The following is a 72089-nucleotide window of genomic DNA, read 5'->3' on the forward strand; positions in this document are numbered from 1 at the left end:
TTGACCGTCACGTGGCGTCACCACTGGATGTCAACCTTTTTTTGGAATAACCTTCAATGGCTACTTTACGAGTATAACTGAAATTAGGGTAGGAAGTGGGCACAATTGGGGTTTTTACCTCTTTTTCTTTTTCTTTCTTTTTTTCCTTTTTTTTTGAAAATGACAATTTATTAAATGTGTTGGTGTTTAGAAAATAAGAAAAATTGGAAAGTTGGGTATTAGAAATTAAAAAGGATTAGAAACATACATTTGCCACCAATCAGATCAAACTCTCCAGATTTAAATACTGACCCTTTTGTAAACCAAAATCGGGAATCCATAAAAAGGGCAATGGCCATTGCAACCACATCTTTGGCCTGCAACAATCGGGAATTCAAGAATGTGGTAGAGGCAACTAATCTGTTTTGAGTCATGGGCAACCCTATTCACCGAAACCACGAACTACTCCAAACCAAATATTGTTTAGTCTCACTACCTCTTTTTTGAACCTACTTAAGAAACTCCAATTTAGATCAGAAGTTACATATTTCTCTCTATACCTAGAATTTGATATCCCGGCAGCGTGACCAAATCCGTCTCCACATGCAACTTAGTCATGGATTTTCTTTGAGCCAAATAAGTGGTCTAAAGCCTTAATGACTCTCTCTCTCTCTAATTGAGTGTTACAAGGGAATAGACTGCTTCTTCCTTGCTATAAAGGCTATGGCAGCCATCTCCTTTGGATGAGATTTTATCACTACATCACAAGCCACTATAACACTCTTATCTACTAAGGGAATCCATAACCTTGGATGAAACTTGCATCTCCTTAACAATGTAAATAAACCTAAAATTAGAAAATAACAAAAATTGGAAACTAGGGTATTAGAAAATAAAAAAGATTAGACACATACCTCTACTGCCACTAATCACATCAAACTCTCTAGATTTAAATATTGACCTTTTTGTAAACCAAAATCGAGAATACATGAAAAAGGCAATGGCCATTGCAAAAAAAAAAAAAAAAAAAAAAAAAAAACCCAATACAGAGCAAATCCCTAAATCAAAAATCACTTCTAAATCGGAAATCACTAAAGGCCCTAATATAGAGCAACTCAGCAAACCTAAAGGCCTAAAGCAAACCTAAAGACAGAGCAACTCAGTAACACGCCAATGCCTCAAAGGAGTTAGAGCAACGCCTCACGTTGGAGATCGGTCACGCTGTCACGTCGCTCACAACTCGCACGTTGTCGAAGATCACCCCTTGTTGTCGTCGCTCATCGCTCGCCCCTCATCGGAGATCGCGCGACTTCAGGCCTCCCTACTCGGCTGCTCCTGCTCCAGTGCTCCCTCCCTCAAGGTATTTCTCTCTCTTTCTCTTTGACTCTCTCTCAGTCTCTCTCTCTCACACACACACACACACTCTCTCTCTCTCTCTCTCTCTTTCTGAATCCACAAATGAAATGAAAGTAATGAATGAGTGATGAGTTTGGATTTTTTTTTTTTTTGGTATTTGCCTTTTTTTTTTTGGTCTTTTTTTTGCCTTTTTTTTTTGGTCTTTTTGAATTTGGCTTTTATCTTATCCGTTGTTGTTGGTGTTGGTATTGGCGTTGTGTTGGTGAGATATTAATTATCTTTTAGTAGAATGTGTATTGTGATTTGTGACTGTAAAATTTTCTGATTGGTAGCTGGCTCTTGTGATTGGGGCATCACTACATCAGGCATGAGGCATTGAGGCTTGTGCTTGTCTATGACTCTGTTGAGTGGGGTGGGGGTAGATGGGCACATGGGCCGGGCAACACAATATAATTAATGACAAACAAATTAAAGTAATATAGTTTATTGATAGGCTAAACAATAATAATTAAAGTAGTATAATTAACTAAGACATTATAAAAGACAAATAAATAGGCTAAACAATAATTAATAATTTTATAATTAATGAAACAACAATATAACAAATTATAATTTATAAAAGACAAAAAAATTAATGAAACAACTAAATAACAATAATTAATAATTTTATTAATATTTCAAATGAACTTATAGTTTATTGTACATATATCTTTGTTCATTTCATTTCTTTTCATTTTTTTTCCTTTTGAGGTTTTTCGATGTACAGAATGCAAATTTGTTTCGGTTTTAAGAACTTTTTTGTTTTTTTTCCAAATCTTGAATTTCGATCGGTATTTACCAAAATGTCCCGAAACACCCGAAATAGACCGAAATGACCTAAAATTTTTTCAAAGTGGAATAGGAACACCTAGGACAAAATTCATAGAGTCGCCACTATTGACATCCAAGGTCTTTCCTAAAAAGCAAATACAGTGAAGTTTCTTTGGTGATCTAAATATGGAGAAAAAAGAGGTATAGTATAGTATAGTAAGTATAGTAAAGTACAGTATAGTAAACTTTGTCGCAATAACTTATACCGTATCTTATTGCAACAAAATGTTTTGTTGTAATAACTATAGCAAAGAAATATTTTGTTGTGATAACTTATTGCAAAAATTTTTTGTTGCAATTACTTATTGTAATGAAAATTTCATTGCAATAGAGCTTGCTTGATGAATTGAGTGATCTGATCCCAAAAGCCCTCCATGGCCTACCTGGTTGTTGCAATAAAATTTATTTTACAATAATATATATTTTTTATTTTCTAATTTTAGGTTGCAATGAACATTGCCCTTTTCGTGGATTCCTGATTTCGGTTTAAAAAAGGGGTTAGTATTCAAATTTAGAGAGTTTGATGTGATAAGTCATAGTAGAGGTATGTTTCTAATCTTTTTTTTATTTTCTAATACCCTAGTTTCATCCAAGGATATGGATTCCCTTAGTAGATAAAAGTATTACAGTGTCTTGTGATGCAGCGATAAAATCTCATTCAAAGGAAATGGCTGCCATGACCTTTATAGCGAGGAACAAGTGGTTTATTCCCTTGTTTGCTGGAGTGTGCTGGGGATACAAATTCAAGAAAAACACTCAATTAGAGGGAGAGCCATTAAGACTTTGGACCACTTATTTGGCTCATAGAAAATCCATGACTGAGTTGCATGTGGAGACAGATTTGGTCACGTTGCTAGGGATATTAAATTCTGGGTATAGAGAAAAATATGTATCTTATGATCTAAATTGGAGTTTCTTAAGTAGGTTCAAAGAAGAGATAGTGAGACCAAACAATATTTGGTTTGGAGTAGTTCGTGGTTCGGTGAATAGGGTTGCCCACGACTCGAAATAGATTGGTTGCCTCTGCCAAAATTTTGAATTCTTGATTGTTGCAGGCCAAAGATGTAGTTGCAATGGCCATTGCCCTTTTCATGGATTCCTGATTTCTGTTTACAAAAGTAGGGGTGTGCAAAAAACCGAGGAACCGAAAAAACCGCTTCAAACCAACCAAACCAATGCAAAAATTTCGGTTCGGTTCAATTTCAATTTTTTATATAATAAAATTGAAAATTTTGGTTCGATTTTCGGTGGAAAATTTTAATGCACCAAACTGACCGAACCGAACCGATATATATATATATATTTATGTAACCTTAAGTCACATGGGAGTTTGTAGCTTAGTGGTATGATGTGGCTTTAACGACTAAATGTTCTCTTGTTTGAGCCTCTGCCTATACGTTTTTGAGTTTTTTAATTTTTTAAAACCATTAAAAGTCAAAACCCTAGCATCATATATTTATAAGTTCTGAACCTTCTACCTTTTCTTTCCAGCCGCCCCTCCACCATTTATTTTCTCTCTCACCATTTTTTCTCATTTTAAACATTGTTATTTAAAACCCATGTTTTTTCCAGTTGTCAATCTCGCCTTCGACTACTCCCCCACTGATCGCCCCAACCCCTCCAATGCGCCAATCGGTACTCCCTCTCACAAACAGTTACGGCAGCACACTCCACTCTCCAGTCCTTCTCTCTCACGGTTTCTACTTCTGCCACCGCCGCCCTACGACGGCCTCCCCACAGCCCTTCTTGTTTGGATGGTTAGAAAATTTATCCAAAAAAACATATAGACTATCATGCTGCTTCAGTACTTCTTTGTCGTTTTTTTTTTTTTCTTCTTTTTTTTCTTTTTTTGTGTTTGCTACTTGCTTGGTGCTTGGCATTTGGATGGTGAGAAAACGTGGGAAAGCAAAGGAAATATATATATATATATATATAGATATATATATATTCTTATTTTGGTATGTTTTCTGATTATATACATGATTTTGTTTTTTTTTTTTTTTGTTTGCTTGGTGTTTGGGTGCTGAGAAAATATGGGAAAGTAAAGAGAAATAGGCTTTCTTTTTCTTTGGTCTCTGATCTATTTGGTTCTAAGAAATTGGAAGCAACTGAAAACCGACTGAACTGAACCGATTGAAATCCAGTCAATTCGGTGTCGATGTTCCTCCCTTTCGGTTCGGTGTCAGTGCCAAATTTGGTAAAACTGAAATTTCGGTTCGGTGGAAAAATCACACTTCAAACCGACCGAACTGAACTGATTACACCCCTATACAAAAGGGTCAGTATTAAATCTGGAGAATTTGATCTGATTAGTGATAGATGTATGTTTCTAATCCTTTTTATTTTCTAATACCCTACTTTCCAATTTTTCATATTTTCTAAACGTCAACCCATTTAATAAATAGCCTTTTTTTAAAAAAAAAAAAAAAAGAAAAAAAAAAAAGAAAGAAAGAAAAAGAAAAAGAGGTAAAGGCCTCAATTGTGCCCACTTCCAACCGTAATTTTAGCTATACTCGTAAAGTAGCCATTGAAGGTTATTTCAAAAAATGGTTGACATCGAAGGTCTTTTCGAAAAAAACAAATACAGTAAAGTTTCTTTGGTGATCTAAATATGGGGAAGAAAGGGGTATAGTATAGTAAACTACTTTGTTGCAATAACTTATACCGCATCTTATTGCAACAAAATGTTTTGTTGTAATAAATATAGCAAAGAAATATTTTGTTGTGATAACTTATTGCAAAATTTTTTTGTTGCAATTACTTATTGGAATGAAAAATTTCATTGCAATAGAGCTTGCTTGATGAATTGAGTGATCCGGTCCTAAAAGCCCTCCATGGCCTACGTGGTTGTTGCAATAAAATTTATTTTGCAATAATATATATATTTTTTACTTTCTAATTTTAGGTTGCAATGAACATTGCCCTTTTCGTGGATTCCTGATTTCGGTTTAAAAAGGGGTTAGTATTCAAATTTTGAGTGTTTGATGTGATAAGTCATAGTAGAGGTATGTTTCTAATCTTTTTTATTTTCTAATACCCTAGTTTCATCCAAGGTTATGGATTCCCTCAGCATATAAAAGTGTTACAGTGTGTTGTGATGCAGCGATAAAAACTCATCCAAAGAAGATGGCTGCCATGGCCTTTATAGCGAGGAACAAGCGGTTTATTCCCTTGTTTGCTGGAGTGTGCTGGGGATACAAATTCAAGAAAAACACTCAATTAGAGGGAGAGCCATTAAGGCTTTGGACCACTTATTTGGCTCATAGAAAATCCATGACTGAGCTGCATGTGGTGACAAATTTGGTCACGTTGCTGGGGATATTAAATTCTGGGTATAGAGAGAAATATGTATCTTATAATCTAAATTGGAGTTTCTTAAGTAGGTTCAAAGAAGAGATAGTGAAACCAAACGATATTTGGTTTGGAGTAGTTTGTGTTTCGGTGAATAGGGTTGCCCACGACTCGAAATAGATTAGTTGCCTTTACCACATTCTTGAATTCTTGATTGTTGCAGGCCAAAGATGTAGTTGCAATGGCCATTGCCCTTTTCATGGATTCCTGATTTCAGTTTACAAAAGTAAGGGTGTGCAAAAAACTGAGGAACTGAAAAAATTGCTTCAAACCAACCAAATCGATGCAAAAATTTCGATTCGATTTCGGATCAGTTTGGTTTTAGTTTTTTATATAATAAAACTGAAAACTTTGGTTCGGTTTTCGGTAGAAAATTTTAATGCACCGAACCGACCGAACTGAACCGATATATATATATATATATATTTATTTATTTATTTATTTATGTAACCTTTGGTCACATTGGAGTTTGTAGCTTAGTGGTATGATGTGGCTTTAATGACTAAGTGTTCTCTTGTTTAAGCCTTCGCCTACACGTTTTTGAGTTTTTTAATTTTTTTAAAACCATTAAAAGTCAAAACTCTAGCATCATATATTTATAAGTTCTGAACCTTCTTCCTTTTCTTTCCAGCCGCCCCTCCTCCATTTATTTTCTCTCTCACCATTTTTTTCTCATTTTAAACATTTTTATTTAAAACCCATGTCTTTTCCAGCCGTCAACCACACCTCCGACTACTCCCCCACCGATCGCCCCAACGCCTTCCAATGCGTCAACGGGTACTCCCTCTCACAAACGGTTACAGCAGCACACTCCACTCTTCTGTCCCTCTCTCTCACGGTTTCTACCTCTGCCGCCGTCTCCCTACGCCGACCTCCCCATAGCCTCTCTTGTTTGGATGGTTAGAGAATTTATCCAAAAAAACACATAGACTATCACGCCGCTTCAGTGCTTCTTCTTTGTTCTCTTCTTCTTTTTTTTTTTTCTTTTTTTTTTTTTTTTGTGTTTGCTACTTGCTTGGTGCTTGGTGTTTGGATAGTTAGAAAACGTGGGAAAGCAAAGGAAATATATATATATATATATTCTTATTTTGGTATGTTTTCTGATTATATATATGATTTTGATTTTTTTTTTTTTTTTTATTTTTTTTGTCTCTGATTTGTTTGGTTCTAAGAAAGTGGAAGCAACCGAAAATCGATTGAACCGAACTGATTGAAATCCAGTCAGTTTGGTGTTGATGTTCCTCCCTTTTGGTTTGGTGTCGGTGCCAAATTTTGTAAAACTGAAATTTCGGTTTGATGGAAAAATCACACTTCAAACCGACCGAATCGAACTAATTACACCCCTATACAAAAGGGTTAGTATTAAATCTGGAGAGTTTGATCTGCTTAGTGGTAGATGTATGTTTCTAATCCTTTTTATTTTCTAATACCCTACTTTCCAATTTTTCATATTTTCTAAACTTCAACCCATTGAATAAATAGTATTTTTTTTTTAAAGAAAAAAAAAGTAAGAAAGAAAAAAAAGAGAGGTAAAGGCCTCAATTGTGCCCACTTCCAACCCTAATTTTAGCTATACTCGTAAAGTAGCCATTGAGGGTTATTGCAAAAAAAGATTGACATCGAAGGTCTTTCTTAAAAAAAACAAATACAGTAAAGTTGCTTTGGTGATCTAAATATGGGGAAGAAAGAGATAGTAATTATAGTATAGTATAGTATAGTAAACTACTTTGTTGCAATAACTTTTACCGCATCTTATTGCAACAAAATGTTTTGTTGTAATAACTATAGCAAAGAAATATTTTGTTGTAATAACTTATTGCAAAAAAGTTTTGTTGCAATTACTTATTGCAATGAAAAATTTCATTGCAATAGAGCTTGCTTAATGAATTGGGTGATCCGGTCCCAAAAGCCCACCATGGCCTACCTAGTTGTTGTAATAAAATTTATTTTGCAATAATATATTTTTCTTATAGTGTCTTGTGATGCAGCGATAAAATCTCATCCAAAGAAGATGGCTGCCGTGGCCTTTATAGCGAGGAACAAGCGGTTTATTCCCTTGTTTGCTGGAGTGTGCTGGGGATACAAATTCAAGAAAAACACTCAATTAGAGGGAGAGTCATTGAGGCTTTGGACCCCTTATTTGGCTCATAGAAAATCCATGATTGAGTTGCATATGGAGACAAATTTGGTCACATTGCCGGGGATATTAAATTCTGGGTAAAGAGGGAAATATGCATCTTATGATCTAAATTGGAGTTTCTAAAGTAGGTTCAAAGAAGTGATAGTGAGACCAAACAATATTTGCTTTGGAGTAGTTCATGGTTTGGTGAATAGGGTTGCCCACGACTCGAAATAGATTGGTTTCCTCTACCACATTCTTGAATTCTTGATTGTTGCAAGCCAAAGATTTAGTTGCAATGGCCATTGCCCTTTTCATGGATTCCCGATTTCGGTTTACAAAAGGGTCAGTATTAAATCTGGAGAGTTTGATCTAATTAGTTATAGATGTATGTTTCTAATCCTTTTTATTTTCTAATGCCCTACTTTCCAATTTTTCATATTTTCTAAACACCAACCCATTTAATATATAGTCTTTTTTTTTAAAGGAAAAAGAAAAAGAAAAAGAAAAAGAAAGAAAGAAAAAGAAAAAGGGGTAAAGGCCTTAATTGTGCCCACTTCCAACCCTAATTTCAGCTATATTCGTAAAGCAGTCATTGAAGGTTATTCCAAAAAAAGGTTGACATTGAAGGTCTTTCCGAAAAAAATAAATATAGTAAAGTTTCTTTGGTGATCTAAATATGGAGAAAAAAGAAGTATAGTATAGTAAACTACTTAGTTGCAATAGCTTATACCGTATCTTATTGCATCAAAATGTTTTGTTGCAATAGCTGCAGCAAAGAAATATTTTGTTGCGATAACTTATTGCAATAATTTTTTGTTGTGATAACTTATTGCAAATATTTTTTGTTGCGATTACTTATTGCAATGAAAAATTTCTTTGTAATGGAGCTTGATGAATTGAGTGATTCGGTCTCAAAAGCCGTCCGTGGCCTACCTATTGCAATAAAATTTATTTTGCAATAATGTATTTTCCTATTTTTAGGTTTATTTTCTAATTTTAGGTTGCAATGAACATTGCCCTTTTCATGGATTCCCGATTTCAGTTTACAAAATGGTTAGTATTCAAATTTAGAGAGTTTGATGTGATTAGTGATAGTAGAGGTATGTTTCTAATCTTTTTTATTTTCTAATACCCTAGTTTCCAATTTTTGTTATTTTCTAATTTTAGGTTTATTTACATTATTAGGGAGATGCAAGTTTCATCGAAGGTTATGGATTCCCATAGCAGATAAAAGTGTTACAGTGTCTTGTGATGCAACAGTAAAATCTCATCCAAAGAAGATGGCTGCCAAGGCCTTTATAGCGAGGAACAAGCGGTTTATTCCCTTGTTTGCTAGAGTGTGCTGGGGGTACAAATTCAAGAAAAACACTCATTTAGAGGGAGAGTCATTGAAGCTTTGGACCACTTATTTGGCTCATAGAAAATCAGTGACTGAGTTGCATGTGGAGACGAATTTGGTCGCGTTGTCGTGGTTATTAAATTCTGGGTAAAGAGGGAAATATGCATCTTATGATCTAAATTGGAGTTTCTTAAGTAGGTTCAAAAAAGAGGTAGTGAGATCAAACGATATTTGGTTTGGAGTAGTTTGTGGTTCGATGAATAGGGTTGCCCACAACTCGAAACAGATTTGTTGCCGCTACCACATTCTTGAATTCCTGATTGTTGTAGGCCATAGATGTGGTTGCAATGGCCATTGCCCTTTTCGTGGATTCCCGATTTTGGTTTACGGTCAGTATTTAAATCCTGAGAGTTTGATTTGATTAATGGCAAATGTATGTTTCTAATCCTAATACCAACCCATTTAATAAATAGTCATTTTTAAAAAAAGAAAAAAAAAAAAGAAAGAAAAAGAAAAAGAAGTAAAGGCCCCAATTATGCCTACTTCCAACCCTACTTTCAGCTATACTCATAAGGTAGCCATTGAAGGTTATTTCGAAAAAAGGTTGACTTTGAAAGTCTTTTTGAAAAAATTAAATACAATAAAGTTTCTTTGGTGATCTAAATATAGGAAAGAAAGAGGTATGGTATAGTATGTACGGTATAATATAGTATAGTAAATTATTTGTTGCAATAACTTATACCGTATCTTATTGCAACAAAATGTTTCGTTGCAATAACTATTGTAAAGAAATATTTTGTTGCGATAACTTTTGCAAATTTTTTTTGTTGCAATTATTTATTGCAATGAAAAATTTCGTTGCAATAGAGATTGATGAATTGAGTGATCCGGTCCCAAAAGCCCTCCATGGCCTATTTGTTGCAATAAAATTTATTTTGCAATAATATAGGAGTATTTAGTTTATTTTTTATATTATAATTTTTTATTTCAAATCTATTATTAATTCTTACTAATTGATAAAACTAATTCACCCCAAGTAGGCTAGTGATACTTATTATGTAGGTTTTATAAACTGATGTGTCACCAATAAAAAAGTGTTATTCAAAACATTCTTTTATTATATTGTTTGAGTAGCACCAATTATATTCCTGCAACATCAATTTGTAAGTTTTTTGTCATAAGATTTGTATTAGTTTTAGCATTTTTCATTCACTTAATGGTGAAATGGTGATTGTGTTGTATTTCTATCTATTCGTAATTTTTTTTTTGTGTGTGGAAAATATGCTAAAGTTATTACAAATTTTACTATAAAAAAACTTATAAACTGATGTGATTTTTCAATAAAAAAAAGTATTGAATTACTTATTATGGTCGGTCACATATTAATTTTAATAGCTATGAGATAAAAAATAAATAAAAAAAAGTGCAACTAACTCACTTTTTTTTAATTAAAAAAAAAAAAATTATTGCCCCCATATTAATTTGGGGGCCTTTCAATGTTAGGGGGCCTTAGGCCATGACCTAAATGGCTTAGGTGGAGAGCCGGCTTTGCCCCTTGACTCTTAAAAAATGCCTATAGTTAGTATTATCACCCATGCTTAAGAAGTACGACCCATTTGATATAGAAAAAACCCAAAAGAAGCACTCACACTCCTATGCTAAAGAAACAAACACCGAAAATAACGAAAATGAGCTTCCCTAACCAACCAAACAACCATATTATTTTTCCTTAGTTTTTACCTTGTCCCACATTTTTTACCCATTTCACTATTCATAACTTTTTTTTTTTTTTTTAAATTTTAATTTTGCTTATCCCATATATCTTTACTGAGTAATGTTATGTGCCTAGACTGTTGATTACCCAAATGGGATTATGGATCTTTCCGAGACCGGCATTCTATTTGTGAGCTAGATGGTAGTTTGGCTATTTAGTTTCAGCGCCACTATTCTCCTTGGTCTATGCATGATTACTGTTTGATGACAATCAACCAATAGTGTCAGAAGCATGATTTCTCTTGAAAGTTGATCAACAATAATGGACTGGTGTACCTTAGAAAGCATTCCGAGTTGCATAATGTGATATCAACTTGACTAGTTTTAGCATTGATTTGAATGGGCAGCCCTAGAATCAGTTTGAGAATTTTTGAAGTTTAGGAAGAGAACAATAAATTTTGGGGGAAATGGTGGTTTCATTTAGCTCGACTAGTCAAGTTTATTGATGTCAAATAAGAGATCTATGATTTGATTTCTATCTACACAAAAAACCAGTTGCTGTCTTAGTACTTTGATAAAGAAAAATCATCATAAAGCAAACACTATAGGTTAAATTTTATCGCATCTATAATAAAAAAAAATTATGGAAAAATCAGTAGGAGATTATCTGATAGAATCAGCTTAAGAAATGGTGGTTGTATTCAAGGGTTCTTCGAGAGAACCAACCTCCAAGGGAAGAAACTAGAGAATAGAAAGATTAGAGAGGGATTTAGAGATTAGGAAGGAAGGAAACAAAAGTAAATTTGTATCATTTCAGCTTAAACTCCCATTCTCACAGCTCTACCTTATATACAGTTGAGTACAAGTTGGTAGTTACAACAGTTAGAATCATTAGTCAATCCTTAGCTGGCACTCTAACCAACTTCCTATAACTAACTTTCCAATTAATATGCTCAGCACTAACATACTCACACACTCACACCAAACACTCACTTTTAGTATACCAAATCAATTAACTACTCCTATCATTAACCTGCTCAGGTCAGGTGTGAAAAGCACGATGTTTCATACTTCTATTGACACATCAACCTTTTCAAATTGGATACTTGTAGTTGCACCTGGTGCAAAGCTTTTGCCATGCATTGACCTTGATAAGAAATAAGCTAGACATATAAAATAAATGGAATCTAGATTTTGCTGATTTTGGAATAGTTTTTTACATAAATTTTTTATTCAACTAAAAATAAACTTAAATTTTAGACACTTAATTTGATTCCTTCAAATATATTAAGAAAATATGTACATCTAAAAATATTAAGAGTATAGCAAATACTTGTAAAGTTGTACATATGTCTCACTCCCTTCATTGTCTCTAAAAATATATAGAATTCAACATTTGTTTTTCTGTTCTTCTAAGTATTTAAAATTTTGGTTTATAGTAAAATTTCCAAGTCTGAAACTATGAAAAAGTCTAGAAATAGAGTAGAAGAAAAAATAATGGAGGCTTGGTTTTGGTACCATGTAAGGAGATTAAGTAGGATTATATATATATATATATGGGACCCACTAATTGAATTGCATTATAAAAGAAAGATTAATAGTAAATTTTGAATTGTTTGTGGCAATTTCACTATTAGCTTTATCCTATCTAAAACAATTCAAATGTATGCAAGAAACCAAATCGGGTCGGGACAGGACGAAAAAATGAGAAAAAGAAACACTCTTTTCGAACTGTTTCTACCCAACCTAAAGTAGAGAATTCTGAAAAAATTAGCAAAAAAAATTCAAAAAATTTAAGAACATCATTCTGGCATTACTTCAAGCCAAAACAGGTCGGGACAGGCCGAAAAGATGAGATAAAGAAATACTCGTTTCGGACCATTTCCACCGACCCAAACTAGAGAATTCTGAAAATAATAACAAAAAAATTCAAAAAAATTTAAAACATCATTCTGACATTATTTAAAACTAAAACGGGTTAGGACAGGCCGATAAAATGAAAAAAGAAGTTCTCGTTCCAGACGTTTCAAACCGACCCAAACTAAAGAATTTCGAAAAAAAAAAAAAAAAAAAAGGGCAAAAAAATTCTAAAAAATTTAAAAACATCATTCTGGTATTACTTCAAGCCAAAACGGGTTGGGACTGGCTGAAAAAATGAGAAAAAGAAATTTTCATTCAGACCGTTTCTACTCGACCCAAACTAAAAGAATTCTAAAAAAAATAGCAAAAAAAAACATTATTCTGGCATTCTTTAAAGCCAAAACAGCTCGGGACAGAAAGACAAAATGAGAAAAAGAAATACCAGTTATGGACCGTTTCTACACCGACCCAAAATAAAGAATACCGAAAAAAAAAAAATACGAATAATAAAACGGAAAAAACGGTTGGGCAGCCAAATGAAAAATCTCTTGACCTTCTCACCACAGAGAATTCTGGAATAAAATGCAAATCAAAAAAAAATATTCTGGCATTATTTCATGCCAATACGGGCTGGGATAGGCTGAAAAAATAGAAAAATAAATTCTCATTCTAGACCGTTTCTACTCGACCCAAACTAGAGAATTCTGGAAAAAAAAAATAGCAAAAAAATTCAAAATTTTAAAAACTTCATTCAGGCATTACTTCAAGCCAATACTGGTAGGGATAGGGCCAAAATGAGAAAAGAAATTCTCGTTCTGAACCGTTTCTACCTAACCAAACTAGAGAATTTCGGAAAAAAAAAAAAAAAAAAAAGCAAAGAAATTCCAAAAATTAAAAACACATTCTGGCATAATTTTAAGCCAAAACAGGTTGGGACAGACGAGAAAGAGAGAAAAAGAAATTATAGATCTGGACCGTTTCTACTCGCCCAACTAGAAAATTTCAAAAAATATAGCTAAAAAATTCAAAAATTAAAAAAAAAATTTATTTTGACATTCATTCAAGCCAAACACAGGTTGGGACAAGCTGAAAAAATGACAAAAAGAAATACTCGTTCTGGACCGTTTCAATCCGACCCAAATTAGAGAATTCCGAAAAAAAAAAATACCAAAAAAATTTACAAACATCATTCAGGCATTCTTTCAAACCAAAACGGATTGGGACAGGTTGAAAAAATGGGGAAAACAAATAATAGTACAGGACCGTTTCTACCTCCAACCCACTAGAGAATTTCGAAAAAAATAGCACAAAAATTCAAAAAATTAAAAACATCATTTTGGGCAATATTTCAAGCCAAAACAGGTCAGGACAAGCTAAAAAAATGAGAAAACAAATATTCGTTCCGAACCGTTTCTACCCGACCCAAATTAGAGAATTCTGAAAAAAAAATACAAAAAATTCAAAAATTTAAAAACATCATTCAGGCATTCTTTCAAGCCAAAACAGATTGGGAACAGGCTGAAAAAATGAGAAAAAGAAATAATAGTACAGGACATTTCTACCCAACCACCAACTAGAGAATTTTGAAAAAAAAAAAATATCAAAAAATTAAAAATTAAAAAACCATCATTCTGGCAATATTTCAAGCCAAAACTGGTCAGGACAAGCTAAAAAAATGAGAATAAGAAATACTCATTCCGACCGTTTCTACCCGACCCAAATTAGAAATTCTGAAAAAATACCAAAAAAATTCAAAAAATTTAAAAACACTATTTAGGCATTCTTTCAAGCAAAATGGATTGGGACAGGCCAAAAAAATGAGAAAAATAAAATTCTCGTTCAGGATCGTTTCTACCTGACACAAACTAGAGAATTCAAAAAAAAAATAGAAAACAAATTTAGAAAATTTTAAAAAAAAAAAAATTATTCAGCCATTCTTTCAAGCAAAAATGGGTTAGGACAGGCAAAAAATGAGAGAAAAGAAATAATCGTTCTGGACCGTTTCTACTTCGACCCAAACTAGAGAATTCCAAAAAAATAGCAAAAAATTAGAAAAACCTAAAAAATATTCTGGCATTATCTCAAGCAAAACGGTTGGGACAGGCCGAAAAATGAGAAACAGAAATTCTCGTTTTGGACTGTTTCAACTGGACACAAACTAGAGAATTCTGAAAAATATAGCAAAAAAATTCAAAAAAGTAAAAAACACATTCTAGCATTCTTTCAAGCCATACGGGTCGGACAGGCCGAAAAAGAGAAAAAGAAATTCTCATACCGAACCGTTTCTAACTGACCAACCTAGAGAGATTACGAAAAACGCACCAAAAAAATTCAAAAAATTTTATAAACATATTTAGGCATTATTTCAAGGCAAAACAGATTGGTATAGGCCGAAAAAATGAAAAAATAAATTTCATTCAAGGTCGTTTCTACTCGAAAAACTAGGGAATCTCTAAAAAATTAGGGAAAAATTCAAAAAATTTATAAACATCATTCTGGCATTCTTTCTAGCCAAATGCGTAGGGACGAAAGAAAAAAAGGAGAAAAAGAAATACCAATCTAGACCGTTCTACTAGACCAAAAATAGAGAATTCCAAAAAAAGGAGTAAAAAAATTTAAAAAAAAAAAAAAAACCTCATTCTGGCATTATTTCAAAAACGGTTGGGAAAAATCGAAAAATGAGAAAAAGAAAGTCTCTTTCCAGAGCCGTTTCTACCCGACCCAAACTAAAGAATTCCGAAAAAAATTCAAAAACATCATACTTGCATTATTTCAAGCCAATAACGCGGTAGTGCCGAAAAAATGGAAAAGAAATACTCGTTCAGGACTATTTCTACTCGACACACACTAGAGAATTACGAAAAAAAAACATGCAAACAAATTCAAAAAAACTAAAAGAAGGTCATTCATTCTAGCATATTTCAAGCCAAACTAGAAGGACAGAGCTGAAAAAATGAGAAAAAGAGATACTCGTTTCGGACCGTTTCTACCTCACCCAAAATTAAAGAATTCTGAAAAAAAAAATAGCAAAAAAAATTCAAAAAAAATTAAAACATCATTCAGGAGTTATTTCAAGCCAATGGGTTGGGGCAAGATAGAAAAATGAGAAAAGAAATTCTCGTTCAGGACCGTTTCTACTCGACCAAACTAGAGAATCCTAAAAAAATAGCCAAAAAATTTCAAAAACATTATTCTGGCATTCTTTAAAGGCAAAACGAGTCGGGGACAGAAAGAAAAAAATGAGACAAAGAAATACAAATTCTCGTTTAGGACCGTTTCTACTCAAACCCAACTAGGGAATTCTGAAAATTAGGAAAAAGTTCAAAAAATTTATAAACATCATTCTGCATTCTTTCTAGCCAAAGTGGTAGGGAGGAAAAGAAAAAATGAGAAAAAGAAACACTAGTGCGGACCGTTTCTACCCGACCAAAATAGAGAATTCTGAAAAAAAAAAAAAAAAAAATAGCAAAAAAATTCAAAAACATTATTCTGGCATTATTTCAAGCCAAAACGGAATGGGACAGGCCGAAAAAATGAGAAAAAAAAATTCTCGTTCTTGACAGTTTCTACTCAAACCAACTAGGAATTAAATATTGCTAGAATGATGTTTTTTAAATTTTTATTTTTTATTTTTTTGCTATTTAATTTTTTGGAATTCTCTAGTTTAGGTCGGGTAGAAATGGTCCTGAACGAGTATTTCTTTTTCCCATCTTTTCGGCCTGTCCTGACCTGTATTGGCTTGAAAGAATGCTAGAATGATGTTTTTTAATTTTTTGAATTTTCTTGCTATTTTTTTTCATAATTCTTTATTTTGGGTCGGGTAGAAACGGTACAGAACAAGTATTTCTTTTTTTCATTTTTTTTTGGCTTGTCCCAACCTGTTTGGCTTGAAATAATGCCAGAATGATTTTTTTTTAATTTTTTGAATTTTTTTGCTATTTATTTTCAGAATTCTCTGGTTTTGGTCAGGTAGAAACGGTCCGAAACGAGTATTTCTTTTTCTCATTTTTTCTTCCTGTCCCGAACCTTTTTGGCTTGAAAGAATGCCAGAATGATGTTTTTTAATTTTTTGAATTTTTTTGCTACTTTTTTGGGAATTCTCTTATTTGGGTCGGGTAGAAACAATCCGGAACGAGTATTTCTTTATCTCATTCTTTCGGCCTGTCCCGATCCGTTTTGGCTTGAAATAATGTCCAAATGATGTTGTTCTTAAATTTTTTGGACGAATGTGCCCAGACTTTCCACAAAAATGGCAAACTCTTACAGGTCTATCATGCAACTTGTACTTAGGAGGGTTAGGAGTCTTAGGTTTAGACTCTTGAAGATCAATCCTAACCTTCCTAGAAGGAGTAACTTTTGCTGGTTTGACAATCTCGCTCACGAGAGGCTCAGAAGAAGAAACAAAGTTTATGGAATGATTCTTAGTCATAGAGATGCTATCTTCAAAACCTAGACCAGTTTTGTCTAAGGGAGACTTCTGAATACTCAACATGTGTTCAAGTTTGAAACTAGCGGACCTATTTGTTTGTCCTCTAAAAACAGATAATTCAAGTTTCAAATTTTTAACTTTATCAAGCAATAACATGTTCTCAGTCTTCACCTTATCAAGTAATTCATTAGTATCAAACAATTTCAAGAGCAAATTATTCTTATCAAGTTCAAGAGAAGCAATTTCTGTAAGCCTAAATCAACATTCATAGTATCCTTTGCGCAGCAACCTTGGAAAGCTTATTATAGGCTTCTTGCAAATCAGCATTCTTAGAAGTTCCCCATCAAAAGGGTTCTCATCAACAACAACACTTTCATCAACTACAGCAGTAGCTGTGAAAGTAATGAAGTTTCCATCTCATTATCAGAAACTTTATCATCACTAAGAGTTATAGCCATAGCCTTACCCTTTGATCTCAAGAATGTAGGACATTCTAATTTCACATGATCATACTTTTGACAACCAAAACATTGTTGACCCATAGAATTATTAGAGGTTTGACCTACTTTCTCTTTAGATTTTTCATTATTGTTCACCTTAGTGGGTTTATTCCTCCTAAAATTTCTAGGTTCAACATTGTTTTTACCTCTTACCCTTCTATTTTTGTTCTTAAGAAAGTTTCTAAACCACTATTATAACAAAAATACCCATGAAATCACTAGAATGACCAAAATTACCCCCCACTCCCCTAGAAAGAGTATGTGTATATTGCTGCATGTGTGGGGTGCTGATGATGAGTGCCTGTGGGCCTGATGAGCTATGCATGTGGTGCTACATATGTGTTGTGTTGAGGGGTGTGTGTGAGTTGTTGATGAGGGGTGCGTGTGTTGCTGATGGAGCATGCGTGCGTAGCTTATGAGTTGTGCATGTGTTAGTGTTGCCAGAGTGTACAATGAGATTGTGCTATAGATGATGTTGTAATTGCCTAGCTGGCATTGTATATTTGTATTTTAGTATAGCTACACTTGTATTGGTGATGTATCTACATCAGACTTATATTGCATTAGAGTTAGTTAATATAGTTAGTTCATTAGGATATGTTGGAGGGCTTAGCTGGCAAGGCGGTTACACAGCTAGCTTTGGACGATTAGGAAGTTGGTTATTGAGGGTATTAGACTAGGGAGATGAGGGTAGAAGGGTATGTACTGGATTGATGTCTTAATCACAATTTTCCTCTCAATTCTCTCTATATTCTTTCTATCTCTCTCTTCTTATCCTTCCTCTATTCTTGGAGGCCTAGTTGTCCTTAAATTCAACTACCAAACACCCAAATTCTTAGCATTTGGTATTAGAGCAAGGCTTTCCACGGCCATGGCTGAGACACATTCTACCACTGCTGTAACTTAGGAAACTTTTGCTTCACTTAGAATTGCGTCTGGTTATTATGCTAAAGAAATTTAAGAGATGCAAACCATCCAAGAAGTGTATACACGTACTTTGAATGAGATGAATCAGCAATTGACTATTCTTGTACACATGTGTGGTGGTTCTAATCAAGGAGGTTTGCCCCAATCTCCAACAAATGGGGAATCCAGATATGCTAATTCTTCAACATTGACTTTGTCTCGTCCTGTGAGGTTGGAATTCTCAAGGTTTTCTGGTGAAGATCTTGTAAGTTGGGTTTACAAAGCCAACCAATACTTCAAGTATTACATTACACCAGTTATGGAGAAGTATCAGCTAGCCTCGTTTCACATGGAAGGAGAGGCTGTGATATGGTTCTAGGATAGTGAAGAAGCAAGGATTTTTGTTGATTGGGAGTCATTGGTGCCACTGCCTATGATGACCCTATGGAAACTCTCACTAGGCTGAATCAAACTACTTCAGTTTCTTTATTTAAAGCTCAATTTGAGATTCTGTCTAATAGAATCAAAGGGTTGTTTGCTGCTCACAAGCTAAGTTGCTTCCTTAGTGGATTGAGGGAGGAGATAAGGCTGCCAATGAGGATGCTCAATCCCAAGTCCTTGAATGAGGCTTTTAGTTTGACAAAGATCCAAAAAGAATATAATTGGAGTTGTAAAAAGAATTCTAAGGTCCAAATGGATCAAGGGAAGCCTTCCATTTTGGGTGCTCCTCCTAAAACTCCTTCTCTGTTGGAATCTAAAGCTAGGCTACCCAATAAGAGAATTTCCCCTGCCCAAATGGAAGACAGGAAGAAGAAAGGATTATGCTATAATTGTGATGAGAAGTGGGGTCTTAGCCACAAGTGCAAGAATGCCATGCTCTTCCTTCTTGACTATGTGGAGTTCGCTCAAGAAAACAATTCTGGAGTGCATATTACAAAATTGATGGAAAGTGGAAGTTCAAACTAGGGGCATGCCCGTGTACACGCTATGTCACATCGTCTCGCATCGTCCCGCACTCCAGCAAAATTGGCTCGTGCCTTTTTCCATTTTTGTGTCCCTTAATTCATTCCATTATTTTAGAGGAGGATTCCAACAAGTGGTTCGGTGTTCCGAGCGTTTTTTATTTTTTTTTATATTTTTTTTATGATTTTTCATATTTTCTAGCTTTTGAAAATCATAAAAAATAAAATATGTTGAATCTGGCCTCCAAATTTTGACAGGTTAAAGGTTAGATTTTTCTTAGCATATGCACAAAAATTCAAGGCAAGACTCCAAGAATTACTCCAAAAAGTACGAATTATTCATTCTTAACAAATCAATGTTTCCTGGTGCCAGAGCAGATTTTTTTCCTAAGCGTTCTTTAGGGGGGAAGAGTAGGAGGTGTTTGAAGAAGCTATTTGGGCTTGGTAGCAACACCCCCCCCCTCCCCCCCCTCGTGCATTCTAGGGCCTTACCTGCATGCCCCCAGGGGCCTTGCTGCCTGCCCCTAGGGACATGCCAGCGTGCCCACACCAGCATGCCATAGCCTTGGCTACGTGCCTTGGCCTTGGCTACTACATGCCCTGGCCTTGGCTTTTGCATGCCTTGGGCTTGGTAGCATGCTTATGGGGGGCTGCATGCGGCAGGCAGTGGGCATCCCGGGGCATCCCAAGGGCATGCCTGCGTGCACACTGCGCCGCATCGTCCCGCACTCTAGTAAAATTGGCTTATTCTTTTTTTCCATTTTTCTATCCCTAAATTCATTCCATGATTTTAGAGGAGGACTCCAGCAAGCGGTTTGGTGTTTTGAGTGTTTTTGAATTTTTTATGATTTTCCATATTTTCCGGCTTTCGAAAATTATAAAAAATAAAATATGTTGAATTTGACATCCAAATTTTGACAGGGTGAGGTGGGATTTTTCTTAGCATATATGAAAAAGATTAGGTCAAGACTCCAAGAATTTCTCCAAAAACTACCCATTACTCCTCTTCAACAAATCAATGTTATGTTGTGTCAAAGCTGATTTCTTCCTAAGCGCTCTTTAGGGGGGATGAGGTATTCGGCGATGCATAGGGGCAACCCCTCTTGAGCTTGGTCACAGGTAGGCATGCTTATGATGAGCCTTAAGGAACCTAACCCCATGTGCTCCATGGTGTGAGGTAGGCCCTAAATGCATCTCTACGGTGGACCCAGGTTGGCATTTCACGTGTATGTGGTATAGCTGCGGCATGCTCTAGCAAGGCAGACGATGTTAGTTTCACCCATTGCCGTGCAGAGCAAGCCTAAGGTGATGATCAAACGCATTGTGAAAGCTCTCTTTGGTGTCACTTTTCCTCGAGGCCACACCCACACATGCCTAGTGGCGGGGGGTCGATGGTCTCAATAGCCGTGAGGTGGAGGGATGCATGCATTCTTGGTTTAGCTTAGGCACTCTATCGCAACGCGGATGGTTTTAGTTTCACCCATTGTTGCGTGAAGCAAGTTCCATGCAACTATTAGGCTTGTGTATGTCTTTCTTACTATGCGATTGAGTGGTAGCAGTGGTGGCAGTGATAATGGCAACGATGACAACGATGGTAGTAGTGTCCCTTGATGTCCCTTGTTGTTCTTGTGTGTGGTTGGTAAGCCATGCAAGCATGGTATAGCTTGGGAACGCTCTTACAAAGCGGACAGTGTTCGTTTCACCGATTTCTACGAGAAGCAAGTCCCATGGCGACCATCAAGCCTCTGCGTGGTTTAGTAGTGTTGTCCTTCACGCCCAACGATGTGGACTTGGCACAATTCGATGCTTCCTCATGCACGGCAGGCCTTGTGGCATGTTGTTGTGGGGGTGCGTTTGGTGGTGTTGTAGTCTAGGGTACGTGATAGCATGTGAGTGGTGGCAGGATTGCATGGCTTGGCGGGCTCCATACTCATGCATTGAACTATCCAGCGTGCTACCAATTAGCATTGTTTTGAGCATTGCTCGGACGTAATTCGGGTCCCTGTACTGCATACATGCCTCGAAGGTACTCGTCCATCTAGTTATTTGTTCCTAGTCGATGCTCTTTACGGGGTGTTGACAGGACCTCGAAGTCGTCCTTCTGTAGCACGCATGCCTCGTGGCCTCCGTAGGTGTGCTCGTGGCCTTTGATGCAGAACATCATGTGGGTTTGGGACCTCTAGCCCCCTTTGCCAATGTACCAAGCGAGCATCATTGCTCTGCCCTGCATGATCGTCGTGCTTGTCCGCACCCTTCCTTGCCTTTTGGTGAGCTAGGGCCTGGACGAGGAATGCTACCTAGTTGATCCTACCAGTAGTCATATGCTTGTCTCAAAGATTAAGCCATGCATGTGTTAGTATGAACTAATTCACACTATGAAACTGCAAATGGCTTATTAAATTAGTTATAGTTTGTTTGATGGTGCCTGCTACTCGGATAACCATAGTAATTTTAGAGCTAATGCATGCAACAAACCCCAACTTCTAGAAGGGATGCATTTATTAGATAAAAGTCTTACGTGGGCTCTGCTTGTTACTCTACTGATTCATGATAACTCAACGGATCAGACGACCATCGTGCTGGTGACGCATCATTCAAATTTCTGCCTTATCAACTTTCGATTGTAGGATAGTGGCCTACCATAGTGATGGCGGGTGACGGAGAATTAGGGTTTGATTCCAGAGAGGGAGCCTGAGAAACGGCTACCACATCCAAGGAAACTAACAGGCGTGCAAATTACCCATTCCTAACATGGGGAGGTAATGACAATAAATAACAATACCAGGCTCTCACAAGTTTGGTAATTGGAATGAGTACAATCTAAATCCCTTAACAAGGATCCATTGATGGGCAAGTTTGATGCTAGTAGTTGCGGTAATTCCAGTGTATATTTAAGTTGTTGTAGTTAAAAAGCTCATAGTTGAACCTTGGGTTGGGCAGAGTGGTCTGCCGCTAGTATGCACTGGTCTGCTCGTCCTTTCTACCGGTGATGCGCTCTTGGCTTTAACTAGCTCGGTCGTGCCTTCGGTGTTATTACTTTGAAGAATTTAGAGTGCTCAAAGCAAGCCTACGCTCTGGATTCATTAGCATAGGATAACATCATAGGATTTCGGTCCTATTCTATTGGCCTTCGGGATCAGAGTAATGATTAACAGGGACAGTCGGGCGCATTTGTATGTCATAGTCAGAGGCGAAATTCTTGGATTTATGAAAAACGAACAACTGCGAAAGCATTTGCCAATGATGTTTTCATTAATAAAGAATGAAAGTTGGGGGCTCGAAGATGATCAGATACCGTTCTAGTTTGAACCATAAACGATGCTGACCAGGGATCGGCGGATGTTAGTTATAGGACTTTGCTGGCACCTTATGAGAAATCAAAGCCTTTGGGTTCTAAGGGAGTATGGTTGTAAGACTGAAACTTAAAGGAATTGATGGAAGGGCACCACCAGGAGTGGAGTTTGCAGCTTAATTTGACTCAACATAAGGAAATTTCCCAGGTCTAGAGATAGTAAGGATTGACAAATTGAGAGTTATTTCTTGATTCTATGGGTGGTGATGCATGACCGTTCTTAATTGCTGGAATGATTTGTCTGGTTAATTCCGTTAACGAACGAGACCTCAACCTACTAATTAGCTATGTTGAGGTGACCCTCCACAGCCAGTTTCTTAGAAGGACTATAGCCGTTTAGGCCAAGGAAGTTTGTGGGAATAACAGGTAAGTGATGCCCATGTTCTGGGCCATACACACACTACATCAACTTACAAGGAATTCCTAGTAAGTGCGAGTCATCAACTTGCATTGACTACATCCCGCCCGTTGCTCCTACCGATTGAATGGTTCGGTGAAGTCCACTGAACCTTATCATTTAGAGGAAAAAGAAGTCGTAACAAGGTTTTTGTAGGTGAACCTACGGAAGGATCATTGTTAAAACCTGCACAGCAGAATGACTCGCGAACTAGTAATAACCGACGGAGGATGGAGGGGCACTCGTCGACCCTTCACCGCCCCCCCCTTGGTGGGGACCTCACGTCTCTTGCCCACAAACCGAACTTTAGCATGGAACGCACCAAGGAAATTGAACCAAGAAAGCCACGCTGGAGGCCTCGGACATAGTGCACCTCCAACGTTGGCGTCTTATGAATTATCCAAAACGACTTTCAGCAAAGGATATCTAAGCTCTCGCATCGATGAAGAACATAGAGGAATGATATACTTGGTGTGAATTGCAGAATCTCGTGAATCATTGAGTTTTTGAATGCAAGTTGTGCCCAAAGCCATTTGGCCAAAGGCATATTTGCTTGGGTGTTACGCATCATTGCCCCCCATACTTTGGTTTGGTTGGGTTGGAAGTTGGCCTTCCATATGTGCCCTCGCACGTGGTTAGCCCAAAAGAAATTCCTCGGTAATGAGTGCTATAACAATCGATGGTTAGCCCATCGCCTCAATGCACTCTTATAACCCTCACGTGTCACCTCGGCAATGCCTTAATGAGACCCTAGATCAGGTGGGACTACCCGTTGTGTTTAAGCATATCAATAAGCGGGATTCCCTTAGTAACGATGAGAAAACCGGGGATAGCCTAGCTTGAGAATCGGGCGCCCTCATGGGCGTCTTCGAATTGTAGTCTAGAGAAGCATCCTTTGCGGCAGACCGGGCCTAAGTTCCTTGGAAGGGGGCAGCAAAGAAGGTGAGAGCCCTGTTGTGCCCGGACCCTGTTACATCACGAGGCGTTGTCAGTGAGTCATGTTATTTGGGAATGCAGCCCCAATCGGGGTGGTAAATTCCGTCTAAGTTTAAATACGGGAGAGAGATACCGATAGCAAATAGTACTGGGAGGGAAAGATGAAAAGGACTTTGAAAAGAGAGTCAAAGAGTGCTTGAAATTATTAGGAGGGAAGCAGAAGGGGGGGCTGGCGATGTGCCTCGATTGGATGTGGAATGGCGACAACCAGCCTGCCAATCGACTTGAGGCATGGGCCGATGCAGGTTGCGACGGTAGCCTAAGCCCAAGTTGCAGTTATGTGTGTGGAGACGTCGTTGCTGCGATATTGGCTGGCAGCGTGTGCCTTAGCATCTGTGCGCTCCTGGCATCAGTTTGTGGGCTCCCCATTCGACCCGTCTTAAAACACGGACTAAGGAGTCTACCATGTGTGCGTGTCAACAGGCCAGTAAACCCATAAGGCGCAAGGAAGCTAATTGGCAGGATCCCCCTAAAGGTTGCACCATCGGCCGACCTTGATCTTCTCAAAAAGGTTCGAGTGAGAGCATACATGTTGGGACCCGAAAGATGGTGAATTATGCCTAAGCAGGGTGAAGCCAGAGGAAACTCTGGTAGAGGCCCGCAATGATACTGAAGTGCAAATCGTTCATCTGACTTGGGTATAGGGGTGAAAGACTAATCAAACCGTCTAGTAGCTAGTTCCCTTTAAAGTTTACCTCAGGATAGTTGGAGCCCACGTGTGAGTTCTATCGAGTAAAGCCAATGATTAGAGGCATCAGGGGCATAACACCGTCGACTATTCTTAAACTTTAAATAGGTAGGACAGCGCGGCTACTTCGCTGAGCTGTGCCAAGGAATCGAGAGCTCCAAGTGGGCCATTTTTGGTAAGCTGAACTAGCGATGTGGGATGAACTGGAAGTTGGGTTACGGTGCCCAATTGTGAGCTAACCTAGAACCCACAAAGGGTGTTGGTCGATTAAGACAGTAGGACAGTGGTCATAGAAGTCGAAATTCGCTAAGGAGTATGTAACAACTCACCTGCCGAATCAACAAGCCTCGAAAATGGATGACGCTGAAGCGCGCAACCTATAATTGACCGTCAGGGCAAGTTCCAAGCCCCGATGAGTAGGAGGGCATGGTGGTCACTGCCAAACCTGGGGCGTGAGCCTGGGTAGAGCGCCCTTCGATGTAAATCTTAGTGGTAGTAGCAAATATTAAAATGAGAACTTTAAAGGCTGAAGAGGGGAAAGGTTCCATGTGAACGACACTTGTACATGGGTTAGTCGATCTTAAGAGATGGGTGAAGCCCATCTGATAGTATGCTAAGCGCTAGCTTTGAAAAGGAATCGGGTTAAAATTCCTGAACCGAGGACATGGTGGTTGACGGCAACGTTAGGGAGTCTAGAGATGCTGGCGGGGGCCTCAGGAAGAGTTATCTTTTCTGTTTAACAGCCTACCCACCTTGGAAATGGCTCAGTCGGAGGTAAGGTCTAACGGCAGGAAGAGCACATCGCGTGGTGTTCGGTGCGCCCCCGACAACCCTTGAAAATCTAGAGGATTGAGTGCCTCCCACACTCGGTCATACTCATAACCGCATCAGGCCTCCAAGGTGAATAGCCTTTGGTCGATGGAACATTGTAGGTAAGGGAAGTTGGCTAAATGGATCTGTAACCTCGGGAAAAGGATTGGCTCTAAAGGTTAGGCACGGGGGTTCGAGTCCTAAACCCGTTGGCTGTCGGCAAACAGTCGACTCAGAACTGGTACAGACAAGGGGAATCTGACTGTTTAACTAAAACAAAGGGTCCGTTTGGTTCGCGTAAAATAATTTTCGGAAAATAGCCTATTTTTCAAAAATGCTATTTTCAGGAAAGGAAAATAGTTTCAAGTGTTTGGTTGCATTATGAAAATTGTGTGCAAAAAATATTTTCATGTGTTTGGTTATATTCTGAAAATGCTATTTTCTTACAATTTTTTCACATTTTCTTAGCCATTTTCTCACAATCCAAACATTTTTTATCACAAAAATTTTCAAAATCACAGCAAGGTAATCAAAAGCAGAAACAAAACCAAAGAAAAAAAATATCAAATCCGGTCAGACGCGATGGGTTCTGGGTTCGCATCGAAGACGATTGAAGGCGACGGCTTCTGGGTTCAATCGACGTGGTGCTCGGGGTTCGATCGGCAATGGCTTCTGGGTTCGCCGGTGCAAGATCGAAGGCGAGATCACGCGATCGAAGGCTAGATCGCGAGATCGAGCGAAGGCAATCGAAGGCAAGATTGACGCAGTGCGATCGAAGGCGAGATCAGCACGGTGCTCGGGGTTCGCCGGCGATGTCTCTGGCATGATCTGGGCTCCTTGGCGCGGTGCTCGTGCTCTCTTTCTCTCTCTCTCTGTCTTCGTGCTCTCTCTGTCTCTCTATTTTTCGAAAACTATTTGAAGTGAAAATAGAAGGGGAAATCATTTTTGCCTTTGACTCATGGTCAACTGAAATGATTTCCGGAAAATTGATTTTTCATGCGCAACCAAACACCCGAAATTACAGAAAAGCATTTTCGGAAATGATTTTCACCCAATACAAACGCAGCCAAAGCATTGTGATGGTCCCTGTAGATGCTCACGCAATATGATTTTTGCCCAATGCTCTAAATGTCTAAGTGAAGAAATTCAACCAAGCAACGACGGGTAACTATGACTCTCTTAAGGTAGCCAAATGCCTTGTCATCTAATTAGTGATGCGCATGAATGGATTAACGAGATTCCCACTGTCTTTGTCTGCTATCCAGTGAAACCACAGCTAGTACCATCGTGAGACAAGTTAGTTTTACCATACTGATGACAGTGTCGTAATAGTAATTCAACCTAGTACCAGAGGAACCGTTGATTTGCACAATTGGTCATCGCGCTTGGTTGAAAAGCCAGTGGTGTGAAGCTACTGTGTGCTAGATTATGACTGAACACCTCTAAATCAGAATTCGGGCTAGAAGCGACACATGCGCCTGCTACCCAATTGCCGACATGCAGTAAAGGCCTTTAGGCCTCCAGAGACATGTGTCTTTGGCCAAGCCCCTACAGCGGATGAGCCACATGGGCCACCATGAAGTATAATTCTCACCGAGCGGCAGGTAGAATCCTTTGTAGATGAGTTAAATACGCAATGGGATATTGTAAGTGGCAGAGTGGCCTTGCTGCCACGATCCACTAAGATTCAGCCCTGTGTAGCTTCGATTTGTTCCTCCCCCCTCTTCCATCCCTCTTCATAAAAATTCTTTGCCCCGTTCCCTTCGGAGGCTAACCCCCTACAGGGTTGCCTACCCAAATGAACCTATGTGCCCAAAGCTATTGGGGGTTTTTGCCTTTTTGCCGCAGCTGCAAGACTTGGCCTTACTTGCTTGCCCACCCACGGGGGCTACCTTTCCCTTCGCTATGTGCCCATGAGGGCTGCCTTGGCCTTGGCTGCATGCTCATGGGGGGTTGCCTTGGCCTTAGCAGTGTGCCTCTTGCCCATGAAAGGCTGCCTTTGCCTTGGCAGCATGCCTATGGGGTTACCTTGGCTTTGGCTGCATGCCTATGGGGGTTTCCTTGGCCTCAACTGCATGCTTTGGTCTTGCCTGCTTGCCCACCTATGGGGGCTACCTTGCCCTTCGCTGTGTGCCCATTGGGGCTACCTTGGCCTTGGTTGCATGCCCTGGCCTTGGCAGCATGCCCACGGGGGGCTACCTGGGCCTTGGCAGCATGCCTCTTGCCCATTAGAGGCTGCCTTAGCCTTGGCAGCATGCTTTGGCCTTGGCTGCATGCCCATGGGGGGCTGCCTTGGCCTTGGCTACATGCCCATAGGGGGGCTGCCTTGGCTTTGGCATCGTGCCTCTTACCCATGAGAGGTTGCGTTAGCCTTGGCGGCATGCCTTGGCCATGGCAGCATGCCCATGGGGGTTACCTTGGCCTTGGCTGCATGCTCTAGCCTTAGCTGCGTGCCCATGAGGGCTACCTTAGCCTTGGCTGCATGCCCTAACCTTGGCTGTGTGGCCATGGGGGCTGCCTTGGCCTTGGCAGCGTGCCTTGACCCTTGGCCTTGGCTGCTGCTTGCACTTGCCTAGGCAGCATACCTACAGGGGTTGGAAGAATTAAACATAAGTCCTTTGTAATTCTCATTGATTCAGGAAGTACTCATAACTTCATTGATGCTGCTTTGGTTTCAGAGATGCATATTCATGTTGATACTTCTTAAATTCTAGAAGTGAAGGTAGCTAATGGTGATTTGATTAAGACTTATGGTGTTGGTGAGGGAGTGCGAATCTTGTTGCAAGGGTATGAGTTCTTGGTACACTTGCATGTGTTGCCAACGAGGGGTTGTGATTTAGTTTTAGGAACTCAGTGGTTGGGAACCTGGGAGTGATTCAGTGGGATTTTAAGTTGCTTACAATGAGTTTTTACCATGCTCACAGGCAGGTTTTGTTGCAAGGGTTGAGAAGTGCACGGTCTCAATTGCAAGATGGTGATACTTTCTTGAGATAGTCAGTAAAGAGGGGATTTGTTATACATATCTCAATTCAGCCTCACTTGCTGTCTGCAGATTGTCAGGTTTAGTTGCATGAAGAAATTGCTACTTTGTTACTTGAATTCAAGTATGTATTTGCTACTCATGTAGGGCTACCTCCCTTAAGGGATCATGAACACCAGATCAGCTTGAAGAAAAGAGCTCAAGCCATTTGTCAGAGGCCTTACAGGTATTCCTACTATCAAAAAAATGAAATTGAGAAAATTGTTAAGGAATTGCTGTCTGTGAGGTTTATCAAAAATAGTAGTAGTCATTTGGCCTCACATGTTCTTCTAGTTAGGAAGGCTAATGGCTCTTAGAGAATGTGTGTTGACTATAGGGCTTTAAATCAAGAGACCATTATAAATAAATACCCTATACCTATCATTGATAAGTTGTTGGATGAATTGTTTGGTGCTACTGTTTTTTCTAAACTTGATTTAAGGTCTGGTTACCTACAGATTAGAATGAAGGAGGAAGACATTCCTAAGACTACCTTTAGGACTTATGAGGGTTATTATGAGTTTTTAGTGATGCCATTTGGTTTAACCAATGCCCCTTTAACTTTTCAATCACTCATGAATTCCATTTTTAAACCCTTCTTAAGGAAATTTGTCTTGGTATTTTTTGATGACATTTTTGTTTATAGCAAGGATCTGATTGATCATGTGGGGCATCTTGCTTTGGTGTTAGAGACAAGTTAAACATCAATTGTATACTAAGCAATCTAAATGTGTGTTTGCTTGTAAGGAAGTGGAGTATTTTGGTTATCTCATTTCAAGTGAAGGGGGCTCTTTGGCTTAACTAGCTATTATGGGAAGTTTGTAAAGGATTATGGCCAGATTGCAGCCCCTTTGACAGCCTTGTTAAGGAAGGATTCCTTTGTTTGGACTTTTGAAGCTTCTCATGCTTTCTAACTCCTTAAGGATGCCATGTCAAATCCACCTGTGTTGGCCCTGCCTGACTTCACCAAGCCCTTAATTGTAGAGTGTGATGCATCTAGGTTGGGTGTTGGGGATGTCTTAATGCAGAACCATAGGCCAATTGCCTTTCACATTCAGGCTTTAAAGGGTAAAAATCTTGCCCTTTCCATTAATAAAAATGAATTGATAGCATTGGTGGTGGCAGTGAAGTAGTGGAGGCCTTATCTACTTGGGAGACCTTTTGTTATCAAGACAGACCATCAAAGTCTGAAATATTTGTTAGAACAGAAGACTAGAACTCCTGCTCAGCAAAAATGGATCACCAAGCTTCTTGGTTATGCTTTAATAGGTTAGTATAAGCATGGCAAGGAGAATTTGGTTGTTAATGCACTGTCTAGAAGAGTGGATTCTGTGGATGTTGCTACTGATTTGATGGTGTTGGCACCTTATGCATCATTTCCTTTCCCACTCCCACCTGGCTTGATGATCTCAAATCAAGTTATGTGACTGATCCTACTATTCAGAAAATCTTTCATGCCATTCAGTCCGAGCAAAATGTTCTTGTTACTTTTACCCTTTGCAATGATTTGTTTTTTTATAAGGGAAGATTGTACTTGGGAAGGTTTGCTTAGAATTTAAAGGCTATTGTATTGCAACAAGTGCATGCTAGTATTTGAAGTCCTTCCATAGGCTCAAGAAAGACTTTTATTGGACTAGTATGGTAAAGGACTTGAAGCGGTTTGTAAGGGAGTGTGATGTTTGCCAAAAGTTGAAAAGTGATACTTGTTTTCCTACTGGATTGTTGCAACCCTTAACTATTCCAGATAGGCATTGGCTTGATATTAGTATGGATTTTATGGATGGTTTGCCTAAGTCTCAATAGAAGTCAATGGTGTTTGTTATGGTGGATAGGCTCACTAAATATGTTCACTTCATTCCCTTGACTCACCCTTACATTGCTGCCAAGGTAGCTCAATTGTTCATGTAGTTTGTCTTTAAGTTACATGGTATGCCTTTTATCATTGTAAGTGACAGGGACCCAATGTTCACCTCTAAATTTTGGTTTGAATTGATTAAATTGCAAGGGATTGGTTTGGCTATGTCATCTTCTTATCACCCTCAAACTGATGACCAAACTAAAGTGGTGAACAAGAGTTTAGAACACTATTTGAGGGCTTTTGCTACTTACAGACCTCATTCTTAGATGGACTGGCTTCCTTTGGCCGAGTTTTGGTTTAACACTAACTTCCATAGTTCTCTTAACCTCACTCCTTTTGAGGCTCTTTATGGACATCCTCCTTCTAAGGTTGTGGATTATGTTCCAGGAAGTACAAGGGTGGTAATTGTTGATTCATTTTTGAAGGATAGGTAGCAGCTTTTATCCTTGCTTAAGCATAATTTGACTGTTGCTCAAGAAAGGATGAAGTGGTTTATTGACAAAAAGAGAGTAGATAGGTCCTTTGATGTGGAGGACTGGGTTTATCTCAAGCTACAACCTTACAAGCAGGCTTCTGTCCAATCCAGGAAGTTTGGAAAGCTAGCTCCTCATTTCTATGGCCCTTTTCAAGTTTTACAGAAGGTTGGAGATGTCTCTTACAAGCTTGATTTTCCTATAGAGTCCCAAATTCATCTTGTGTTCCATGTTTCAAACCTCAAGGCTAAATTAGGTGCTAATGTGGTTCCTAGACCTTCCTTTCCTATTGTGAATGTGGATCAGATTCTTGATCCTGAACCTGTGGCTATTTTGGCTACTAGATCCCATCAATTGAGAAACAGGCTTATCACTCAGGTGTTGGTCCAATGGCAAGGTGAGAGCATGGATGGTGTTACTTGGGAGAGTTTGTTTGATTTGCAGCAACAATTTCCACACCTTGTGGGCAAGGTGCTTTGAAGGGGAGGGAATTGTTAGGAGTGTGAGAGTATGTGTATACTGCAGCATGTGTGGGATGCTAATGATGAGTGCATGTGGGGTTGATGAGCCATGCATGTGGTGCTGCATATGTGTGGTGTTGAAGGGTGTGCGTGAGTTGTTGATGAGGGGTGCGTATGTTGCTGATGGGGCATACGTGCGTAGCTGATGAGGTGTGCATGTGTTAGTTGCCAGAGTGTACAATGAGATTGTGCTATAGATGATGTTGTAATTGCCTAGCTGGTATTGTATACTTGTATTTTTGTATAGCTACACTTGTATTGGTGATGTATCTACATCAGACTTGTATTTCATTAGAGTTAGTTAATATAGTTAGTTAGTTAGGATATGTTGGAGGGCTTAGTTGGTAAGGTGGTTAGATAGCTGGCTTGGGGCGGTTAGGAGGTTGGTTATTGAGGGTATTAGACCAGGGAGATGAGGGTAGAAAGGTATGTACTGGATTGATGTTTCTTAACCACAATTTTCCTCTCAATTCTCTCTATATTCTCTCTATCTCTCTGTTCTTATCCTTCCTTTGTTCTTGGAGGCCTGGTTGTCCTTGAATTCATCTACCAAACACCCAAATTCCTAGCATGCCCCAAAACTTCAAAACAACCAAAAATACAAAGAAACCACTTGAATGAACAAATTATCCCGAAACCTCTCAAATGACCAAAAAATTCTTGAAAATAGTAAAATGACCAAAAAACCCCAAAAACTCTATTAAAAAAAAAAAAAAAGACCCGAAAACTTGTAAAAGGATTAAAATGATACCTCCAAAATCAGAAAATGACCAAAATGCCCTAAATTCCTCTAGAATGAGCAAATAGACGCTGAAACCTCTAAAATGACCAAAATACCATGAAGCTGCTAAAATGATCAAAAATACCCCAAAACTTATAAAATGATTAAAATACCCCAAAATTGCAAAAATGACCAAAATGACATCAAATCCTCTAGAATGAGTACGAAAACCTAAAACTTCTAAAATGCCTAAAGTATCTTGAAACTATCTGAATGAAACTTTTAAAAGGGCCTAAAATACTCAAAACCTTCAAAATAACCAAAATTTTCGAGTTATATTGTGTCATTAAGTGGTTTCTGGGGTATTGCGTTCGTTTTTAAGGTGTTAGGATTTTCTTTGACCATTTTAGAATGACCAAAATGCCCCTAGAACTTCTAAAATAATCCCATTTTTTTCTTTTTTTTGGGAACTTGGTGCACATCACAAAACTAGAGTAAGGAATAATGAACACAAAAGGAACAAGATAGGATGATAACAAGAAACAAAAGATAAACGGATAGTAAACTGATTTTAGAACCTATGCTCTAATACCAAATGATGTTAACCTCAATCGATACGCCTTGAGACCCAACAAATAATATTGGAATACATGCCTAAAAAAGCTAAAATTTAGATTTTGATAGAAACCACAACCCAATGTTTACAAATGAAACGTCAACCAAAGGTATAAGTAACCAACCTTGACCTAGTGATTATAATTGAATCATGAACTGAAGGTATATAATTTGAAAGCCACAAGGAAGAATTCCTGCTAAGTTCACAGTTCTTGAATAACCAAAAAAAAAGCAAAAACTCATGCTTTTTTAGATTTTTATTCAATTATCTTCCATTACAATGAGTGCACGCTATTTTTAAGACATAACTTAAAAAAAAAAAAAAAAGAAAAAAAAAGAGGAAAATATATAATAATAAAAAAATTACTAAGTAATAGAAGTCCAAATTAAGGTTGATTTGGTCTGAAATTAGCAGCTCCAAAATAGGAAAATAGCTAGAAAAATGTACTAAATAATAGAAGCCTAAAATTAAAGTGGATTTGGTCTGAAATTAGTAGCTCTAGAATAGGAAAAATTTCTATTAATTGGTATGGAGTTGGAAAGTTAGTCAGCTATTAATCCACACCATAAATTATGCCCAATTAAGCCAGATCAACCCTATCAGTCATTAATCCACACCATAAATCACGCCCAATTAAGCCATATCAACCTTATCAATAGCTTGGATTAAATTTATTACGCCTTCATCTTCCTTTGGGCCGAGCTCGAAATGTCTTGTGTTAGAATCAACCCAAATCTCTTGAATCAGCCCATTAAGTGCTTCTTTGATCTTTTTGGATCTTGCTCTAGTAATAGGCCCAATTGGTACAACCAATGGATTCTTTAATGGTGCTTATTCATACTCGAAATCTCTCAAATGAACAAAATACACTTGAAACCTTAAAAATGACTAAAATACCTCTAAAACCTCCCAAATGATGAAATTACCCCCAAAATAACCCTGAAACCTCCCAAATGACCAAAATACTAGAATGACCAAATCCCCCCCCCCTCCAATCCGAAACCATTAAAATGAAAAAAATGCCCCAAAACTTCAGAACAACCAACAATACATCAAAACCACATGAATGAACAAATTATCACGAAACCTCTCAAATGACAAAAAATACCTCAAACATAGTAAAAATGACCAAAAATCTTTTGAAAACTCTAGAAGACAAAAATACCCCCAAATCTTTAAAATGATTAGAATAATTCCCCAACAATCACAAAATGACCTCGATTCCTCTTGAAGGAGCAAAAAGACCTTGAAGCCTTCAAAATGACCAAAATACCGCGAAATCACTAAAATGATAAAAAATATCCCAAACTTGTAAAATGGTTAAATTACCCTCAAAATCGTAAAATGACATCAAATCCTCTAGAATGAGCATGAAAACCTGAAACCTCTAAAATGACCAAAATATCCCGAAATTATCTAAATGACTAAATACCTTGAAACCCCTAAAAGGACCTAAAATACTCGAAACCTTCAAAATAGACAAAATTTTTAGGTTATATTGAGCCATTAAGTGAGGGGTATTGTGGTCATTTTTGAGGTTTTGGGTTATTTTTAACCATTTTAGAGGCTGAAGAGTATTTTGATCATTTTAAATATTTTAACATATTACAGTCATTTTACAGATTTCAAGGGAATACTAGTCATTTTAGAGGTTTGGGAATTAACCAGAACAATTATTATTATTATTTTTTTAAGGCCTATCCCAACTTGGTTTGGCTAGAAATGAAGCTAGAATGATGTTTTTTATTTTTTTTTTACTAGTTTTTTTAATAATTTTTTTTGGGAATGCAAGCCCGGGTTGGGCAAAAACGGTACCCGAAATGAAATTTTTTTTTTTTTTTTCATTTTTAGCCTATCCCAGCCCGGTTTGGCTATAAATGAATCCAGAATGATTTTTTTTTAATTTTTTTTTTTAAATTTCTTTGGGGAATGCTCTAGCCTAGGTTAGGCAGAAATGGTACCTGGAATGAATTTTTTTTTCTCTCTTTTTTGGCCTGTCTAGGCCTGATTTGGTTAGAAATGAATGCCATTTTTTTTTAATTTTTTTTATTTTATATTTTTTGAATTTTTTTGGAATGCCCCAGCTTGGGTCGAGTAGAAACGGTACTTGGAACGATTTTTTTTCCTCTTTTATAGCCTATCCCAGCCTGGTTTGGCTAGAAATGAAGCCAGAATGACATTTTGTTTTTAATTTTTAATTTTTTTTTACCTTTTTTTTTGGGAATGCTTCACCCCAGGTCTAGCTGAAATGGTACCCAAAATAATTTTTTTTTTCTTTTTCAACCTGTCCTAGCCCAGTTTGGTTATAAATTGTTGGGATTAGTATCCTAGAATCCTATTGTATGATGTTATGTATGGTATTATGTATGACATTATATTTGACATGATGTATGACTTAATATTATAATTAATATAGTTGTTTTATTATCATCTAAAATAATGGTAATATGAATATTCAGACATTATCATATAGTCCATGAGATGTATAGTATGTAATTTATGTGAAACAGAAGATATAAATCACAAATTCTTTGTAAACTCAGAATTTTAGTTCGTAGTCGATGATGAAATTGGACATTTCATCTGTGAAGACTATAACATGTCAACTAAGATGATTTGTCTTGATCATGGAAGTGGTGACTTCTAGTTAATATGTTGATATGTTTTAAAAGTTAAGACATATTGAATAGGACCACTGTAAGATTTATTATTCTTCTAATGACTGTCAATTGAATGTTAAATCTCACGACTTATATTTACATGAACTTTTAATCTTGAGAGAATAATGAACCTGATCATGAAGTGTATGTTACTTTGATATATCAGGAGTGAGATCTAAAGTAACGGTTAAAACCTCAGTATGCTAGGCACCCACATTTAGTGTTGATGGAACATATATTCTCAAGATGGAATTCATAATTTCTTAACGAAGATATAAAATATTCCCTTGAGATAAGTTTAATGGGTTCAGTTATTCAGAGAGTTAAGCCTAATTACTTTGGTAAGAAATTACTAAAGTATATATTTATGAAATTGGATTTCATAAATATATAATAAATAACTTAAAAGGATTAAACCAGGTACTTAAGGATTAAGATGTAGTAATTTGCAAAGTGGCAATTTACATTCATGATTTTGTATTATTACGAATATTTTTATGAAGGAGTTGCATGTATAATAAAGTATTGGGATATAATTTATTAATAAGGCTTGGAGTGCAATTATATTTATATAATAGTATTAAATATAATTAATGGTAACTTTGGATTTGTTAAGAGTTGACAAAAAATTTTTCTATTGGTATCCTGAACATAATATAAAAACATGGTTAAATTTAATTGGGCGACCTAAGATATAACATTTAAGGAATTATATCTAAGTTTTACCTAAAATTAAAAAATAAAATAAAAACTGGATAAGATTATGCAGATGCTTGTATGTCATTTCATCTCAACAAATAAACATATATGAAGCATAAATAGCAATATGTGCCCTTACGAAATAGAATTCTAATTAGCCAAATCACATAATATATTGGAGTTTATTGCAACAGAAGTGGGAATAGGTTTCCTACAAATATATAACATGGTCACATATTGCCGATGAGACTAGGAGTGAAAATTCATTACAAACTTGAATGTGTGTGTGTGTGTGTGTTTTTTTTTTTTTTTTGGTTTAAACATTTCAAATTTGGAGAACTTTAGCAATCAATTTCTCCATGTTTTTGTACGAAGAACCGCCAGGTTTCGTAGCCTCCTCTGCCTTGGTCTTCAACTCTATTACGTTCTTCTTCATTTCTTTACCCTTTTCACCATCCATTAATTCTCTCGCAAGTTTCTCTACTACATCTCTTTGAACATTATTATCAATCTCCATTCCAATGCCCCACTCAATACAACTGTACCGACAATTTGTGTGTTGCTCAGCAAAGAAAGGCCAAGAGAGCATTGGCACTCCACCACACACACTTTCAAGTGTAGAATTCCACCATGTGTTACAAAACCTCCTATTGATGGGTGCTTTAGGATTTGTTCTTGAGCACACCAAGTTGCTAACATGGCTCTATCCTTCGTTTTAGTTACAAATTCAGGAGGAAGAATAGCTAAATCACCTACCACAAGATCTGGTCTTATAATCCACAAGAATGACTTTTCACTATTTGCTAACCCCCAAGCAAACTCAATGAGTTGTTGAGGCGTCATAATAGTTATGGTACCAAAATTAACATACACTACAGAGTTGGGTTCTTTTGAATTTAGCCATTCCACACAACCTGGTTGTTCTTTCCATAGATTGGAATCTATTGATTTCAAATTTTCATCCTTAATTTGATTAGCAAGCAACACAAGTGGTCCAATAGTATATATACGAGGAAGCATGGAGGATAGATGCATCCAACGCATCTTGTTCAAAGGTGTCGAATGTGTTTAAAATGATACCTGAAGCTCTTGAAGCTCTCTCTGTTTGGCATATAAGGTAGTTAAGACTAACATCGTCCTGATTTGTAGTTCTAATGAAACTTGGAAGATCCTTAAGGCAAATATTTTTCATCCCAGGAATCCAATCTATTTTAGTTTCCAAGTATCCATTTGTTAGATAGCTCACATTTGAAATTCACACAAAAATAAAGTGCTCAAATGTTAAAATATTAAAACTAACATACAAATTTTCAGTGTATGCTAATTTGATATGATAATTCAATAGCTATAGGGTGTATTTGACATAAAGAAAATGTTAATGCAGATAGATTATATATTTACACACATAATGGTTGATCTATGAGGGATATTGATTATGCTTGAATTAAATTATTCATATGCCTTATTTCAAGGCATAATAAGGGGTCATGACTAAAATATGTACACAACAAAACATAAAGAACATATTCATTAAGCATTCTTACACATGTACATATTTATCCAAGCATGTGCATATACAAAACAGGTACATATACTAACACTAGTTACATAGCCACGTTAATATATTGATATTTTTGCTGAATACGTTAATAAATTGATGTGAATCCTTATGTATGTGATATGTCTCATGGTCACCTTTAACTATTGCTAAGATTTTCAAGCCTCGGTAACAGTTTTCCAAAAATGTTCATGAACTAACTCTCTCTCTCTCTCTCTCTCTCTCTCTCTCTATATATATATATATATAAAGTCAAGCAAATATCTCGTTTTCTGCCGTGACTCACTTGCCCAAGTAAAAAATGTTTTTGCTTAATCTTTTCTCGCAAAACGTGTACTTATAGATTGGGATGTTAAACGATGTATTTATTTTCTTTTGTTCTCTCTCTCTCTCTCTCTATATATATATATATATAAAGTCAAGCGAATATCTCGTTTTCTGCCGTGACTCACTTGCCCAAGTAAAAAATGTTTTTGCTTAATCTTTTCTCGCAAAACGTGTACTTATAGATTGGGATGTTAAACGGTGTATTTATTTTCTTTTGTTTTCGTTTTTTGTGAGAATCATGTGGTGGTAAGAGTGTATTTCACGTGAGCGCTTAAAGAAGAAACATATTTTTTTACACTAGTTTACATTGACTATTTCATTCATGAAAGTTCAATATGGGAATGAAACACGCTTGAACATTTAGACCCCAAAATATAAAAATATCAATTCAAATTTTATATCAAACAATTAATGTACGGAACATGATAATAAGCCAATAACAGAATTGATAGACAATCTAAGCCAAATATAAACACATACACAGCAGTAAATATAAAACAAAGATAAAGGGAAGAACGATGCAAACACATGGACAACACACAATGTGTTATCGAAGAGGAAACCGAAGTCCTCGACGTAAAACCTCTCTGCCGCCCTCCAAGCGGTGATAAAATCCACTAAAGAATGTAGTTGGGATACATGAACAGCAGAAGACCCTCCAAGCCTAATCTACCCAGGTACCTAAGCCCTCCAAGCTTCTTGCTCCAACGAGGTTACGCCGAACCTATTTCTTCTTTAGCTTTCCGGATTCCGCTACTTGACCATAGCATCAACCAATGTATATTGGTTCCTTCCAAAGTGCTTCCCTCAACACCAAATAAACCTTCTCACAGACGTGGGTGTGGTGAGATAAGGATTTGGTAAAAAACCTCTCAAGGGTATGACAATGGAGAGGAAGAGAATAGAGGAATTTGTAGAGTTTCTTAGATGAAGATTGGGGATGAGGCAATCTTGTTTTTCTCTAGAGTTTTCTCTCACAAAATTCTCTCTGGAAGCTCTCTCTACATTTAGTGGGTATAATGGTCTATATATAGTGAGGTGATATGAGAATACGAAGAGACACATTTTTGCCAAACAGGGTAAATTGACGGCTTGGTCTCGCGGCTTGTCCAAGTCGAAAAATCAAGTCGCGACGTAATGGCCTGGCCAGCCTAGGACTTTTGTCCTGTAGTGCGACAGCTAGCGCGACCCTTCAGCTTCCCTGCGTGTATCTCACATGCCTGAAGTTGGCGACTTGCAGCCGCGAGTCCTAGCTGCGAAACTCTGCTTCTTTGCACATACTTGAACTTTTCTTCACAGCTTCTCACACACTACCCTTACAATAATCCCACCTAAATACAGGGTTACTAAGTGCTTAAATTACAAGCAAATTGACACGGAATAAAGCCAACACGATGGTTGATAATTTTCAACCTTACAATCTCCCCCTTTGGCTATTCCGTGACAAAACCCTAAAACAAACTCTAGACTTAATGCGTGAGTTGGGAACAGTTGGAAAACTCACTTACACCTAACTCTAGAATCTGCGAAGCTTTAGAACCATAAGAACAAGTAACTCTTGAAACACAACAACACAATAAGCTCATTGTATACAGAAACTTGTAATGCATATGGAGCAAGCACAATGCGATCATGCACAATGGAATAAAGCAATAAATCATGGGAAGACCAAAACAGGTAATCACTATAGCCAAGTGATCACAATGCTCATTTACACTTGAAATGAACATCCGGACATTCAAGACAATAAACACAAGGTAAATTGCTTGAATGACCAACACTCAACCAATGCACAATACATGAAGTATGTGCATCTAGGAACAATCCTACAACGAGCACAAGAGTGACAGTACTTAGAAGAAAATACAAGACATTTAGTTGAAAGTACTGATTTAACAAAGCACAAAGGCTGCATAAAGCATGGCACAAACCACAAAGGCCTACAAATTGTGCATAAACAAACCCTTAAAGCTTACATAAGCAACATGGGTACAGAACCACAACATAAAGTGCTGAAACTGAATAATATCATATTATATATGCTGAAATAAACAACTACCACCATAGTATTTTGAGTTATCAAAGTTTTATATACAGAAAATCAAATGAAAAAGAAATGATGAAGAAATCTCCCTCTCAAAACGAGCACTCCCCCTCAAGAGCTGCCCCCAAAAGTTCTCCCCCTTTTTGACACGAATTGCCAAAGGGTCAGTGCTGCAATTTTGAGAAAATGCCATCAACTTGAGCTGCCAAGACATCAATTTGGTCCTGCATAGCGGCCAATCTCTCTGACTTCTTTCTCTGGCCATCACTGAGGGTCTTCTCCACTTCCTCAAGATGTTTGTGGAGGTTATCAAAGAACATTTTCAACTTGTTAGGCTGAGGAGCAGACTGTGGTTGTGAAGTGCTTGGTTGCTGTGAAGTATGGATGGTATGGACAGGTGAATCTGGCTCAGGAGTAGAAGAGGTAGCAGAAAATAGATGTGCACTCTTTGGTGTTTTGGATGAATGACTCCTGCTGGCTTGTAGAGTGAACATAGAGATTGGTCGAGGACGAGCAATCATGTTCCCAACTGAGGGAGGAGTAACACTTTCTCTTAGAACGAACTTCATAATAAGACAACAGAATGGAAGGCACCCTCGTGCTACTGTTCGGGTTGCTGTCTTTCTTATGATGTGATAAATATGAACACAAATGTCAATGGTAGTGCCTGTGATGAGATCACATAGAAATTGTGCCCTTCCAAGGTTTATATACACCGTGTTGGTCAATGGATAGAGATTTGAGAACATGATCAGCTTCAACGTTGTCAAATCAGGTGAAAACTTAGTAGTACTAATGGATGTGCCGGTACTGGAAATGTCATGGTCAGGACTAAGAACTTGGAGAATGTCCTGAATTACTAGAGTACGATCATTATACGGAGTTAGATCGGTATCCGCAGGTCGTGTGATTTTGAGAAGGTCGCCTATGGTGTCTGGACTAATGATGAACTATGTTCCTTTTACCAGACAATGTAGTTCTGTCTCAAGATCAACTGTGTTTGTAAAACACTCCTTCACTAGTTCAATCATTGGATCAACAAAATTTCCAAATAATGCTGCCCAATCTTTTGCCACGAAGATCCGATGGACAAAAGTGGTGTCCAGAGTATCAAATCTGACCTCCCGTTCTACTATAGGAGTTCCCCGGTCAAAAATGCTTAAGTAAGCATCTCGGTGTTGAGGAGTTCTAAACAACTCAATATTGAGTTCAGTAGATGGCTGTGAAGAAGACCGTGTTCTTTTTGCAACAGGTAATGTGTTCTCTTCTGTCATAACCTCTTTTCCTTTAGAGGATCGTCGAGACATCTGTAAGAGAACAAACACACAACAAAGTACCAGATGCAATACCACAAGGAACCAACATCAACTTGATTAGATTCAGTTAAGAATGTGGGGAAAAATTTCACTTAATCACAAACACGAGAATCAGATTAATCATTAAGAGAACAAATGGTTAAAAAGATACACACTCCACACTGAAGCACAAAAACATCCCATGGAGCACAAACTCTGTAAAGACTATAGAACCATAGACAAAAGACCCAAAGCCACAAACCGAATGCACCACATAAACCCCAAACCCATATGTCAAATGAGTAAAGAGAAACTCTATCAAACGAATAATGTTCAGACAAGAGACAAGCATACTGAAGCACAGACAAGATAAAAAAAATCCAGCAATCAAAGACAATAACCTCAAACAAACATATTCACCATATTAGGCAAACCCATTTTTGAACATAGTATATCGCAAAACACATGTGCAAATTTCAAAACAAGAAGGTAAAGGTCAACATAGAAACAAAATGAAATGAGGGAAAGAAAACCCATACCTTATTCTTGATGTTTGATGAAGACATGATGCAGAAAATGAAAGCTTTTTCAAAGAACTATGGAGTGTAGAGAAAAGATATTGAGGAGAAGATGAACAGACACTGAACTTTGAGGGAAAAAAACTAAAAAACAGTTTTAAAATTTGTCTTTAAAACGCAAAACACGCGTTTTTCGCGACTGGATCAAGTCGCCAGTAAGTCGCCAGGTTAAGCCGCGAAACACTGTGAAGAGACAAAACTTGAGAAATTTCTCTAAGTGTTTTTCGCGACTGGACGGTCTACCCACGAGATAGCCGCAATATGAGCCTCGAAATTCTCTGAGTACTTCTCGCGACTAGACCTTCCACCCGCGAACCAGTCGCCACACTGACCCGCGAAAATAAGAAAAACTCAAATTTTGGAAAAAATTTCTAAGTCTTTTTCGTGATTAGAGCATTACTCGCCAATTAACGCGAAAGATCTCTGAGTGATCTCGCGACTGGGACATGCAACTGGGCCAACCCGCGACTTAGTCGCCAAAATAGGGCAACACTGTTTTTTGAAATTTTTGACATTTTTGTAAAATCAAAGTACTTTCCAAAAACAAATCAAAACACTCAAAAGTCTTTTTGTGTTTGACCAACAAAGATTGAGCATGTGAAAACACATTTAATCAAGTACAATCACACATATGAATATGACATTCATTGAACATACACTTGTGTGTTGTGTGTAGATATCAAAAATGAGATAGTCCTTAGTCCAATGTGAAGCTTCAATGATCAATTCAATCAAGGCATACACAACTAGCACTAGATAATGTGATCTATCTCAATTATAGAAACATGCATATATGACCTCCCACATGTACTTGATAACAATTCTTTGAAACTTTACATTTGGCTCCAAATTTAACATATCATTTGCAATTTTTGAGCAAAGAAAATCTCAATGAGAGATAGATGCCTGAAATTTTTGATATTTCAATTGATGAGTTAGCCTTAGGCTTTTTAGGGCATCATTCATACTTTTTATTTTGGTCGCTTTCCCTTTTTCCTAGTCGAATACTAGTTTGTGCGACAGGCTTTTGCAGCTTTTAGAGAGCTCTTTTAAGCATAAAAATAAAAAGTGGGAAGATATATAGACATGAGTCTATGCATGTCTCAAGATCAACAAAATCATTCACTAATCATTCATGACAAGGTTGAAGATCTATTTACAACAGTCACATAGATTTCAGAATTTCTTCCACAATGATATGAGTGCATGAGAGACAAGCTAAGCTCGTTAAATGCACAAAGTCATAAGTACAAAGGTACAAGGCAAAACATGCTTTGAGACAAAAACTCAACAAAGTGATCAAACTTTTTGGATTTTCTATTTTTATGTGTTTTTGGATTTTTGACACAAAAATAGTAAAAGATTTATCAAAAACATAACATAAAGAACAAAGTAAAACATTTGAACCAAAGACAAACAAAGCCTAAAAACTAGCAAGAAGCACACAAACAAGCATATACACACACATGGGAAGTATTGATGCATGGACACATTGTAATGCTTATGTATGAGTACCCTTCGTCACCCACACGTCACGTGCGTTTGGGATGATATCCTTGACGGATCGGGTACAAGTGTTAGGACTTTCTAACCTTCTGGTGAAACTCTCAAAGCAAGTGGTGAAGGCACCGATCATTTTCTTCACATCCGTCATACCTGGATCACGTTTTTGGCTTCTTGGTTGCTCACCACCCCAAGTCCTCATATCATTTCTTCTTCCTCGTGACCGAGGAGCACTTGCATTGTTGTCTGCTCTCAACTTTTGACAGTTGGGTCTGGTATGTCCTTGCAATCCGTAATAATGACAAACATACTCCGTTCTAGGACCCTGCTGCTGTCTTGGGAGTGATCTTCCTCTAGCTCCATATCTGGATTCTGATTCATTACTAGATTTATGTAATACCCGTTGATCAACCACATTCTTCTTCTTCTTAGCTTTGATTTTCTCAGGACTGAACCTATCCACAGTCGTCTCCTTAGCCTTTACAAACTTTACTTCTTTGGTGACATTTGCTAATAAGCTACTTCCTCCGGTGTATCCCAATCCGGATTTGTCTGAGGCATGTTTTTGAGATGAAATAACATCATTTAACTTCCTGGAGGAGACCCTATCTATCTTGGCATGAGCTTCCACTACCTCTTGCTCAAGGAATCTCACTTTTGTGTAAACTTCTGACAGCTCACCATTAAGTGCTTCAATCTCACATTTTGCCTCCTTGTATCATGCCGGGAGACTTTTGTAATCTTCCTCAGCCCTCTTCATCTTCTTAATGGCTGCATTAGCCATCTTAGCATATTCACCGGTCTTCTCAAGGAGTGAGTTGTAAGTCTCTTGCAATCCCACTGCTTCTCCAACTTCCTCATCTTCAGACTCCTCGACTATTCCAATAGACTCCAAATCAGAATGCTCACCAAGCTTCTTCACAAGAATATCCAAATCCTCTGAGGTCTCCACATGAGCAATGGCCATGAACGCGGAGTAATTTCCTTCTCTATCATAGCTCTCTTCCGAGTCAGAGTTTGATGAATCTGAGTCACTTAAAGTAGTGGCATAGACCTTTCCTTTGGACTTCAAATAGTTGGGACATTCCTTTTTGAAGTGTCCGTGTCAATTACACTTAAAGCAAGTGATTCCTTGAGATGATTGGGAATCTCTATCATCCTTCCTTTGGAATTCTTTCTTCTCCCTCCTGGAACTCTGAAATTTTCCTTTGTCACCAAATTTTCCACCATTCTTGAATTTCAAGAATTTTCGGAAGTTTTTTACAAGATACGCTACATCTTTATCTACTCCATCTTCTTCGGAAGGATTATCCATTCTTTCGGTGATGGTTTTAAGAGCAAGTGATTTACTCGTCTTGTGGGAAGGTAGTCCAAGCTCATACGTTTGAAGTGACCCAATGAGCTCTTGGATATTAATTTCATCCAAATCTTTGCTTTCCTCTATGGCTATAACTTTTGCCCGAAAGCTCTCCGGTAATGACCTCAAAGTTTTTCTCACCACCTTATTATCCTCAATCTTCTCCCCAAGATTGAATTTAGCAATTACAATTTCATTGAGCTTCCCATAGAATGAATTAAATGGTTCATCATCCCCCATCTTGAGCTCTTCAAATTTGGTGGTAAGCATCTGAAGCATTGTGTCCTTAACTTTCTTTGTACCCTCATATGTCATCTCCAAAATCTCCCAAGCTTCCTTGGCTACCGTCATATGAGAGATCCTGTGAAATTCATCAGGAGACACACCACAAAAAATAGCATTTAACACTTTACTATTAGCATTGGCTGCTGCGAGACCTGCCTTATCCCAAGTGGACTTAGGATCCGTCGGCCTGGTCCAACCAATCTCAACAGCATCCCAAACAGCATCATCTATAGAGCATAGAAATGCTCTCATTCGGACTTTCCAAAATGCATAATTATTACCATCAAAAGATGGTGGAAAAATGAGAGATTGAGACCTATCCATCTCAACACGAGATCAAGGATCACACTCAAGTATTAAAACCACAACAAGTGTACCTGCTCTGATACCAATTGAAAGTTCAATATGGGTATGAAACACCCTTGAACGTTTAGACCCCAAAATATAAAAATACCAATTCAAGTTTTATATCAAACAATTAATGTGCGAAACATGATAATAAACCAATAACATAAGTGATAGACAATCTAAGCCAAACATAAACACATCCATAGCAGTAAATATAAGGCAAAGATAAAGGGAAGAACGATGCAAACACACGGACAACACACGATGTGTTATCGAAAAGGAAACCGAAGTTCTCGGCGTAAAACCTCTCCGCCGCCCTTCAAGCGGTGATAAAATCCACTGAAGAATGTAGTTGGGATACATGAACAGCAGAAGACCCTCCAAGCCTAATCTACCTAGGTACCTAAGCCCTTCAAGCTTCTTGCTCCAACGAGGTTACGCCGAACCTATTTCTTCTTTAGCTTCCCGGATTCCGCTACTTGACCATAGCATCAACCAATGTATATTGGTTCCTTCCAAACTGCTTTCCTCAGCACCAAATAAACCTTCTCACAGACGTGGGTGTGGTGAGATAAGGATTTGGTAAAAGACCTCTTAAGGGTATGACAATGGAGAGGAAGAGAGTAGAGGAATTTGTGGAGTTTCTTAGATGAAGATTGGGGATGAGGCAATCTTGTTTTTCTTTAGGGTTTTCTCTCACAAAATTCTCTCTGGAAGCTCTCTCTACATTTAGTGAGTATAAGGGTCTATATATAGTGAGGTGATATGAGAATATGAAGAGACACATTTTTGCCAAACAGGGTAAATTGGTGGCTTGGTCTCACGGCTTGTCCAAGTCGCGAAATCAAGTCGCGACGTAACGGCCTGGCCAGCCTGGGACTTTTGTCCTGTAGTGCGACAGCTGGTGCGACCCTTCAACTTCCCTGCGTGCATCTCACGTGCCTGAAGTTGGTGACTTACAGCCGCGAGCCACCCGCGAGTCCTAGCCGCGAAGCTCTGCTTCTTTGCATATACTTGAGCTTTTCTTCACAACTTCTCACACACTACCCTTACAATAATCCCACCTAAATACAGGGTTACTAAGTGCTTAAATTACAAGCAAATTGGCACAGAATAAAGCCAACATGATGGTTGATAATTTTCAACCTTACAATACACATATTCATAATTGATACAACAATGTTTACATTTTAACACATAAAAGTGAATGTAAAAAAGTGAATATCGGAGAATAGAAACCCTTTTAGCTTCTAAATGGAACCCTTACCTGTTGAAATTGTATTTTTCTACTAGATTACTTTACCCTTAAAAATATTTTTGTACACCCGGATCATAGATTAGCCAAGTCCAAAACCAAACAACAACATAGATCACAAATCATTATCTCTCTCTCTCTCTCTCTCTCTCTCTCTCTCTCTCTCTCGCATAAATCTTATCCCTTCTCTCTACTCTATTTGACTATCTTGGTATCTTCAACTATAAAAGTAAAGAGCGATGCGTTGTGAGTGTTCCTTTCTTTATTATAAATTTGTATTATAAGTGTGGAATGTGTCTCTAATACTAATTGTATGCATTAATATTAATATTATTATTATTTTGTTATAATGTTATTTGTATGAATATGTTCATGTATAGTAAAAATATCACATAAAGTGATATAATATAACTTTATATAATTAAATAATTAGTAAATACAGAGGGTTTGTTACATGTGTGTGTGTTGCTATCATGTTATAATTAATATATTTAAGTTCTATTTTTATAAAATTGTGTTTAATTTTAAATTTCTTAATTAAAATTTCTTGTAGCCACCACTAATTCCTTCAATATTAAACCATTAAAATCTAACGTACGTATAATTAGTGTAAGGTTGAATTTAATCAACCATCTTGTTGGTTTTATTCTATACCAATTTGTTTGTATTTCAGCACTTAGAAACCCTATATTTAGGTGGGATTCATGTAAGGGTAGTGAGTGAGAGAGTGTGAAGAAATGCTCAAGATTGTGCAAGGATGCAGGGCTTCGCGGCTAGGACTTGCGGGTGACTCGCGACTGGCAAGTCGCCAAATGCAGCACACAAGGGAAGCGTGCGAGAAGATAAACAGTCGCGCTAGCTGGAGCACTACAGGACAAAAAGTCTAGCCTGGTCGTTCTGTTATCTCGCGGCTTGAACTCGCGACTCAGCCAAGCCGCCAACCAGCTCTGTTTTGAAAAACCTGACTCTTCAGATTCCTATCTCACCCTAGTATAAATGCCCCTTATACCCACAAAATATTAAGAGCTTCTAGAGAGAATTTTGAGAAAGAAACCCTAGAGAAAAACAAGATTGATTCATCCACAATCTTCACATAGAGACTCTTCAAATTCCTCTACTCTCACCCTCTCCATTGATACATCCTTGAGAGGTTCTTGACCAAATCATTTTCTCACCATACCGATGTCTATGAGAAGGTCTTTTGGTGCTAAGGGAAGCAGTCTGGAAGGTACCAATGGTTATTAATTGATTCTATGGGTTATAACAGAATCCGGTAAGGTAGAAAAGACAAAGGTTCGCCGTAACCTCGTTGGAGCAGGAAGCTTGGAGGGCTTAGATACCTGGGTAGATTAGGCTTGGACGGTCTATTGCTGTTCATGTATCCCAACTTCATTTTCTAGTGGATTATTGACCACTTGGAGGGCGGCGGAGAGGTTTTACGCCGAATGATTCGGTTTCCTCTTCGATAACACATTGTGTGTTGTCCTTGTATTTGCATCTCTCTTCCCTTAATCTTTACCATTTAATTTCTGTTGTGGATGTGATTTTAATTGGTTTAGATTGATTATCAATTCCGGTATAAGCTTATATTCATTTTCTACACATATATTGTTTGACATTAAGCTTGAATTGATAATATTATTTTTGGGAATCTAAACATTCATAGTATTTTAAACGCTATTTGAACATTCAATTAGATAAGTTAATAAACAGTGAGTTAATCCCATATTGGAAAATGAGTGTGACTAAAAGTTTTTTAAAGTTCGTGCTATGTATCCAAGAGTTAGACTCTTTTAGATACACACCACTGTCAGTCTCTCCTTGTATGTGTTAAAAATACTTAGTATATGCAGACAAAAGAGATGAGTATAGTAGGGTTTATAGCAAATAACACTGTTAATGTGACAATAAATATATATATATATATAATTGTCAACTAGATGATGCTGATGATATCTTTAAGGGGTGTTAAACCTCGTTCAACTAGATGGCGATAATGCATATAACCCAAGAAGCCGCATGAGCTAGGTGTCCAAAAAAGCATATTTGGAATTCCAAATTTCTCAGCAATGTCAAGAGTGAAGGACATGTAACCTTCGGAGATAATTGAGGTCACTAGTGGCCTGTCCCAAGACGAAGTGTTGTTGAGCTTGGAAATGAGGTTGCAAAGTGGGAGTAGGCCATTCTTTGAGATGGAAACGGAAAGTGATGGGATGTCTTGGCTAACATCTGCGTCCGATGGTGGTAGGCCATCAGGAATGGTTTCGAAAGTGAAAGTCTAGCAAGCTGTCAAGGGAGTTAGGGCCTCTGGAACTGAGTAAGCGTTTGTGGTTGTACTCTGTGTTTACAAAAGTTACGTAAAAGCCTTTATGGTGAAGGAGTTTAGCTAACTTAAGCATTGGGTTTATGTGACCTTGAAGTGGGTATGGGATGCAAACTGTTAGAAATATTGAATGTAATCGTATTGTATTTCATGATGAAAGAATGTACATAGGTATTTTTATATAGGAGGCATATATGTGCAGTACAAGTAAATATGTGTGCTATACAAGTAACCTAACTGGGCTTAAAGCCCACAATATATTATACATGTTAACATCCCCCCTCAAACTCAAGATGGATGTGAGACCAACTTGAGGTTGTCAACCAAAGTACGAATGCGTCCCTTAGGATGTGACTTGGTGAAGATATCTGCAAGTTGATCTTTAGAGGAGACTGAGATCAGCTTGAGAGCACCATGGACAAGATGAAAATGGATAAAATGACAATCGATCTCGACGTGTTTAGTCCGTTCATAGAAGAAATCATTGTGAGCAATATGAATAGCACTCTGGTTGTCACAATAAAGAGGAGTAGCTGAGGATGAGACACACCTAAGTCTTTGAGAAGCCATCGTAGCCAAAGGAGCTCAGATGTGGTATCAGCAAGGGCACGATATTCTGCTTCAATACTAGAATGGGTCACATGAGTTTGTTTTTTACTTCGCCAATAAATCAGAGAAGAACCAAGAAGAAAGCAATAACCAGTGGTGGACCTACGATCAATGGAATCTCCTACCCAATCAGCATCAAAAAATGCATGGAGAATAAGAGGAGACTGAACAGAGTAGAAAAGATCATAGAAGAGAGTGCCCTTTAGGTATCGAAAAATGCACAGAACAGCAGCATAGTGAGTCGATCATGGTGCAGACAGATACTGGCTCACCTGGTGAACAACATAGGAAATGTCTAGATGAGTGACAGTGAGATAAACTAAGCTTCCAGCCAAGCATCTGTAAAGAGAGGGATTAGACAATGGTTTCCCCCCTGAGGGAGTCAGATGTGCATTAAGCTCAACTGGAGTGTCAACAGTCTTACTATCAGTGAGTCCAGCTCCAGACAAGAGTTTAAAGGCATACTTGGCTTGAGTAATATAAAGTCCATCTATAGAATTAGTGATTTTAAGACCAAAGAAGTAGTTGAGATGTCCAAAATATTTCATCTCAAACTGGTGACTGAAAAAAGCCTTGAGTTCTTGAATGCCACTGAGGTCATCACTATGATTATATCATCCACGTATAGGAGAAGTAAAATAGTGCCTTTGTTAGTGCGACGAAGAAATAAGGCAGAATCATAATGACTGGCCATATAACCCAAGCGAGAGATGGTAGAGCTGAATTTAGCAAACCAAGTTCGTGGAGCTTATTTAAGGCCATAAAGTGCACGTTGAAGGTGACAAACCTTGCTTGAGTCAACAGAGAGACCAAGAGGAGGTTGCATATACACTTCTTCACTTAAATCCTCATTAAGGAATGTATTTTTGACATCCATCTAGAAAAGGTCCCATTTACTGGTAGCAGCTACAACTAAGAGGGCACAAATAGATGAGATACAAGCAACCGAAGCAAAGGTCTCTTCGTGATCAATCCCATACTCTTGTGTGAAACCTTTTGCAACAAGACGAGCTTTGTAGCATTGTAGCACTCAATAGACCCATCAGAGCGAGTCTTAATCTTGTAGATCCACTTACAACCAACCATAGATTTCCCAAGAGGAAGTGTCACCGAATTCCAAGTATGGTTTTTAGATAATGCATCAAGTTCCTCTTTCATTGAAATCTGCCATAAAGGGTCAATGGAAGCCTCACGATAGGTGTGAGGCTCGTGTAGTGTAGCAAGGGCAATGTAACAATGATAGTCAAGTAAATGTGTAGGAATAGATCTTACCCAAGTTGAGTGAAGAGGTGGAATGTCTTGTGCAAGATCTTCAAGCAGAGCAGGAGCAGGAGACCCAAGCTCAAGATTGGGGTTTGGTAGCTCGTCTTCAACTTGTTCATCTTCCACCCGTTCATTAAAGGGTGAACTAGGAAAAGGATGAGTGATATCTGGTGGTTGGACAGAGAAGTCTACAGCAACAGAATCAGGAGCAACTACAGGAGGATCATGAGCAGCTACAGAAGGAATATGTGCCTCATCTGGAAAAAGATCTAAGACAGAGGAGGAAGATAGGGAAGCACTGAAATGATAACATTGCGGAAGATACAAAGACGATGAGAGACAAGATCATAACACCTATACCCCTTTTGAGTTTCGTCATAGCCAAGAAAACAACAAAGTCTTCACCGAGGCTCAAGTTTGTTATGTTCATGTGGCTGAAGAAGAACGAAACAAGCAGAACTGAAGGAGCGAAGGTGGTGATAGTCTGGAGGTGACCCAAAAAGGCACTCATATGGAGTTTGATTTTGGATAACAGGACTCGTAATGCGATTAATAGTATGAACAGCATGAAGAGCAACTTCACCCCAAAAAAGAGCAAGAACTTTGGCAGAGAGAAGGAGAGCACAAACAGTGTCAAGAATATGACGAAGTTTTCGTTCGGTTCTATCATTTTGCTGAGAGGTACCTTAACAAGTTAGTTGATGAACAGTGCCATAGGAATGCAAAATAGCTTGGAAAGCATATTGAGTATATTCAAGAGCATTATCAGATCGAAAAATTTTGATGCGTTCGGAAAACTGAGTTTCAACCATTTTTACAAAATTAGAATATACTTCCAATAATTCAGAATGATGTTTCATGTTAAAAATCCAGCTATAGTGAGAGTAATCATTAACAAAGACAACAAAATATCTAGACCCACCAATACTAGAGACAAAGGACGGCCCCCAAACATCAGAATGAATAAGGTCAAAGATATCAGTGGATATTGATTCACTAGTATTAAAAACCAAAGCTGGTTGTTTTCCTAACTGACATGAAACACAATCAAAATTTTATGTAAACACTGAACCTAACAAATCTCTAGAAGCCAATTGTTGTACCCGAGAGGAAGATGCGTGACCAAGTCGAGCATGCCAAAGTGCAAAGGAAGAAGTGGAAGAAGCTACAGTAGTTGCAGCAACAGAAATAGGAGCAAGAAGTGGAAGATGAAGGTTGTCCACGGGAAGCATACGCCCAACTCTGGGACTGGTCCCAAGCTCCTGTCCCGTCCTAGGATCCTGCACAATGCACCCAGAATAATCAAAGGTAATGTAATAACCCAACTCAACTAATTGTCCCACAAAAAATAAATTATAAGAAAGGTCAGGAACATTAAAGACTCCAGGAACCGAGAGGTTGGAGGTTGAAACTGAGCCTATATTATGACCAAACATTGTGGAACCATTTACTGTGCGAATATTAAGAGGGTGCGTTGCAAGTTTAAGGTCAGAAAATAAGGACGAGTGAGGTGTCATGTGATTGCAACAAGCAGAATCCATAAGCCAAGAGGTAGGAGACATACTAGATAAAGCTGAGAGAGAAGAGGAATAAGATGCATTACCAACCATACGAATGACATTAGCGATGATATTTATAAGGCCATCTCTAGAAATGGAGAAAGTGGATCCAGAAGACTTAGACTATGCAGAGATAGGAGCCATTGGTTGGATACTCTCAGTGTTAGCAACAGTAACAGCAGAAATTAAAATAGCTGATTTGTTGCAATGATAGCAAGTCTCAATATTGTGGCAAAAAACGTTTGCAAAAATTGCAAAAACGTTTGTTGGATCGTCTATGTCGATTATTGCAACAAGAAAAAGACCTGTCCTTATTCTTCATTTAGAAGTAAAATTTGCAAAAATGGACTTCAAAAATGAAATCTACGCGAAAAACTGGGTAAGGAGCACCTGGACTACAAAAAGTCAACTCTCTCCAAAAGTCAACTGTCAAACCTGGTCAAAGTCAACCATCAACATAGTGGTCAACGGATGATGTCAGCAGAAGAGAAGATGATGTCAGCAGATGATGTGGCATTGACGTAAGTAGGTGACATCAGCTAGGGCTGATGTGGCAGTGATGACATCAGCAAATGGCCCAGCGGCGCATGGAGCACGTGAGGCACGTGGATAAACTTCACCGAAGCTTTGGGAGGTGTGTGAGGGAGCATGCTTTGTCCGATGGAGCCAATTCTTTCTTGAAAATGTACATCGAAGAAAGACGATTTTGATGGTGTTGGCAGCAACAGGATTGGTGCAACCCTGGTGGCGCATGGAGTGCGAGGAATTATTTGCCGAAACGTTAACCGGCGAGTGGCTGGTCATATGTGGATGTTTCTGGTGACGATGTGTAGAGCGATTGAAAACCTACACAGGGATATATCTTATGTTCTAATCAAAGGTCAGAGGTGACAGATCTGATGATGGCAATGGTTTTAGCGGTGGAGGAGCTTCTGGTGGTGGTGATTCAACCCTGAGAACCTCTGACGGCGGGGAGCAGTCGGGAGAGGGCTCTAAAAGGGTTTACTAACCACAGAAATTAAGGCAGCGAAAAAATACCAACAAAACAAGACTGCAAGACACAAGAAAATTAGAGCAGTGGCTCTGATACCATGATAGAAATACCAAATGTAATTGTATTGTATTTCATGATGAAAGAATGTATATAGGTGCCTTTATATAGGAGACATATATGTGCAGTACAAGTAAATATGTGTGCTATACAAGTAACCTAACTGGGTCTAAAGCCCGCAATATATTATACATGTTAACACAAACAACATGAGGTCTAATAGCTAACCCATCTCTCTCTAAATCTCTGTCACAACGAAGCACTTACAAACAAAAAACTAGAAGTCTTCCCAGGCCTTTTATAGCCGAACTGCCAAACATAACGTAGTTTTAATTTTATTATTATTATTTTTTTAAACAATGCTGTTTAGTTAAGTTAATATTGTGATATAGAACTTCTCAAAAAAAAAATATTGTGATATAGAAGCAGTCTTGCTACTCTTTAATTAAGGCGGAAACTATCAAACCTACCTTTCACACGGAACACAAATTTATTTGTCCAATTTGTTATGCCCCATCAATCACAATTTACAATGTAATAGTTTTATTTTTTCTTATAAAATACTAATTAAAAATAAAAATAGAGAAATAAATAAATAAACATATAGTAGAATATGATTGGTAGAGCATAAAATAAAATACAAAGGAACAGAAGTTTTGTATTCCCTAAAATTGGTATTTTAAAATGGGGTACCATCAAAAGTATCTTAAGAACACAGGTTAAGAATTAATAAATATTCAATTATGAGTCGTTAATACACATTTTAAAAGAAGAAAAGACATTTGGTAATGATTTATTAACTTACAAGCACAAATTTATTGTTGTTAAATGTGTTAGTTTGGATATTTGTGCACAATTTAACTTTATTTTTTGAAACTATATAAAAATATTGTTTAATAAAGCAATAAATCTATCTTAACCATTGCTGTTAGGATCAATGGCAGAGCCAAGATTTCAATTCAAAGAGCAAGAGTTAAAGACAATTTTGTAAATAAATAAAAAAATCTAAAAAAATAATCAATATTAATAACAAAATAAATAAACAATTAGCTACAAATATATATCTATATATATATATATATTTCATCTCATTAAAAAATAAACAAAAATATCACATTCATAGTTAATAAGTAATAACAGTCAAAGCAAGCGATTAATCTAAATACATACAATTTTAACATCTAATTTGATTCTTTAAAATAAATTAAGAAAATAAATCAATGTAAAAGTATTAAAAATATAACAATATACTTGTAAAGTTGTATGCACAGTACACACCTTGATTGCTTTCAAAAAATATGTAGGATTTATCCTTTTTTTTTTCAAAGTATTTAAACTTGGGATAAAGTTTAACTACAAAATTGATTGTAACCTAAGACCACAACCTTACTCAATAAAATAAATATTATTATATATTTTAAAATTTTAACTGTTGAATTTCATGTTTTTTGAACTTTTAATACACATGTCAAATTTTATGTCAATTGGATATTATTTACTATATGATCTAGAAACTTATATTTTATACATAATTTTAAACTATAAAAAGTTGTGATTTAAATAATTTATTGATGATATAACTATTGATCTTTAATTTTCTAGAAATTTTACGAGAATATGGAAGATATAAAAAGAAAATATAATATAATAATAAATTTATCAAAATTCACTTTCAATAAAAAAAAATGCTTAGATCAATTAGAAGCTATGTATATGAACACATGTAAAGTAGTGATTGGTTGTAGAGGTTAAGCCCGTATAGTGTGGAGTTAGTTAGAGTTTAGTTATTTTCATTTTGGGATTAGTTCAGGTATATATACCTCTTGTACATTCAGTTTTGATTATTAACCAAGTCTTTGGCAAGTTGCTTGGTTTTTCTTTCCAACTATTGTTTCATACAGGACCTTACTTGCTGGAGAATGATTGGATTGGGTAAGCTTCATAACAATCTATACTTGCTGCAAAATTCAGTCAATTGCAAGTCAATCTCAAAAGCTACTACTGTCCTAGAGTCAATTTTGCAGTCCTGCGTTCATTCTATTTCTTCTGTTCCTAGTGTTACTAAGCCTTACTTGTGGAATCTTAGATTAGGAAATGTTTCTAATGACAAACTCCAACATTGTATTTTTGATGTATCTTCTTTTCATTCTAATAAAGATTGTGTTGTTTGCCTTATTGCAAAGCATAAAAGGTTACCTTTTCCTAATGCCAACACTTGTCTAATCATGCTTTTGATTTAATTCATTGTGATGTGTAGGGACCCTTTGCTAAAGCAATTCATGATGGTTTTAGATACTTTCTTACCATTGTAGATGATGCTACAAAGTCTACATGGGTTTACCTTTTGAAATCTAAAATAGATACTAGGCCTTTACTTATTTCATTTTGTAAAATTATTCTTACCCAATTTCATACCAACATCAAAGTGGTTAGAACTGACAATGCCCAAGAGTTCTTCCTCAAAGACTTTTATGCTCAACATGGAATTATTCATCAACATTCCTGTGTTGCTACTCCACAACAGAATTCAGTTATGGAGAGAAAGCATCAACACATTTTAAACATTGCAAGAGCATTGAAATTTTAGTCCAACATACCACTGTGTTATTGGGGAGATTGTGTTTTGACAGCATTTTACATCATCAATAGGCTGCCTAGCATTGTTTTAGATCATAAGACTCCTTTTGAGAAGCTTTATAGCAAGATTCCTTCTTATCATCACTTAAGAGTTTTTGGCTGCCTTTTCTCCTAGAGCAATCCCTTGTGTTTATCTTGGTTACCCTTTTGGTGTTAAAGGTTACAAGTTGTTAAACTTGATCACAAGGCAAATTTTCATTTCAAAGGATGTTTCTTTTCATGAAGTTGTTTCCCCTTTCATTTCTTCTACATATTCTCCCCATACTTCCATTTCCCTTCCTCACATTTGTCCTAATGTGGCTCTTCCACATGATTCCATGTTTCTAGAACCTATTAGTCCTTCACCAGATGTTCCTTCTTCTAATTCTAATCCTATTCCTATGTCTAATCCACCTTTGGACTCTTCTATTCCAGTCTCATCTAATCCTGTCACACCAGTCTCTCTTACACTAGCTTCTATAGGTTTAGATTCTGGCTTTACAGATTTTGTAGAACCTGGTTCTTTACTCCTTGATCAAGGGCCTACTGTTGCTCCTCATGCTTCTATTCCTTCTTTAAGAAGATCATCTGGACCTACAAAACCCCCTTCCTTCTTACAAGACTACAAGTGCAACACTATCAGTTCTAATGAGCTTCCCCAATCCAATCCTCTCAGCAAATTAGGTACTTCCTCAAGCACTCCCAAATACCCTATTTCTGATTATCTTAACACTTCCCTTCTTTCTCCTTCCTATGCCAATTTCTATTCTCTTATTACCTCTATTCCTAAACCAATATTCTATCATGAGGCTGTTAAGGATCCTAGATGGCAAGAGGCCATGAATGCTAAAATTGGAGCTTTGGTTTCAAATAACACTTAGACCCTTACTCCTTTGCCTTCAAATGAAAAGGCAATTGGATGTAAATGGGTTAATAGGGTCAAGTACAAGGTTGATGGTTCTATGGAGAGGTTCAAGGCAAGGCTGGTTGCTAAAGGGTTTACACAGCAAGAGGAGTTGGATTTTACTAATACTTTCTCCCTAATTGCAAAATTGAATACTGTCAAGACTCTTCTTGCCATATCTGCTGTGAAAGGTTGGCATTTGATCTAATTAGATGTTAACAATGCTTTCTTGAATGGTGATCTTCATGAGGAGGTGTATATGCAACTCCTTCAAGGCTTTCACAGCAAAGGGGGGAATGTTATTTGCAAATTGAATAAGTCTTTATATGGGCCTAAATAGGCATCAAGGCAATGGAATGCAAAAAAAAAAATTCTGTCATCAAGTAGCATGGTTTTAAACAGTCTAAGGCAGACTACTCATTGTTTATAAAGAAGTTCAATGATTCTTTCATAACTTTGGTGGTTTATGTTGATAACATTCTCATAGCCAGCAACAATGTACAAGCTGTTGAAGAGCTCAAAGTTTCTTTAGATCAGCATTTTAAACTTAAAGATCTAGGAGGTCTAAAGTACTTTCTTGGTCTTGAGATAGCTAGATCAGACAAGGGTATCACTTTGTGTCAACAAAAGTATGCTTTAGAGGTCTTAAAGGATGCAAGAATGTCAACTTGCTAGCCTAGCAAAGTGCCAATGAGCAGAATTTGAAGTTGACCAAATTTCAAGGCAAGTTGCTATCTAATCCTGGAGTATACAAAAGGTTAGTGGGTAGATTGTTATATCTGACAATCACTGGGCCTGATATTGCCTACCCTGTTCATAAACTAAGCCAGTTCATGTCCAAACCTAGGAAACCCCATCTAGATGCTACTTATAAGGTGCTACAGTACATAAAAAGTTGTCCTGGTCAAGGCATTTTTCTATCAGCTACATTAGATTTCCATTTGAAGGCTTACATAGATGCTGATTGAGCATCTTGCATTGAAACTAGAAGATCAATTACAGGGTATTGCATATTTTTGGGTGAGTCTCTTATATCATGGAAGTCTAAGAAACAATCCATAGTGTCCAGATCCTCTGCTAAAGCAAAGTATAGGGCCATGGCTGTGATAATTTGTGAGATGACTTGGCTATTAGCTTTATTAAAGGATTTGGAGATCTATCATCCTCAACCTGCCTTACTATTTTTTGATAATCAGGCTGCTATTTACATTGGAGAAAATCCAGTGTTTCACGAAAGAACCAAGCACATAGAAGTAGACTACCATGTAGTAAGAGATAAGGTGCAAGACAATGTAGTTAGATTGTTCTTTACTCCCACACATTCACAATTGGTTGACTTACCAAAGCTCTCAACAGTCAACAATTAAAGTACTTCTTAGGCAAGATGAATATTGTGAACATCCATAGTTCAGCTTCTCATCTTGAAGGGGAATGCGAAAGTTTGGTTGACTGTACAGATGAAAAAAGAAGAAGAAGACAGATACAAAGAACATAGTTGCAAGCAATTCAAGTTAATTGGGTTAAAGAGTATTTGAAGATATGAGCTCAGGCACAGAGACAGAGCAACAGAACAGAATATTGGAAGACTTATGTTTAAGCTTGAGCTAAATGACTGTGATGTTTCATACGACCTGTAGTTTAGACTTAAATCAATTGGAGGCCTGTAGTTTAGACTTAAATCAATTGGAGGCTTAGATCAATTAGAAGCTATGTATATGAACTCATGTAAAGCAGTGATTGGTTGTAGAGGTTAAGCGCGTATAGTGTGGAGTGAGTTAAAGTTTAGTTATTTTCATTTTGGGATTAGTTCAGGTATATATACCTCTTGTACATTCAGTTTTGATTATTAATGCAATTACAGAAATTTCTACTTCAATCTTTTCTCTCTAGCTTGTTGTGATCTTCTCTATCCTCTAGCTCTCTGGTTTCTTATACAGAATCGCTAAACTGACCACATAAACTCAGGAACGTGCGATTAATAATTTAATACAGGATTAGATAAATGCGAGCAAAACGAAAACAAATGAAATTTCTAAGGTCAAAGGTGACCTACCCACTAATTTAATGAAAGAAGTGGCCTTAAGCCCAAGACCGTGCGATTGCCATTAGAAATCGAGCAGATAGTTCCTCGTCCAAATATGTGTTCATCACAAAAAGAATATAATAATGATGATGATGATATAAAGGGCCAAATATATGTTCGTACCTTGAATTCCCTATCATATCTTTAAAAAAAATATTAAAAAATTAAAAAGAACCAATTTCTATATAAACGTCAGAAAAAGGCAAAGAGAGAGATACGAAATCAAAGAGGGTCCCTGTTTTTTCACAAACAACCTTATTTACCCTATATATTAAAATTTATCCACCCTAAGCAAAAATTGTCGGCTACATGCATGGTGCTTGTTACTAGATCAAAGCATACATAATCTACAGACTAGACATCATTAGGGAAGATGGAAATTGAGAGGGACAATGCAGTTCTAGGCTTCTAGTTCTAGCTGCTCTTTCCCCACTCACTCTCACAAAAGGTTGGGGAGAAAGCAAAAGAGGAAGAAGCGCACAGGGGCATGTAAAGAGTTCTTTCTGTAATCACTGCAATTTTTCTTAATGTTACAAAATAATTAAAGGATCAATGTGGATGGTCGCCACACGTACTCGTCATGCATCTCTCGTGCTACTCTAAATTATACTCATATGGGTAACTTAGTAGTGCAATCATCGAGCATACCTATTGTGAGCGTCGTGAAGGAATTTAAATAATCAAAAGAAAATAATAATAATTTTTTCACTATTCATCTTATTTATGTTCATTTAAAGTTAGAAATTGTATGTTTTCAAAAAAAAAAAAAGTTAGAAATTGTATATTTCAATCTTACTTATCGAGTGAAAGTGGAGGAATTTAAACTATTGTAATACATATTGATAGTCTGTGAGAAGAACAGAATAATGGGCCAATGGTCAAACATGTTGAATGAACCTAAATTTAGAATCAAAATGGTTGAATCTGATTGAAAGAAAATAAAAAAATAGAAATCTCAAAATTTTCTATAGATCATTATTCTGTTTTAAATATGATAATTTAGACGTGAGTAACAAAAAATTCAATAGACAAACCCACATTAAAACCGTTGTGGCCTCCGAAATATATTTGTTATAAATTATCGCATGCATCTTCCAAATTTTGGTTCTGTAATGTTCTGGTTGGATTATTAAAGCATCTTTCACAAAATCAAACGTTCCCAATTGTCTGATAATACATTCAGCCACCGGTATTTTATTCTTCACTTAAAAAAAAAGAAAGAAAGAAAAAAAAAAACAAAAAACAAAATTATGAATAGCCAAGTAACATGTGAAGGGCTCAATAAACATGTTCTGGCTCAAATCAATAATGTAAGACATAGACATTGTACTCCACAACAGCATCCCCAGATTTGGTATCAAACGTGTAAGTCTTGGCCTGAGCATACCCACGAGCAAACCGGAAAACACCACTCCCACCTACAATGGGCATCTCCCTGACGTTCGAGAATACAGTGTTTCTCCCTAACACACTAAGAGTGCTACCATTATACTCTCCCTCTGTGAAAGCAAAGTTCAACACCATTAGCAACGCTGTCAGATTTGGTATCAAACGTGTAAGTCTTGGCCTGAGCATACCCACGAGCAAACCGGAAAACACCACTCCCACCTACAATGGGCATCTCCCTGACGTTCGAGAATACAGTGTTTCTCCCTAACACACTAAGAGTGCTACCATTATACTCTCCCTCTGTGAAAGCAAAGTTCAACACCATTAGCAACGCTGCTTCACTCTGCGACGCCAAGGTATAAATTCCTTGTGCTTGTCCAACAACTTTGGAGGTATTTTCTGGGAGGAGAGTCAGCGGGTCATCGATCACCGCCACAGCTCCAAACTCCGTTGGGGATTTGTTTGTTGTGGCAGCTTGTGCAACTCGTACGGCAGTAGGTTTGGGGCCACTGACAATGTCATGGAAGTAGAAGTGGAGGTGGCTTAGCTTCTGCTGATTAAGTCCAAGTGATGAAGGAGGTAAATTTTTAGAGAAAACAGGTGCTTCATCTGCGATGGCATAGGTTGAGAAGAAGAAAATGGTGAAGAGAATGAATAAAATGGATCTGGGTTTCGAGAGGGTTTTGGCCATGGCTGGGCTTGGGAGAAAGTACGTAGTGTTTTGGAGAAGAACCTAAAGTTCAATCTCTGTAAAGTTTCTCGTTATAGGTTTGAATCATTTGTTTATCATTATGGGTTGGGGTCATTTGCTTATATAATAGAGAAGCGTGAAAATATTAATGTAGCAGTTCCAAGTTCCAACAACTAAATCCTAACGTACACAACTGACCGAGTAAATAAGTGTTTTTTCGCAACAATAAAATATGTAATACACGTGTATGCACGGATTCCCATTAATTCAACGGCTAACGTGTTTTATTCTAGAATTACGCATTTTGTACTATCTCAGTTGGTGGTGAATTTGCCCAACCAACGCAGAACTGATCAAAAGGAATCACTAGCCAAACCACATAAAATGAGGGGATCAATAAAACGCAATTAACTTAATAGTCAAATTGGTGACCCCTACCCACTAATTTAATGAAAGAGTCAGTGGCCCTCAGGATCGTGCAAATGCCGATTATTAGAAAGCAGATGGTTCTTCGATTTTCAAAAGTTAAAAGGACCAATTCATCATAAAAAAAGAAGAAGGGGATGATGACTAAAAATCACAGACATAGATACGGGTATAACATGATTACATGAATAATTTTTAAAAAATTATAACATAAAATGGCCAATATGACACAATATGAGTCATATGACACGGATACGACATACGTGCGGCACCTTAAATAAGGTGTCCATACTTCCTAGCTAAAATAATGATAAAGGTCCAAAAATCTGTCTAAGTTCAGTTTAATCATGGCCTCACCAAACTCCATCAATGGTTTAACATTATTAATAAAAACTCAGAATAAAGTACCTATTATATATTCCTTAATCATCAAATCAGCATTCAAATTAACAAACATGCATATTGTAAGCGGAAGCTAGAACCAAGAACAGACCTATATTTGATGTTGTTTGTTGCCCCCATTATTATCAGAGTCCATGACCAATTGCAAGTCTCCAACAAGCTGAATCAGCATTGCCCGACGATGGTGCTTACCAGAAGCAGAGCTACATTACTTGGTGGGAGGGGGGCATGGTCCCAAATTTTGAAGGAAAAAAAAGTATTTATCTCTTAAGAAATTTAAAATAAATAATAATAATAAAAAATTGTTTGGCTTCGGCCTCCTAAAAATTATGAATTTCTTTAGCTCTAAGGGGAAAAAAATGTTAAATAAATATTTTAAATTCTAATATTGAAGAGATTTAAACTTTTAATGTAACACCATCTAATAACTAGAATAAAGTATAAGCATATTAAGGAAGTGGAAACAATACAAATATCTATTTTTTTAATTGTGAAATTTTATTTTGTCCCCCACTAAGAAAAACCATCTAGTTCTGCCCAAAGAGGGAATGCAATTCTACGTGCTCTTTCACTACTCACTCGTTTCTATTCTCAATTAATCAAGTATATGTAATATGAAATACATGCTGTGATGAAGTTTTCTTTTCGAGAAGAGCATATATGTCTAAACCCAATATTGTACTTAATGACAATTAAAGTTAATCATTTTTTTAAATTCAACCATTTGGCTAAATTGGCCAATGCCTTAATAACAATTAAAGTCAATCATGTGTTTAAATTGTCCAATGCCTTTACAACAATCAAATTCAATCATGTGATTTATTAGGCAATGTAGACATATGGTTGAATTTAATTAAAAAGCCTAAATGTGTGTTTGGGTAAAGTATTTGGAGACAAGATTTGGGGAGAAGCCAAAAGTTGATGAAGGAATTTATCAAACCCTTTTTTGGTGACCTTCTCAAAGGAAATTGCATTTGCACATGGAATATTTTGTCAGAGTTTGGGGGTCACAAATTTGGGTTTCAAGCCTTGTCTCATTAGGTATAATTTCATAAATGAAAGAAACATGTAACTTCATATTTCTTGGGCATGCCTTTGACAATTCTACAATCTTCAGATTAAAATATCTCTCTCTCTCTCTCTCTCTCTCTCTCTCTGTTTTTATACTATTTTCAGCTCTCTGATTTTTGCTTTTACCTTGATTGGCTTGCAGATTTATTCCATGGTGTCAAACTCAAACATGATATGAACGACCCACTCCCCCAAATTCATGTTTTTGTAAGCAATAGAACCAACTAATACATCTTCAAACCCATGCTGAGTTGTCGAGGCATGCCACCAGTTCAACTAAATGCCACATAAAAGTCGGGTCTCATGGATCACCTAATTCAAATGACATTTAAGAAACTATACCTAATAAATTTGGCCCTAAACTTTAAAGATAAGTATAGTTTATCATCAAATCAAAAAATAAATGGTCAATTTAAATCATGTTTTCACTTTACATTCCACTTAGAAATAAAAATTTTATATTTTAAATCTTTCTTACTGAGGGTAAATAAATAGTGATAGTCTGTGAGAAGAACATAACAATGGTCAACCTTTTTTTTTTTTTATTAGAATGGTCAACCGTGTTAAATGAACCTGATGGAAAGAAAATATAAATAGTATTTTCAAAAAATTTTATATAATTATTCAATTTTAAATCTGTTAATTTAGACATGATTAACAAAAATCTCAACAGAAAAATCTCAAATTTAAAACCATAGTGGCCTCCAAAATATGTTATAAAGCATCTTCTAAGTTGTGTAATTTATTGCTTTATTGGATATTATCAAATGAGACAAACAAGCATTATTAGGGTTGTCCACTTACTCGAGAAACCCAACCCACCAGAAGGATCCCGAACCTAAACTAAAAATCGATCTATTTGGTGACTATGACGATCAACGGCAGGTCTTTGCAAGTAAATCAATTTTTTTTTTTTTTGAAAGGAAAATCAACTTCAATTAAATAGAAAGAGACAATGAATCCACATACAAAGCTTCTGCAGCTGGCGGAGGGGTATCCTCCAGCCACGCACACTCCTCACTAATATTTCTAGCAAAACGAGCTAGAGAATGTGCTACCCCATCTGCACTACGCCTAATACATTGAAAGTCCACAAGTCTCAACCTTCCAGCCAAGTGTCGAACGTCATCAACCAGATTTCCCAAGCGAGACCAATCTGACCGATTAGAAACTACAGCCCGCATCACATTCAAATTATCACCCTCCACGATTAAGTCACCAAACCCAGCCTCCAACGCAAACTCCAACCCTCTTCGACAAGCCAGGACCTCCGCCTCATCACTGTCCATTACTGTAGGTCCCCTCGCTGACAGAGCTGCCATAACCAGACCATTACCATTCCGAATAATCACCCCAACACCTGAGGCTGAAATATCAGAGAACACCGCGGCATCAAAGTTCATTTTGAACCTCGTACCTACAGGAGGTTGCCACCGCTGTGACTGGGCTAAGCCTCAGGTATTGCAAGGTGAGTCCGAGCCTCCACAAACTCCGCAAGAAGACAGCGAGCACGCCCAATCAACGCGCCTGGCTCCTACAGCAAACCACCAAACACAACCCGGTTCCTACGGTGCCAAAGAAGCCAACAAAGCACCAGAAAAAACTCAAATACATCCAATGGCATCTTATGCCACATATCCTCAATTAACTGAAGTACAAAGCTTTGTACAGTCAGCCCCTTCTGCAACACACGTTGTGAGCATCCAGCCCATACATCTTGAGCAGCTTTACACTCCCACAATGCATGAAGAATTGTTTCAGGGACTAGTTTGCAGATGGGACACAATTCATTCTCAACAATCCGTCGTTGCCGAAGTTTTTCAAGTGTTGGAAGAATATTGTGGCAAGCTCGCCACATAAAGACTTTGATCTTATTTGGGATGCGCAGCTTCCAAATTCTGGTCCAAACAACGCTACTTGACCTCAGATTGGAACCAGCACCTTCCAAGCTAGATTCCCTCACAAGAGTCCTAGTTGTATGATAACCAGACCGCACCGAGTACCGACCATCTTTATTATGCAGCCAAACCATCACGTCTGGAACATATCGCCTGCACAGAGGGATCCGATAAATAGCCTCAGCATCCAACCTGCTAAAAACCACATCAATGACAGTGCGGTCCCATTGGAATGTATTCCAATCAATTAGCTCCGATACAACCCAATCATCCACAGCTACATTCGGAGGAATCAGGATTTTATTTATGGGATGGCCAGGCAACCACTTGTCAGATAACACCCGAATGGAAGATCCTGAACCCACCCGCCAACAACAACCTCTCCTCAAAATAGGCTGAGCTGCAAGTAGGCTTTTCCACACATATGAGCTTTTTGGATGATCAACCGCATCCAAAAAAGAGCACCGGGGAAAGTATTTGGTTTTCAAACACTGATAGAGAAGAGAATCATGGTTAGTCAACATTCTCCACCCCTGTTTCGCCAACATAGCTAAGTTGAAACTTCGGATGTCTCTGAATCCCATACCACCCTCCTTCTTTGGCTGAGCAAGGGACTCCCAGCTCTTCCAATGTATCTTCTTTGCATCCCCACTTTGACCCCACCAAAACCTGGCACATATCATGTTTAATTCATTACACAATTTCGTTGGGAGTTGAAACACTCCCATCGTGTAAGTAGGAATCGATTGGGCCACAGCTTTGATAAGGACCTCCTTTCCCGCTTTAGATAGCAGCTTCCCTTTCCATCCCTGAATCTTCTTCCAAACCCTTTCCTTAAGGAAGGAGAAAGCTTGATATTTTGACCGGCCAATCAACGTGGGTAATCCCAGATAGGATTCAAATTTGTCCACTTCCACCACCCCCAATGAATTCTTTATCCAATCCCTTTGCCCCCTGCTACATAACGACGATAAATAGACGGATGATTTTTCAAAGTTAATACATTGACCAAAAGCCACAGCATACAATTCTAAAACATCCGAAATCACTTGCACTTCCTCCTGATTGGCCTGGCAAAACACGAGCGAATCATCAGCAAAAAGCAAATGAGAGATGGGAGGAGCATGCCGACAAATGGACACACCATAAATCCGGCCCAACCCCTCCACCCTGGTCAACAAAGATGAAAAAGCCTCAGCACAAATCAAAAATAAATAGGGGGAAAGCGGGTCACCTTGGCGAAGCCCCCTAGTCGGCCTGAAATTACCATATGCCTTACCGTTGATTCGAACCGAAAAAGAGGAAGAAGTAACACAACCCATAATCCGGTCAATCCACCCATGAGGAAAACCCAACTTGATCAACATTCCCTTCAAAAAGCCCACTCAACCCTGTCATATGCCTTACTTATGTCCAACTTCAGAGCAAGAGCCCCATTTTTGCCTTTTTTCCGACCATGCATCGCATGCAAAGTTTCATAAGCCACAATCACATTATCAGTTATCAGCCGGCCAGGCACGAAAGCACTCTGAGAGGGGGAAATTAATTGGGGCAAAATCAAGCAAGTAAATCAAATTTAAACCAATATGACATATTACCGTTGTTAGATTTTGTCGTTATCCGTTGATACATTGGTTTCTCCTTTAGATGTAGTGATATTATAGTCAAATCAAACCAGATCTCGACTAGATCTTAAAAGATTTTAAGGATGAGACCCATCAAATCTCAACTAGAAATTAATTAGATCTCCACCATGACCCGGTGGTTTCAATCAATCCAAGGAATTGTGAAACTGTGGTGGTCAAAGACCTATATGGCCACAATTGGTGACGAATGGCACAATTCTAGACTCGAGTTGATCGGGTCTGATGAAACGTAAGTTCGTCAGTCAAAATGGACAGATGGAAACAATCGTCAACCTGTATGAATGTACCCTCAAAATGGTCACCGGTGTGGTGCCTGCCACAACGTCTCCAATGCCAAAGTCAGTACAAGGTAACTCTTTGCAAAATAAAAATGGAACTGTAGAAAATGGCAATGAAATTATCTTAGTATTTTTCGATACCTTGTATTGACACTATGATGGCCTTTTATATGTCTTCCCGGCTTCTTCTAGCCGTTGGAGGCAGTTATATATGGTGGCCTTAATCCTCTTGGTAACGTTTTATGTCTTATAATGTGGTTTCAATGTGCTCCAACGGCTTATACAGTTGGTTCTGCAACCATTCCATGTTTAATTGGCTACATTGAATGGTCTAGTTGTGTTCATCTATAACGTGGTATTTACTTTATCTTGCCTGAAGGTGTCCTCGTCTATATTGATGGGATCGTCCATGTGAGACGGACTCATCAGTCCCGTTAGCTGCACCCCGATTCTGTGTTCGTCGTGACGTGTCATGACGATCATTGAATATGAAGGGTTACAGGTTGCAAATGACTCTTGGGGTTTTGCTCCGTATTAAGTGCAAAGTGGCGGCGCTCCACAAATCATGGCATACGTGGCACGTGCTGACTGGTAGAGTTAATGCTCCAACTAGTGGGACTATTAGGTTTCCTGCTGATCTTTTCGTTTTTCGAGCCTTGGTTTTTAAACTCCTCCCCTTCTTATTTTTTCTTTTCACTTTTCTCAAAAATTTTCAATTATTGCTTCTTCTCCGTTAGCCTCTTTCTGCTATCTTTCTTCGAATTGGTGTGCTGTTTGGTAGTGCTTCCTTGGTCCGCCATTGTTTAAGGTACGTTCTTTTCCTGCTTTTTCCTTTTCTCGTTTTTGTTGTGATATTGTTTCTGATTTCCTTCTTTTCCTTTCCTTTTTCTTTTCACTTGCTTTCAATTTCTTTGGGGTTTAGTTTGTATTGTTCCTCCCTGCGCTTCTTTTTGGGTTTTCATGGTTAGTAACTCTAAGGTTAGGATTGCTTGTCCCTCAGTTTCTTTTCTTTTCGCACGTTTGGGGGGATCTTTAGGCAATTTTCCAGACCTTGAAATTTTTGTTTTCGAGGGTAGTGGTCTGAGTGTGGTATTGGCTGAGTTGTTGCCTCTAATACAGCAATCAATTGACTGGTTCGAGGGTCAGGATAGAAAGGGAAGAACGATGTCTGAGGTTAGATCTAGTTACCTCGAGACTAGGTTATCGTCTAACGGTGATCCAGTGGAGGGGGATACAGCTGTCTCTACTCCTCGTGTGATTAGGGCTTTTTATGCTGTCGAGGAGGCTTGTGAGTTAGATGCTGAAACTGTGGGTAGATGCAAGGATAGGTTTCAGTTTCCGAAGAGGGTTCGTGTTCGTCGGCCTAGTGACGAGGATAGAGCTTGTCACTTTTTCCTGATGAGGTGTGCTTCTATAAGGCTGCCTTCACTTGTGGACTTAGATTCCCCGTCCATCCTTTCCTGATAAAGCTTTTAAGTCATTTAAGAATTGCTCCTGGGCAACTAATGCCCAACTCGTGGAGGATAGTGGTTAACTGTATGGAAATATGGTTGGCTGCTAACGGGGACATGATTAAGGTAGGTGAGCTCGTCTACCTATATCGTTTGAAAGAGTCTAAGGAATACGGATACTACGAGTTGGTACCTTGGGAGAGGAGGACCAGGATTGTTAGAGGATTACCTTCGTCCTTCATGTACTGGAAGTCAAGATTTTCTTTGTGTCTGGGGATGATTTTGAGACTCCTTCCAGCAGGGATTGGGGTGAAATTCCGAGGTTGCTTCGTCGAAAGGGAACCCCGACTTTAGGTGCATCAGTTTTTCTTCTTGTTGCTTTAGTTCTGTCATTCCCGTTGTTATCGTCACTAACTTCTTTATCCTTTGTTTTTCGCAGCGAAAAGACGACGTAAACTTAAGGGCAGGTACAAGGAACACGTTGATCAGGAAATTAAGTACGCTAAGACGATTGAGAGTTGGGACGACTTGGTAGACCTACAGATTCTTGCTTTTTATCGTCTTGGTCCTGACCCATCTTCTTTCGTTTTACGCAATATTGAGATTAAAGGAAAAAAGAGTAAGTGTTGAACTCGTCGGTACCAATTCTCTTCTTTATTATTTTTTAACAAGTGTTTCCTTCTGGTAGAAATGACAACCAAATACAATAAGGATCTCTAAGCAAAGATGAGGTCGAAGAAGGACGAGCCTCTATCGAACCTGGGGAAAAAGACAGTGCGCATCACTGGGAAGGGTGGCTCCATCACTCCAGCTGCCTCCATCAATCCAATCATTTCTGTGAGTGAGTCGACGAGGACGGCGTCTCCCACGACATCTGTGGAAGAGATTGGTGGCACTCCCATCTCCAAAAGGCTGCGGCTGTCTAAAAAGGAGAAGGAGAAGACCGACTCTCGTTCATCTACAGTTTGGAATGACGAGAAGATGGTGGTGGACAGGGCTCACAAGGTTGTGACTGCCGTGAATTTGAAGGCCTTATCTGGCGTCCTTTTTAATGACGTTGCAGCTCGCCACGTCCATAAGCTCGTCTAGGTATATTGTTTTGTGCAACTTTGAATTTTTTTTTTTTTTTCCGGCATATTGACATCTCTGACCTTCATTTTAGGTGTTAGGGGAGAGTATTCACCTTACTTCTGAGTATTTTACTCAGGAGGCTAAGGTGGCGTCCCTTACATCTAGGTGGACGCTCTGAAGGTGGAGAACTCCAAACTGAAGAAGAACCTTATTGACTCCATGAGTGAGGCCACTATATTGAAAGACCAAGTTAAGAAACTGAATGACGACCTCAAAGTCAAGCGTTAACTGACCATAAAGAAGGACGAGCAGCTTTTGGGAGCCAGGGAGAGTTTAAAGACCATCGCCGCCAGGTCCGTTGAGGCCTTCCAAACCACTAACGAGTACAACACTGTGCTCCTCAATTGGTATTTTAAAGGTTTTGAGCTCCTGAGGAGATATCTTGTGAAGCATCCTTCTGGGGTGGATATGGAGAGGTTGGATCTGGAGGAGGTGGACCAGGAGATGGCTGCTAACAAGGTTACTCAATCTTCTGCCACTGAGCCTGAGGTCCCCGAGAATGATCCAGCCAATGATGCTCCTGCTGGTGATGGTGCTACTACTGACGCCCGGACCTGATACTTAGTGAAAATTTTCTTCTTTTTTTTTTTTTTTGGATGCCCTCTATGTTTTGGACAGTTTTGTAAATTTAATTTCTACACGATTTTAATTTCTTCAATTTTGAGAATAATATTTTTAGCCCAGGGTTTATGGGCTTTTAGCTGTAAAAACAATGGTAATTTGCCCTTTTGTTTTGGGCTTTAATTTAACTTGCTTCTCTGTACTTACTTGCACTTATGATTACGTGTTCTTTAGTTTGTGATATGCTGGTGGCACCTTTTGCTTTCCCCTCTCTTTATCAGTATCTTTCGTCTATTATTTCATTACTGGTAACTTAAATCTGTCTAGGCAAAACCTTGCTACTTAGCCATTTTTGGTCTTCGTGACTTACACCCCTTTTTGGGATCTTTTAATCGTCAGTAACTTACATCCGTCTAGATGGAATCTTGTTACTTAGCCATTTTTGGCCCTTGTGACTCACACCGCTTTTTGGGATCTTTTAATCATCAGTAACTTACATCCATCTAGGCGGAATTTTGTTACTCAGTCATTTTTGGCCTTTGTGATTTACACCTTTTTAAGGATTTTGTCGTCGTCATTCACTTACATCCATCTAGGCGGAATCTTGTTATTTAACTATTTTTGGTCTTTGTGACTTACTCCCTTTTAGGGATTTTGTCATCATCAGTAACTTACATCCATCTAGGCAGAATCTTGTTACTTAACCATTTTTGGCCTTTGTGACTTACACCCTTTTAGGGATTTTGTCATCGTCAGTAACTTACATCCGTCTATGCGAAATCTTGTTACTTAACCATTTTTGGCCTTTGTGACTTACACCCTTTAGGGATTTTGTAGTTGTCAGTAACTTACATCCGTCTCGGCAGAATCTTGTTACTTAGCCATCTTTGTACTTCCTGTTGAATTAGATCTGCTTGTCATGGAATCGTTAGCTGAATAATTCATTTATTAATTTCAATAATAAATACATTTAACGGTTACATTTATTGATGGTATTTCTTTAAGTGTTCAATGTTCCATGGCCTCAGGAGTCTTTGTCCGTCCAAGGTTTCCAGGTGATAACTACCTTGTCTGGAGTAATGGATGACTCGGTAGGGTCCTTCCCATGTAGGGCTGAGCTTTCCTTAAGCAGGATCTCTAGTTGCCGGGGTTACTTTGCACAGGACGAGGTCACCTATATCAAGTCGCCTGAATTTCACCCTTTTGTTGTAATAGTCAGTCATCTTCTGCTGGTACTCCGCCATTCTATTGCAGGCTTTGTCTCTTACTTCATCTAAACAATCCAAGTTGACTCACAAACGGCCATCATTGGCCTTTTCGTTGAATACTTCTCGCCTGGTGCTGGTTACTCCTACTTCGACCGGGATCACTGCTTCAGTTCTGTAGGTGAGTCTGAAGGGGGTCTCTCCCGTCAGGGTTCTTACTGTGGTTCTGTAAGCCCACAATACATTAGGAAATTCTGCTGGCCAGGCACCCTTCGCATCGTCCAGCTTGGTTTTTATGATCTTGAGTAACATACGGTTCGTCACCTCCGTTTGTCTGTTCACTTATGGATGTCCTGGTGATGAGAACTGGTTCTTGATTCCCAGGCCTGAACAAAAGTCCTTGAAGCCTTGGCTGTCGAACTGTCATCCGTTATCTGATATGATCATCCTTGGAATCCCGAACCTGCAAATTATATTCTTCCATACGAAGCTTCGGATCCTCGCTTCAGTGATGGTCGCCAATGGTTCTGCTTCAACCCATTTTATAAAGTAGTCAATAGCAACTAGTAAGAATTTTACCTGACCTTTGCCTCGGAGCAGTAGGCCGACGATGTCGATTCCCCATTGTGCAAACAGCCACGGGAACATTATCGTCGTCAATCTCTCTACTAGAAGTCGTTGGACATTCCCGAACCGTTGACACTTGTCACACTTCTTGACGAACTCTGTTGCGTCCACCTGCATAGTAGGCCAAAAATAACCTATTCAAATGATCTTGCTCACCA

The 72089-nt window shown here is 37.9% G+C and overlaps 3 protein-coding genes, 1 non-coding gene and 1 pseudogene across 4 annotated transcripts; 2 read left to right on the top strand and 3 right to left on the bottom strand.

Moving 5' to 3' along the window:
• Positions 1 to 23543: 23543 nt before the first annotated feature.
• On the top strand, positions 23544 to 23699 carry LOC112010578 (5.8S ribosomal RNA). The gene has a single exon (XR_002882771.1). It is a non-coding gene; the product is annotated as a 5.8S ribosomal RNA (ribosomal RNA).
• A 182-nt stretch (positions 23700 to 23881) lies between these two features.
• On the top strand, positions 23882 to 27342 carry LOC112010579 (28S ribosomal RNA; annotated as a pseudogene).
• A 4646-nt stretch (positions 27343 to 31988) lies between these two features.
• On the bottom strand, positions 31989 to 52960 carry LOC136070708 (uncharacterized). The gene is given in 15 exon segments (XM_065781012.1): positions 31989 to 32066; positions 33205 to 33252; positions 36538 to 36827; positions 36830 to 37226; positions 37228 to 37445; positions 48704 to 49025; positions 49027 to 49184; positions 49621 to 49843; positions 49952 to 50233; positions 50467 to 50556; positions 50673 to 50843; positions 50952 to 51211; positions 51865 to 51973; positions 52046 to 52222; positions 52937 to 52960. Coding segments are annotated over 15 exon segments (2847 nt in total).
• Positions 52961 to 60289: 7329 nt separating this feature from the next.
• LOC136070710 (dirigent protein 22-like) lies at positions 60290 to 61326 on the bottom strand. The gene is made up of 2 exons (XM_065781016.1): positions 60764 to 61326; positions 60290 to 60573 (listed from the first exon to the last, which is right to left on the bottom strand). The coding sequence occupies exons 1-2, from the start codon at positions 61233 to 61235 to the stop codon at positions 60458 to 60460; spliced, it is 588 nt and encodes a 195-aa protein (XP_065637088.1). The 5' UTR covers positions 61236 to 61326; the 3' UTR covers positions 60290 to 60457.
• Positions 61327 to 64072: 2746 nt separating this feature from the next.
• Positions 64073 to 64537, bottom strand: LOC136070709 (uncharacterized). The gene has a single exon (XM_065781013.1). The coding sequence runs from the start codon at positions 64535 to 64537 to the stop codon at positions 64073 to 64075; it is 465 nt and encodes a 154-aa protein (XP_065637085.1).
• Positions 64538 to 72089: the final 7552 nt, after the last annotated feature.

Source organism: Quercus suber, unplaced genomic scaffold (assembly GCF_002906115.3).
Source record: "Quercus suber isolate HL8 unplaced genomic scaffold, Cork oak 2.0 scaffold_254, whole genome shotgun sequence".
Lineage (NCBI taxonomy): Eukaryota > Viridiplantae > Streptophyta > Magnoliopsida > Fagales > Fagaceae > Quercus > Quercus suber.

Coding starts and splice junctions, on each gene's coding strand:
- LOC136070710 (XM_065781016.1), bottom strand. CDS start 61,235: ATGGCCAAAACCCTCTCGAAACCCAGATCCATTTTATTCATTCTCTTC. Junction 60,574..60,763: donor CAGGGAGATGCCCATTGTAG/GTGGGAGTGGTG, acceptor TGCCCATTGTAG/GTGGGAGTGGTGTTTTCCGG.
- LOC136070709 (XM_065781013.1), bottom strand. CDS start 64,537: ATGAACTTTGATGCCGCGGTGTTCTCTGATATTTCAGCCTCAGGTGTT.